The sequence below is a fragment of the Pleurodeles waltl genome, chromosome 8, assembly GCF_031143425.1.
Source record: "Pleurodeles waltl isolate 20211129_DDA chromosome 8, aPleWal1.hap1.20221129, whole genome shotgun sequence".
Taxonomy (NCBI): Eukaryota; Metazoa; Chordata; class Amphibia; order Caudata; family Salamandridae; genus Pleurodeles; species Pleurodeles waltl.
In genome coordinates this window covers 1,414,806,176-1,414,878,264 of record NC_090447.1, presented here as the reverse complement: position 1 = coordinate 1,414,878,264, position 72,089 = coordinate 1,414,806,176, and the positions used below count along the sequence as shown (strand labels likewise).

At 44.4% G+C, this 72,089-nt stretch overlaps 1 protein-coding gene across 9 annotated transcripts; it reads right to left on the bottom strand.

Annotated features, from left to right (window-relative positions):
• Positions 1–22,023: 22,023 nt before the first annotated feature.
• LOC138248698 (carbonyl reductase [NADPH] 1-like) lies at positions 22,024–48,323 on the bottom strand. 9 transcript variants are annotated; one of them, XM_069202519.1, is made up of 6 exons: positions 48,238–48,311; positions 32,727–32,784; positions 32,150–32,189; positions 30,420–30,728; positions 24,205–24,312; positions 22,024–22,847 (listed from the first exon to the last, which is right to left on the bottom strand). In XM_069202519.1, the coding sequence occupies exons 1-6, from the start codon at positions 48,306–48,308 to the stop codon at positions 22,411–22,413; spliced, it is 1,023 nt and encodes a 340-aa protein (XP_069058620.1). In that variant the 5' UTR covers positions 48,309–48,311; the 3' UTR covers positions 22,024–22,410. The 9 variants fall into 9 exon arrangements, with proteins under 9 accessions (XP_069058620.1, XP_069058621.1, XP_069058624.1 ...); XM_069202520.1 differs by having other exon boundaries at positions 30,420–30,725; XM_069202523.1 differs by lacking the exon at positions 32,727–32,784 and having other exon boundaries at positions 48,229–48,323.
• Positions 48,324–72,089: the final 23,766 nt, after the last annotated feature.

Below are 72,089 nucleotides of genomic sequence, written 5' to 3'. Positions count from 1 at the left end.
ATCTGAGAGGCACTGTTAAAGGGTGGTAGTGAGGCAGTGCACAGCAGAGGTGGCCATTGGGGGGCACCACCAGTGCTGAGGCTGGCCAAGCTTGCTTTCCTTGATTCCTCGCACGTTTGTTTACTCTGTTCAGATGCTGCTGTAATTTGTCAATCATGTTCCCTGAGCTGAACAGACTACAGCAGCATCTGCGCAGATTAAACAATTTAATATTCTCACCCATTATAACAAAAATTGCCTGACAAGAAGTTTGGTCAGTATGATTGGGAGGGTGTGAGCTTCAGATTTTCTGACAATTAAGCTGGCATATAATGTTAAAGTACGTTGACAAGCAGGATGCATGAGAGGGGCCTAAAGGACAGTGGAAGGGGAGAGTCAGGCAAATTGGTAGGAGTACTGAAAGAGAAAACACAATATTTTGTAAAATATCCAACAGTTTTGAGGACTTTCAATACAGAGAGGGAGAGAGTGTGTGTGTTTTTGTCTGTGTGCATGTAAATATTTCTGGTCAGGCATCCTACCATACCTGACTGAAAGCACCTGTACCCAACTATTTATCAGAAAACACATTTATAAGTGGGGTGTAACACCCCAAACACTCACCTTGAAGCTGGAATAGCTAGGAGAACAGAGCCTGGAAAGAAATCTTGAGTTTACCACACTTCACTATAATCCAGGCATTTGGAATGGCAGGACTTGGCTATTATGTATGCATTAAGGTACTTATACTCTATTATTTAAGGAGTATGACAAAGCTTCAGCACAGTGTTGGAATGAGCCATCGTGTTGTGCTGGGCAGTCTCCACTTGAAAGCAGATCTGAGCACTAAAAGCATCTGTACACAATACGTAGTAACTTTGTTTAGATTCGGTTATTAACACAGACATTACCTCTTAGCTGCTGGGCCTTCACTAGATACTGTGTACCGGGTGTACAGCAATTCATTTGGTGAAATATAAAGAGTGAAAAATAGGTATCAAGGAAACCTGTGTATTTCCAAAATGGTAACAAGACAAGGTGTTGAGAAGCAGTGGTTATTTGCACTTCTCTGACTTCTGGGGTGCGCATGCTAGCATGTGAATTACAGGGCATTTCTCAAATAGAAGTCTTTTTTACACAGTCTTACATTTGGAAGGTAAAAATGTAGAGAACGACAAGGGGCAAAAACACTTGTTCTGCTATTCTGTGTTCCCCCAAGTCTCCCGCTAAAAATGGTACCTCACTTGCATGGGTAGGCCTAATGCCCGCGACAGGAAACGCAACAAGGACACATCACATTTTTACAGTGAAATCTGATGTGTTTTTTGGAAAGTGCCTAGCTGTGGATTTTGGCCTCTAGCTTAGCCAGCACCTAGGGAAACCTAGCAAACCTATATATTGTTGGAAACTAGACACCTAGGGGAATTCAGAATGTGGTGACCTGTCGGGCTATCATCAGGTTCTGTTACCCAGAATCCTTTGCAAACCTCAAAATTTGGCCAAAAATCACTTTTTCCTTACATTTCGGTGATGGAAAGTTCTGGAATCTGAAAAGAGCCACACATTTCCACCCAGCATTCCCTCAGGTCTCCCAATAAAAATGATACCTCCCTTGTGTGGGTAGGCCTAGTGCCCGCTACAGGAAACGCCCCAAAACACAACATGGACACATCAAATTTTTGCATTGAAAACGGACGTGTTTTTGGGAAAGTGCCTAGCTGTGGATTTTGGTCTCTAGGTCAGCCGGTACCTATGAAAACCTACCAAACCTGTGCATTTCTGAAAACTAGACACCTAGGGGATCCCAGGATGGGGTAACTTGTGGTTCTCTCACCAGGTTCTGTTACCCAGAATCTTTTGCAAACCTCAATATTTGGCACAAAAAGAAAAAAAAACTTTTTCCTCACATTTCGATGATAGAAAGTTCAGGAATCTGAGAGGAGCCACAAATTTCCTTCCACCCAGCATTCCCCCAGGCCTCCCGATAAAAATGGTGCCTCACTTGTGTGGGTAGGCCTAGTGCATGCCCACGACAGGAATAGATCACACAACGGTCAATGTTGGTCCTTACATGGACTCCCCGGATGTCTAGTTTCTAGAAATGTCTGGGTTTGTTAGGTTTCCCTATATGGCCACCGAGCCCAGGACCAAAAACAAAGGTACCTGCCTTACAAAACCAGGTTGTTTTGGGATAGATCATTTTGATGTCTCCACAATTCGATGTGGGCGGTAGAAATTGGGGCTGAACTAAATCGGGGAGCTCCCAAAAGAGCACTCTCTCTGTGCTTGCCATCGCATGAACCTGCTCTCTCCGTTGGGCTAACCTGCTATTGTCCTGCTGCACAGACTGTGCTTGCGAAGGGACAGGAGGACTGTCCTCATCACCTCTCTCATAATCAATGTAAGAGGAGTTTTCGAATGGGACTCCGACTGAAAAATCACTCCCAGAGTCTGTGCCATTGTACTATCCCTCAGATGCTGTCTCAGTGTCTGAAACTACGTCAGAGCTGTCCTTTATAACCCAGGTGAGGGCTTGAGCAGCACTCATTCAACGAGATGCCATCTCTGCTACTGGCTAAACTGTCGCTCTAAAACACTTGCGTACGTAGACAGTCACATAATTGCTGGTGGGTGTGTGTGTGATACGTGCAACAGTAGAGGTCATCTTACCTTTGCTTCTTCCCACAATCAGCACGTTCTCTCAAGACACTCAAAAAAAGACACACTATTACTTCACCTTGTCACATACCAATCGTTACAGGCTTTAGTGCCTCTAGTGCCCAGTCCAACAATCATTATTGGTGCTCCCACTCCCATGACCTCCTCGGATTCCCTCACTACCACCCAGCAAAAATGCCCTTCATCTCTCCATAGCCCCTGCACATACATTTCATTTGTATTATAGAGCAGGTAATGGCTGACTTTACTAATCTACTCAGCTAAGTACAGATTTGATCTTTGCAGTAGGCATATAAACCTTCTGTGCTACTTTATAGCATAAAAACTGCCTCTAGACAAAAGTCAGATCATTTTGTAGCAGAAACATAATCACAAGACTTACTTGACTTTTTTATTGCTGCCTAAAGCTACAGTTGAAACGCATCAGTTGAAGTATGTGCATTGCTTTGAAGACGCAAGCTGCAACTGCAAGGGAACTGGTGACGAATATATATATCGAGAGATCACTTTAATATATGCGTGTGGTTTTTCCTGGGGGACGATGGCTGCCACCAGGGAAACCACACATGCGTTGACAAAAGTGATCACTAAATATCTATATATAGATAGATATATCGACATATATATATATATATATATATATATATGTAAAATGTCACTTACCCTGTGTACATCTGTTCGTGGCATGAGAAGCTGCAGATTCACATGCTGTGCATTATCCTGCCATCTAGTGTTGGGCTCGGAGTGTTACAAGTTGTTTTTCTTCGAAGAAGTCTTTTTGAGTCACGAGACCGAGTGACTTCTCCCTTTCGGCTCCATTGTGCATGGGCGTCGACTCCATCTTAAATTTGTTTTTCCCGCAGAGGGTGAAGTAGGAGTTGTGAGTATATTAGAGGTGCCCATAAAATATTTATTTACATATTTACAATTTTCATTCAACTAAGAATGGCTATAGGATACCGGGGAGGTGGGAGGGCGCATGTGAATCTGCAGCGTCTCATGCCACAAACAGATGTACACTGGGTAAGTGACATTTTCCGTTCTGTGGCATGTGTAGCTGCAGATACACATGCTGTGCATAGTCTAATAAGCAGTAATCTCCCCAAAAAGCGGTGGTTTAGCCTGTAGGAGTTGAAGTTGTCTGAAATAATGTTCTTGATACAGCCTGTCCTACTGTGGCTTGTTGCGTTGCTAACACATCTACACAGTAATGTTTAGTAAATGTATAAGGCGTAGACCAGGTGGCTGCCTTACAAATTTCTGTCATAGGTATATTTCCAAGAAAACCCATTGTGGCGCCTTTTTTCCTAGTGGAATGTGCTCTTGGTGTAATAGGTAATTCTCTTTTTGCTTTAATATAGCAAATTTGAATACATTTAACTATCCATCTGGCGATGCCTTGTTTGGTTATAGGATTACCTGCATGAGATTTTTGGAAGGCTACAAACAATTGTTTTGTTTTACGAAATTGTTTTGTTCTGTCAATGTAATACATTAGTGCTCTTTTTATGTCTAATGTATGTAAGGCTCTTTCGGCTACTGAGTCTGGTTGCGGAAAGAAGACTGGGAGTTCCACCGTTTGGTTTAGGTGGAATGGTGATATGACCTTTGGTAAGAATTTTGGATTTGTACGGAGAACCACTTTATGTTTATGTATTTGTATAAAGGGTTCCTGAACAGTAAATGCTTGTATCTCACTTACTCTTCTAAGTGATGTGATAGCTATTAGAAAGGCAACTTTCCAAGTCAGATATTGCATTTCAGACAAACGCATGGGTTTGAATGGTGGGCCAATGAGTCGTGTTAATACAATATTAAGGTTCCATGAAGGTACAGTGGTGTCCTTGGGGGTATGATTCTTTTTAGTCCCTCCATAAATGCTTTAATGACTGGGATTCTAAAAAGTGATGTTGTATGTGTAATCTGTAGATAGGCAGAGATTGCAGTGAGATGGATTTTAATGGAAGAGAATGCTAGATTAGACTTCTGTAAGTGTGATAAGTAGCTTACAATATCCTTTGTGGAGGCATGTAGTGGTTGAATCTGATTAGTGTGGCAGTAGCAAACAAATCTTTTCCATTTGTTTGCGTAACAATGTCTTGTTGTAAGTTTTCTTGCTTGTTTAATGACCTCCATACACGTGAGATTTAAATGTCCGAATTCTAAGACTTCAGGAGCCAGATTGCTAGATTGAGCGATGCTGGATTTGGGTGTCTGATCTGTTGTATGTGTTGTGTTAACAGATCTGGAATGTTTGGTAATTTGATGTGGGGTACTACTGATAAGTCCAACAGTGTTGTGTACCACGGTTGGCGAGCCCAGGTTGGTGCTATGAGTATTAGTTTGAGTTTATTTTGACTTAGTTTGTTGATCAGATAAGGAATGAGCGGGAGAGGGGGAAAAGCGTAAGCAAATATTCCTGACCAACTGATCCATAGTGCATTGCCCTTGGATTGAGGGTGTGGGTACCTGAACGCAAAGTTTTGGCATTTTGCGTTTTCTTTTGTTGCAAATAGATCTATGTTTGGTGTTCCCCAACGTAGGAAGTGATCCTGTAGGATCTGGGGATGAATTTCCCATTCGTGAATTTGCTGGTGATCTCGACTGAGATTGTCTGCTAACTGATTCTGAATGCCTGGTATGTATTGTGTTATCAGGCGGACGTGATTGTGACTTGCCCAATGCCAAATCTTTTGTGCCAAGAGACACAGTTGTGACGAGTGTGTCCCCCCTTGTTTGTTGAGATAATACATTGTTGTCATGTTGTCGGTTTTGACAAGGATGTGTTTGTGGGCTACCAGTGATTTAAATGCTTTTAATGCTAGAAGCACTGCTAGCAGTTCCAAATGATTTATGTGAAGTTGTTTTTGTTGATTGTCCCATTGACCCTGTATGCTGTGCTTGTTGAGGTGTGCTCCCCACCCTATCATGGAAGCATCTGTTGTGATAACAGCTTGAGACGCTGGGTCTTGGAATGGCCGCCCTTTGTTTAAATTTATAGGGTTCCACCATTGAAGCGAGAAGTGTGTTTGGCGGTATATCAACACTAGATCTTGAAGTTGACCCTGGGGTTGTGTCCATTGTTTTGCTAGGCACTGTTGTAAGGGCCGCATGTGTAGTCTTGCGTTTGGGACAATGGCTATGCATGAAGACATCATGCCTAGAAGTTTCATTACAAACCTTACGGGTAGTGTTGGTTTGACTGTATGCTTGATGTTACATTTTGGAACGCTTGGACCCTTTGTGGACTTGGAGTGGCAATTGCTCTTTGTGTGTTGAGTGTTGCTCCCAAGTATTGTTGTATTTGGAATAGTTGCAGATTTGATTTCTGGTAATTTATAGAGAACCCTAGTTTGTGTAGAGTTTCTATGACGTATTGCGTTTGAAGAAGACACTGTTGTTGAGTGTTGCTTTTTATTAGCCAGCCGTCTAAACATGGGAATACGTGTGTGTGCTGTCTCCTTATGTGAGTGGCTACTACTGCTAGGCATTTTGTGAATACCCTTGGGGATGTTGTTATCCCGAACGGTAGCACATTGAATTGATAGTGTACGCCGTGCATTACAAACCTTAAGTATTTTCTGTGGGAAGGATGGATAGGTATGTGGAAATACGTATCCTTGAGATCCAATGTTGAAATGTATTCCTCCTTTTTTAGTAAGGGAACCACGTCTTGTTACCATGTGGAAGTGGTCTGATTTGATGAAGAGATTCAGTGTTCTGAGATCTAAAATGGGTCTTAACGTTTTGTCCTTTTTTTGGAATTAGGAAATATAGTGAGTAGACGCCTGTTCCTTTCTGATGATTGGGTACTAGTTCTATTGCTTGTTTTTGCAATAGTGCTTGGACCTCTATTTGTAATAGGTCTAAGTGTTGTTTGGATAGATTGTGTGTTGGTGGCACATCTGGCGGGAATTTTGTGAATTCTATGCAATAACCATGTTGGATAATTGATAGGACCCATGCGTCTGTGGTAATGTGTGCCCAATTTTGATAATATGCGGTTAGCCTCCCCCCCACTGGTGATAAGTGTTGGGGCTTTGTGACATTGAAGTCACTGTTTGGTCTGGCTTGGTTTGGTTGCCTGGAACTTTCCCCTTCCTCTTGGGAATTGTCCTCTATAGGAACCACGAAACCCTCCCCTTTGATATTGTGCCTGATAGGTGGGTCTGGTTTGAGAGGTGGAAGACTCTGATGTTTGCTGTCGAAAACCTCCTCTGAATTGTGGTTTCCTAAAGGTGCCTCTGACTTGTGGGGAGTAGAGCGCGCCCATGGCTTTGGTCGTGTCCGTGTCTTTTTTTAACTTTTCAATTGCTGTGTCCACTTCCGGCTCAAACAATTGTTCTTGGTTAAATGGCATGTTCAACACCGCTTGTTGGATCTCTGGCTTGAATCCAGAGCTTCTTAACGTTGCATGCCTGCGAATGGTTACTGCTGTGTTGATCGTTCGTTCCGCTGTGTCTGCCGAGTCTAGTGCGGACCTTATCTGGTTGTTGGATATGGCCTGTCCTTCTTCCACAACCTGTTGGGCACGTTTCTGGTGTTCTTTGGGCAAGTGCTGTATTATGTGTTGCATCTCGTCCCAGTGTGCCCTGTCGTAGCGAGCAAGTAGGGTTTGCGAATTAGCAATCCGCCATTGATTGGCTGCTTGTGCTGCCACTCATTTGCCCGCTGCGTCAAACTTTCTGCTCTCTTTGTCAGGCGGTGGAGCGTCTCCTGACGATTGAGAGCTTGCTCTCTTTCTTGCTGCTCCTACAACCACTGAGTCCGGTATAAGTTGTTGTGTTATGAACACAGGATCCGTTGGGGGAGGCTTGTACTTCTTCTCAACCCTAGGCGTGATAGCCCTTCCTTTAACTGGCTCCTGGAATACTTGTTTTGCGTGTTTCAGCAGACTCTGATATGAAGCGTGGGTCGATGCCAAGGTGTTAAACAAGAAGTCATCCTCTATTGGCTCTGAATGCATTGCAACGTTGTGGAACGTAGCTGCCCTGGATAGTACCTGCATATATGCAGTACTGTCCTCTGGAGGTGACGACTTTGTTGGATAACAATCCAGACTGTTATCTGATACTGGTGCATCATATAAGTCCCATGCATCAGCATCATCCTGTTGTGTCATCCCTGTATGTGTGGGTGACGGCATTGGAGGTGTTCCCACTGGAGACAGTTGTGGAGAGTGCGGTGGGGACGGTTGTGGTGAAAACCTTGGTGGTGGGGATTTGTCTCTAACCACCTTTGCCTTAGGCTGCATTTCTGTCTCCTGAAATGGAAGTTTCCTTTTAGACTTGATTGGAGGTAGAGTTTTTATTTTTCCAGTCTCTTTCTGGATATGCAACCTTCTTTGTGTATGGTCCGGTTCTTCCATACTTAATTCCTGCTCAAATCTCTGTTTTTCCTTCATTTGGCTAGAAAGTCCCTGCTCTTCTGTGTAGGAGCTTCTTTTCGGCTCCGAAGCCACTTTTTTCGGTACCGAGGTTTCAGATATAGGAGCCAACGGGCGCGGGAGCACCGCCGACAGGCCGGCGGTGCCCCTAAGGGCATTCTGACCGCGGCGCTAACGCCGCGGTCAGACAGGGAAAACTGGCGGTCTCCCGCCAGTTTCCCGCTGCCCTGGGGAATCCTCCATGGCGGCGCAGCATGCTGCGCCGCCATGGGGATTCCGACCCCCTTCCCGCCGGCCTGGCTCTGGCGGTTCTTACCGCCAGAACCTGGCCGGCGGGAACGGGCGTCTTGGGGCCCCCTAACAGGGCCCAACTAGGCTTTTCAGTGTCTGCGATGCAGACACTGAAAAGCGCGACGGGTGCTGCTGCACCCGTCGCACGCCTTCCACTCCGCCGGCTCGATTCCGAGCCGGCTTCCTTGTGGAAGGCGCTTTCCCGCTGGGCCGGCGGGCGATCTGAATCAGATCGCCCGCCGGCCCAGCGGGAAAGTCAGAATACCCCTCGCGGTCTATTGACCGCGGGGCGGTATTCAGGCGGCTTCTGACGGGCGGGCGGCAACCGCCGCCCGCCTAGGTCGGAATGACCACCATAGTCTTTTTTGGTTCCGAAGATATTTTTCTCACTTTGGGTGATTCGAACTCTCGGTGTCGAGCTCGTTCGGTGCCGGAATCTTGACCGGAGTCGGAAGTCTTCGGCAAATCCCTGGCCTTTTTCGGTGCCGATGTTTGGTCATCTTCTTTTCGATGGGTTAAGCCATGGCCTGTTAGCGGTGGCGTCCCTTTGGCCTTAAATATCTTTGTGTGAGTTTTGTACGGGGCAGGTTTACTCACTGTTCGCTGCACCGTCGAGGTTCGGTCACTTTCGGATTCGTCCGAGTCCAATTCCTGGATGGAGATTCTTTCTTCCTCCTCGACGTCGAGCTGCTCTCTCAGTGTCGACGCCATTTGCAATCTTCTTGCTCGTCGATCTCTTAGGGTCTTTTTTGATCGAAACGCTCGACAAGCCTCGCAAGTATCCTCCCTGTGTTCGGGTGATAAACACAGATTACAGACCAGGTGCTGGTCTGTATAAGGATACTTCGAATGACACTTAGGACAGAAGCAGAAAGGGGTCCGGTCCATTAGTCTTCGACGACAGGTGTGGTCGGGCCAACCAGGCCTCGGTGGCCGCCGGAGCGATCTTGCTGTCGGTGCCGATACAATAACACTAACCCGGTACCGAACGATGATAATACCGTTGAATTTTTTATAATTTAGCTAACATTCCCGATTCGAAATACGGAGTGAAGAGGAACACGTCCGAACCTGATGGCGGAAAGAGAACAATCTAGGATGGAGTCGACGCCCATGCGCAATGGAGCCGAAAGGGAGGAGTCACTCGGTCTCGTGACTCGAAAAGACTTCTTAGAAGAAAAACAACTTGTAACACTCCGAGCCCAACACTAGATGGCAGGATAATGCACAGCATGTGTATCTGCAGCTACACACGCCACTGAACATATATATGCGCATGATGATCCATATGTGAATCTATTAAATTTGGGTATAGAAATTGAGTTACCCTGCCCGAGTCCCTTTAGACCAAAATCAACCTTTTTGCCAGCTATTCAAAGTGAAGCCATCTATGTGTTTGAAAAAGATATGATTAAAAAAAAAAAAAAAAATGAGATATGGCACTAGGAATGTCAAGTGTGATAATCTTACTAGGAAACAAAAAATGGCTCTGGAGAATTTGAATAAAGTCCCTGATATTGTAATTCGTGAATCTGATAAGGGGGGCAATGTAGTTGTCCTAAATAAGACACAATACTTAGGGGAAGGACTACGTCAGCTGAGTGACCGCAAATGCTATACCTCTGCTAATCAGGCTGAGTTAAAAAAGTCTAGTCTCCAATATCTTGGGATGTTGGTTGACTGGAGAGAGAGGGGTTTATTGGAATGTGACCACCCCAGAACCCCAGTGCTGTATCTCCTGCCCAAAGTACATAAGGACAGACTGAATCCCCCAGGTAGACCGATTGTGTCAGCAATGCATTCGTTACTTGAAAATACCTCGCGATATATAGACTTTTTTCTCAGACCCTTTGTGGAATGCCTACCTTCATATGTCAAGGATAGCACACAATTTGTAAGAATGATGGATGGTCTGGGCTGGGAAGATGATTTTCTATTTCTGACCCTAGATATCACCAGCCTTTATACCTGTATCCAACATGAACTGGGTCTTAAAGCAGTTAGACATTACTTAAGAGCAAGATCTCTATCATACTTGATGCATACCGAGATGATTTGCAACATGATTTGGTACTGCCTTACCAACAATTTTTTCCTATTTGATGGCCAAATATACAAGCAGACTCAGGGTACCGCGATGGGTACTTGCTTCGCCCCTAGCTACGCAAATTTATTTATGGGCTGGTGGGAGGAGCAATTATCATCTAATATAGTTAACTATGAGGATAGTGTGGTTCTTTGGTGCCGGTATATAGACAATATTTTTATCATCTGGAAGGGGGATGTTGATTTGGCACTTAATTTTGTGACAACTCTGAACGATAATCAATGTAACCTTAAGTTCAGTGAGCAGTACAGCAGAACATCCATTCAGTTTTTGGATGTCGAACTAAATGTTGAGAATAACATGGTACACACTAGGCTTTATAGGAAAATTACGGCAGGTAACAGCCTATTGAATGCTAAGAGTGCACATCCCCCGAATTTGATTAAAAGCATCCCATTCGGTGAACTCCTAAGAGCGAGACGTATATGTAGTACCAATGAGAAATATCAGCAAGAATGTATGACCATGTGCATGAGATTCAGTGAAAGGGGATACAGTACAGATGTTATACGTCAGGCGGTAGAGAAAGTTGAGGAAATGACAAGGCCAGAAATATTATATCGTACACAGCACCGCTCTACTAAGGATGAGAAGATTAGGTTTATTACAACCAATTCCAATCAAACATTCAATCTAGGAGCTGGCATATCCTTCAGACAGACCCAAACCTACATGAGGTTGTGGGCAATAATCCAGCATTAACCTTTCGTAGAGGCAGATCGCTTAGGGATAGCCTTAGTCCCAACATAGTGCGGAGCAGCACTGAATTTGAGAGGGTGAGATCTGATATCTTGGGGTTCTATTGCTGCCACAAATGCAAAGCATGTAGATATAGCAAAGACTGCAAAAATGTAACATGGGGTGGCGGTCGAAACCAATATGCTATAAAGGGATTCTTTACATGCAACACTGATTTTTGTGTGTACTGCCTACGATGTCCATGTGATAAGATATATGTGGTTAGTACAATCCACAAGGCGAAAAAGAGAATGTTGGAGCATGTAAGAGCTATTCGTAATTTTGACCGTAAGTACATCAAGGTGATGAAAAACAACTTACATATGTGGTCTGTGATCAAATTAAATCTAACTCAAGGGGCGGAGACAGACAAAAAATGCTACGTGTCCTTGAGTCAAAATATATTATTAAATTCATGACTCTGTCGCCTAATGGGTTAAATTTAAGTGAAGAAATTAATACCCACCTTGGCAACTAATATGATTCTGACTATAGTAATGTTCTAGTCTTCGAGCTTCTATGTTGATATATTCTTATATATATTTTTTTGAGGTTTTCTAGTTGTGATTGTCTAACCATGATAAATATAGTAAGACTAAGCGGAAACATGAAATTCATACTGTAGCATTATCTATTTAATTAGTAATACATTAAATATATAATTTAGATTTAATATGATGTGTGAGATTGATATTTATATGTTAAAGAAAAGCTTACACACGTATATGATATTTCCTGGTATGCACTTTGTTCTGCTTTATATACTCTTACAAGATGGCACTCACTTTTTCTAGAAGGACATGTATATGTATTTTGTGATTAGTCCTTTTCTTATGTTTATGAATGTGTATTTATACCTGTTGTTTGTTACATACCCCCACCCGTGAATAAGGCTACGGCTGAAACGCGTTGGGAGGAACACCATTTCTTTCTTTTTCTCAATATATTTTGGAATTGTTCGTTTGGTGTCTTGATCTCTTATTTGACTGGATGAGGGAACTTAGAAATATATATATATATATATATATATTTTTTTTTTTAATAGCTGTATGGTTTCCTTGGGCCCCAAGGAAACCATACAACTACGAAAAGAATTAATGCTCCCACAGGGGGTCGCCGTACTCACGGGCGACCCCCCGCCAATTTCTTTTTTTATATATATATATATATATATATATATATATATATATATATATATATATTTTTTTTTTTAACACTTTTTAAACCCCTGGGGGGCAAGATCGAGGGCCAGGAAACCGGTTCAGGAAGCCCTTATTTGAAAGGGAAGAATCTCCCCCTTCAAACGAGGCCTTCCCAAATGTCGGAAAGGCCCATTTTGCCCACCGGAGCAGGAAGCGGCTGCAAGGCGGCTTCCTGCTCTGGTGGGGAAGAGAGATAGTGACGTCAGGGCGCGTCGCGGCATGCTGACGTCACAAATAGGGCGGATGGGGGGGCGGTAAGAGACACAGAAGATCTTCTGTGTCTTCCGAGGTTTTTTGTGATGCACCCAAGGATTTTTTTTAACCCCTCCTTGGTGTCGGCTACTGTTCGACGCCCGCACTGAAGCAGTTAATCTGCTAGCTTTTCAGGAGTCATGCTTTAGGAACAGGTTTTATGAAGTTGAAACAAAAACAGCTGAGACTATTAAATGTTTTAATCTGTGCAGATGCTGCTGCACAGCTGGCAAGGTTCCAATCTGCTTCAGTGTGACATTTCCATGTTGCAGTGTTACAATAGGTGGCATTTCCTAGTCCATGTGTGACACTTAGAAAATGAATGTAATCATTGTCCCAATCAGCAAAATATCACACACCAGTAGCAAAAATGTCACCAGAGGTAAGGTCAATGCCCTACAGCAGAGAACTTGCAATAACATCATCAGGATTGACTTCACTGTTGCCTCACATAGCATCAGGAATTCACTGCCAGCAATCTAACTCTTAAAGCCACCGGCCAACATAACCTGTCTTGTGAAACTGAAGGCACAACTCCCTTCCCAAAGAACCATATGCCTTGAATTGCTCTCGTGTAATTAGCAGCACTCTCATACTAGACAGATTATATTGTGGAAACCTAAAAACTAAGCTAAACAGTGCTGAGGCATATTCCTGCTTTGGAGACCATCAATATGAAGAAGTAAACATACCCATTAAGTCCCTCAATTGCTCAAGAAATTCTTCATACCATCTTTGCAGAGACCTCATGTTGTTCACATGTGAACAGTTCATTCACATCACATTTCTCCATTGCATTTTGAAGCTCGTAGTCCCAAAAATAAAAACTGCAAAACCATAACAGTAAGGTCAAAAATGGGACTCCTGCCTTATATTAGACAACTTGAGTTTTCTGCTTACTTACAAAAAGAAGGCTTTATTGACACTGCGTATTCAAATTGCTGATACTTTTATGGTTGAATTAGGTATTTTTTGAAAATATTAAATCGAGTGCATGCACATAATAAAAAATGTAAAAAAGTGTGCATACATTTGCCAATTCTGCCCTTTCCAGTGTAAAGACCTAGCAAATTTTTAACCCTGTAGTGTTTTGCACTCCAAATGATTATGTGTAAAGCATTCCACAGTATCTAATCAGATTTCTGTTGCTCTTATTTTCTACGGTTTCTTGCATGAATAAATCAGAAATATACAATGTTTAGCTACTGAATGGCTCATTTATCACGTGTGATAGCCCCCGCTACGTCTGGCTTTGATGCCATTGAAATCTGAGATCAGGAACACACTAATGCATACTCTCATACACCCAGACACACACACAGATGCATACACTGACACACTAAGGAACGCACATAGAATAACACGCCAAGACACACACTGATACATGCGCTAACACATCCAGGCACACACTGATGCTACACTAACACACTCATTCTTACACTAATACACCCAGGCACACACTGATACATATAAGGCACACCTGATACATACACTGACATGCCCAGGCACACCCGATACATATACTGACATGTCCAGGCACACCTGATACATATACTGACACATCCAGACACACTCTCACATGCACTTACACACTCAGGAACACACTCATTATATATACTAACATACCCATGCTGACACTCATGCATACACTCGCATCCAGCTACACACTGATACATGCACTTACACAGCCAGACTGACACTCATGCAAACACGAACACATCCAGGATCACACGGATACATACACCGACACATCCAGGCACCCACTCTTGTATGCACTAACAGACACACACTGATCCATACACTAACACACCCAGCCACACATGGATACATACACTAAAACACATATGCACACACTGAAGCATTCACTAACACACCCACACACTCATACATAAACTGACATACCCAGGCACACACTGATACATACACTGAAACACATACACTCACTCAAACATACACTAACCCACCCAGTCACACACTGATACTGACACACCCAGACACACTCATAAGCATTCAATAACACACAGGCTCACACTAATACATACACTAACACACCCAGTCACACACTGATACATACACTTACACACCCAGGCACACACGGACCGGTTCACTAACAAACCCAGGCACACACTCATTTATACACTAATACTTCCAGGCCCACATTGATACATACACTAACACACCCAGGCACACACAGATACGTACAATGACACACCCAAGCACAAACTCCTACATACACTAACACAGCCAGACAATAGTAATACACAAACCCAAGCACACACAATTGCATTCACTAATACACTCATCCATACACTGATGCACCCAGACACACACTGATTTTAACACTAACACATGCATGTATTCACTAGTGCACACAGTGAAATACACAGCTCTTCATGGAAAATATGGCAGTTCTAACAAAAACCTTTTTTTAAATTCTTTTGAGGAGCAACATTTTCTTTATTAAAATACTAGATTACAAAAACTGCAAACGAGCAAATTGTATGCAAAAGAGTTGCATACTGAAAAATACTAGCGTTTTCAAACACTAACAAGAAAAGAAAAAAATTAACAGGGTTGATTCTTCACCCATTCTAGCATTGTTACGTCATCAGTTTTCCTTGCAAGAGGCTCTTGGCACTTACCACTTGCCACAATGCATAACCATGCGTTTCAGCTCACTGCAGGTTGCTGGAATTGTTATCTCAGAGGGAGATTGTCCAAGGCCAGATGTTGATGGACAAGGATCAGTTGCAGGGGAGGCTCTCTTCCTGACTGTTCTCAAGTAAGCCTGTTCGTGGTTGCTCTTCACGGTGCTACATTGATGATGTACCAGAACTATTTCTGCTTAGTGCCTCTGAAAAGTGGTTTTCCCACACAGTTCACATTGTACATATTTTCTTCTCTCCTGATGGCACTGTAAACCAGACCCCACCCATCACTCTCCTTTCCAGAAGAAGCACCCTCTTTGTGTACATCACCTTTTTGATCTGGTCCCAGAGACGCACTGGCATGTTACCCCCATTTTCACTGTATGTATGTATGTATGTATGTATTTATTAGCCCCCTGTGTCACTGGGATCCTGCTAGGCAGGACCCCAGTGCTCATAGTATGTGCCCTGTATGTGTTGCCTGTGTGGTGTCTAACTGTATCACTGAGGCTCTGCTAACCAGAACCTCAGTGTTTAGGCTCTCTCTGCTTTCTAAATTTGTCACTGCAGGCTAGTGACTAAATTTACCAATTCTCATTGGCACATTGGTACACCCATATAATTCCCTTGTATATGGTACTTAGGTACCCAGGGTATTGGGGTTCCAGGAGATCCCTATGGGCTGCAGCATTTATTTTGCCACCCATAGGGAGCTCAGACAATTCTTACACAGGCCTGCCACTGCAGCCTGAGTGAAATAACGTCCACGTTATTTCACAGCCATTTACCACTGCACTTAAGTAACTTATAAGTCACCTATATGTCTAACCTTCACCTGGGGAAGGTTGGGTGCCAAGTTACTTAGTGTGTGGGCACCCTGGCACTAGCCGAGGTGTCCCCACATCGTTCAGGGCAAATTCCCCGGACTTTGTGAGTGCGGGGACACCATTACATGGAAATGTAACATGTCTAAGATCATGGAAATGTCCCCCCAATACCATTCTGGTATTGGGGGGACAATTCCATGATCCCCCGGGTCTCTAGCACAGAACCCGGGTGCTGCCAAACTGCCTTTCCGGGGTTTCCACTGCAGCTGCTGCTGCTGCCGCCAACCCCTCAGACAGGTTTCTGCCCTCCTGGGGTCCAGGCAGCCCTGGCCCAGGAAGGCAGAACAAAGGATTTCCTCTGAGAGAGGGTGTTACACCCTCTCCCTTTGGAAATAGGTGTGAAGGGCTGGAGAGGAGGAGCCTCACCCAGCCTCTGCAAATGCTTTGATGGGCACAGATGCTGCCCATCTCTGCATAAGCCAGTCTACACCAGTTCAGGGATCCCCAGCCCTGCTCTGGCGCAAAACTGGACAAAGGGGAGTGACCAATCCCCTGACCAGTACATCCCAGGGGAGGTGCCCAGAGCTCCTCCAGTGTGTCCCAGACCTCTGCCACCTTGGAAACAGAGGTGTAGGGGGCACACTGGACTGCTCTGAGTGGCCAGTGCCAGCAGGTGACACCAGAGACCCCCTCTGATAGGCTCTTACTTGTTGGTAGCCAATCCTCCTTTCTTGGTAGCCAAACCTCCTTTTCTGGCTATTTAGGGTCTCTCCTCTGGGGAATTCTTCAGATAACGAATGCAAGAGCTCACCAGAGTTCCTCTGCATCTCCCTCTTCGACTTCTACCAAGGATCGACCGCTGACTGCTCCAGGACGCCTGCAAAACCGTAACAAAGTAGCAAGACGACTACCAGCAACATTGTAGCGAATCATCCTGCCGGCTTTCGACTGTTTCCTGGTGGTGCATGCTCTGGGGGGTCACCTGCCTTCACCCTGCACTGGAAGCCAGAAGAAATCTCCTGTGGGTCCACGGAATCTTCCCCCTGCTAACGCAGGCACCAAAAGACTGCATCACCGGTCCTCTGGGTCCCCTCTCATCCTGACGAGCGTGGTCCCTGGAACACAGGAACTCTATCCAAGTGACTCCCACAGTCCAGTGATCCTTCAGTCCAAGTTTGGTGGAGGTTAGTCCTTGCCTCCCCACGCTAGACTGCAAACCTGTGTACTACGTGATTTGCAGCTGCTCCGGCTCCTGTGCACTCTTCCAGGATTTCCTTCGTGCACAGCCTAGCCTGGGCCCCCAGCTCTCTGTCTTGCAGTGCTCAACCCTCTGAGTTGGCCTCCGGCACCGTGGGACCCTCCTTTGTGACTCGGAGCCAGCTCCGGTTCACAAATCTTCTAAGTGCCTGTTCGGATACTTCTGCAGGTGCTGCCTGTTTCTGTGGGGGCTCTCTGAGTTGTTGAGCGCCCGCTCTGTCTCCTCCTCCAAGGGGCGACATCCTGGTCCTTCCTGGTCCCCAGCAGCACCCAAAAACCTCTACTGCAACCCTTGCAGCTAGCAAGGCTTGTTTGCGGTATTTCTGCGTGGGAACACTTCTGCAACCTTCATCGCGACGTGGGACATCTTCCATCCAAAGGAGAAGTTCCTAGTCCTCTTCGTTGTTGCAGAACTCCAAGCTTCTTCCATCCGGAGGCAGCTTCCTTGCACCTTCATTGTGGTTTTTTTTTGGGCTCCTGCCCCCCCTGGACACTATTGCGACTCTTGGACTTGGTCCCCTTGCCTTGCAGGTCCTCAGGTCCAGGAATCCACATTTAAGTACCTTGCTGGTGTTTGTTGTTCTTGCAGAATCCCCCTATCACGACTATTGTGTCCTTTTGGGGTAGTAGGTGTACTTTACTCCTACTTTCCAGGGTCTTGGGGTGGGGTATCTTGGACACCCTGACTGTTTTCTTACAGTCCCAGCGACCCTTTACAAGCTCCCATAGGTCTGGGGTCTGTTCGTGATTTGCATTCCACTTTTGGAGTATATGGTTTGTGTTGCCCCTACACCTATGTTCACCTATTGCAACCTATTGTAATTCTCCACGGTTTGCATTACTTTTCTTACTCTTACTTACCTATTTTGGGTTTGTGTACATATAACTTGTGTATATTACTTACCTTCTTACTGAGGGCACTCACTGAGATACTTGTGGCATATTCTCATAAAAATAAAGTACCTTTATTTTTAGTAACTCTGAGTATTGTGTTTTCTTATGATATTGTGCATATGATACAAGTGGTATAGTAGGAGCTTTGCATGTCTCCTAGTTCAGCCTAAGCTGCTTTGCCATAGCTACCTTCTATCAGCCTAAGCTGCTAGAAACACCTCTATTCTACGAATAAGGGATAACTGGACCTGGCACAGGGTGCAAGTACCACAGGGTAACCCCCCCCCCCCCCCCCCACACACACCCCCTATAAGCCAGGCCAGCCTCCTACACTTCTGCCATAATTTCTGTTTAGGTAAAAGGTTTCACCTTTCTCCACCAACAGACAATATAAAAGTGACTGTATTTGGTGTGGTCTTTTCAAAAGGTTGGGTATGGTTGAACATTAACCAATTGAAAGGAAGCTTTTGTTTGACAACGAGCAAATCCGCAGCATGCGCCATGGATCTGTGCTTTCATCGCAATGTTAAAACACCTAATTTGCGCAGGAAAAAAAATAAACATTTATAAGGTTTCAAATATAATCAACATTATGGTATAGTTTAATTTAGAGTCTCCTATATGACTAAAATAATTTAACAATTCAGCGAATTCACGGATCAGAATCTGTGACTCGTTTACATCATGTGATCAGAACAAAAACCATAGAATGCGGCTCTAGGACAATCTATGGTTCTCCAAATCTGAAGAAATGTAAAACAAATAAATAATACAGTAATTATAGTTATGTGTAAATTATCAAAGCTGTATTATTGTTTTACCAAGTGAATATCTGTTCCTTCTTCCTATTTTGCCCTCCTTCTCACCGCTTTGTCTTTGGTGTTTTCCCTCTATTTAGTGCATTACCTCATTCCTTTTCTCTCATTGTCACTGCTTTCTCCTTGCTTTTTTTGCATTATTATGAATACTTTTCTCTAATTTTTACTACTTTCTACTTCCTTTTTTGCCATATTTTCTAACTACCTGTTCTTTCTTTTTTATTGTACTAGGAATAATGCAGGCCCATACAAACCTCTCATACACCCATTTACACACCCATATAACTACACGCAAAAACACTCACTCGTTGTAAAATGAACTCACACACCCGTTCACTTACTCATTTAGACAGTCACTTTGCAATGTAATTACTAATACACTAACTTATACACCCATTAACATACCTACCAAGCCCCCTAAGCAGGTATTACAACGTGGACTTGTGCACATATAGAACCACTGACATGAGTGATTTAATATGGGAGGTCATAAGCAGTTCACTGCGGGCGTAAGTTATAGTTATATTTACCAGCCCTAACTGCTGAATTTCTATGGTTTAGTGCGAGAAAATTCAGTACCTAACTAAAACGTCCCTGTAACCTTTGGATTTTTCACTGTATTTATCAGGACAGCCATATATGGGGAAAAAATACACCCCAGCATGGCCAAGGATTTCTTCAATTACGCTACAGAGATGTGTATACATATAAGTACACGCCTCTGTAGCCTGAAAATTAAAGACTCCTTCAGCCATGCTGGAGTGTGTTGCAAGGGCAACTTTGTGATTCTGGCCTCAGGCGATGGGCTCTGCAGGGGCTGATTCACCCCTCATTCAATCCTGCTGTGCTGCTTGAATGAGGTCAGGAAGCACAATCGGACACTCTTTGAAACAAAACTCTGTCTCTGGAGTAGAGAGAGTCCCAGTGTGAACCTGAGCCTTCACATCACAGTGATTAAATGAGTGTGCTCACCCAATCCTCTCACAAAACCAAGACATGAATTATTTTTTTGTAAAAAAGAAATGTCGGGACACCAGGACAGTTCTCAAAAATCAGGACTGGCCAGACTAATCTGAGGCATCTGATCATCCTACTAACCTTTTCTGTCTGAAACCTGGCAGACAAAAGCTCTTTATTAACACTAGGGAAGAAAGAACAAGCACTGCCAATCCAATAGGCATAGGCTACAAGAAGTATTGGCTTTTGTAAGGTTTTGTATCCATACTGTACAACAGGGCAGATGCTTTACAGCATGGCTAAAATTAATTATATATATATATATATATATATATATATATATATATATATATATATATATATAAATAAAATAGGGGCCAGGGTTAGTGCTTGATTTGTTTTTTAACAAAAAGAACATTAGCGCTGGCCGCATCATGCCCCCTCACATTTTAGAATTATTTTTAGCCATCCTGATACACAGCATGGCTACATAATATTTGACAAAAGTCTGCAATGCATATACTGAACAGTATGACAAAAGTCACCACTGGTACACCAGACGAGACCTATTACCATTTGAGACCTATTGGATTTGCCAATGCTTCGCTGGTGCAAGGTGTCAAGCTTAAGGCTATTGATGCAGCCCTTAATGTTGGTGGTAGCAATGGCAAAGTTCTGGTTAATCTCAAAGACTCTGCTGCAGAGAGATGACGACATGCAAGTACAATCTTAAGGTCAAATAGGACTCCTACAAACCCTTGATACTGAGCACCTCCACCTGGACTGTGAGAAAGAGCAAGGATGGTGCAATTAGTTGTTAATATCCCTTTGATGGAGAAGGCCAGGACACAGACGGAAAGGAAGATTCATGCTGCTTTTCTCTGAAGCAAGATATAGGCTCAGGAGGGGCTTTTTTTATTACCTCTCCAACCCAGTGGTGTAGCGTACAGTGAACAACCCCCATCCCCCTGCAGAATATGGGGAGGGGTGCCACAATCTACCATAACCCACAGATATTCATTGGCCTTGGGCTGAATGGGACCCCTGATGGGTTGGGAATCCCCCTGCATCACAGGGGCTACAAGGGCCAGTGTTCCATCCCTACTCCAACCTCTGCTCTGAGATGAAGGCACTCATTTTTAATGGAGTAAGCATCAGGAAGGCAGAAGACACAAACATCATGCTCATCGTTATAGAACTTCTTCCACCCACAAGAAAGCCACCTGGCAAAAAGAGCAGGGATAGTGAATGAGAAATAAGAGTATGTGCACACACACACACACACACACACAAGAAATAAGAGTATGTGCGCGCGCACACACACACACACACACACACACACACACACACACACACACAAAAACACCACTTCTAACAGACTGTAAGAAAAAGCTTGGAACACTCAAGAGCACCTGCAAAGACATTTGGAAAAACTACTGGAAAGCAAGAAGGCTCCTGTAGTTTGTGATCCTAGCTTTGTGAGCACATAAAAACTGACTGACTGCATGGCAGGATGCGACAGGGCAGTTCCTAAAACTTCAGAAGTAGTGGCAGTGTTTATCCTGGTAACTAACTTAAAATAATAAAAGCGCAATTTGACACTATGTATTAAAACTTTAAAGTGCCGTTTTCGGGTGGTGATTTCAGTCTAGAGTACTTTGCCATCACTGATCTGAACTACCCTCATTATATAAATGAAACAAAAAAAGAGAATAAACATATTGCCTAATATAGGCATGTTTTTCAATTTAAAAGATTGCCAAATTTGAAAATAAATATTAAAGGTTGTGCCCATAGATAGCACAAATGTGGTGGGCTTCCGTTTTGTATGGCTAAACATTTCTCCAGGTGCAATGTCATTGATTTGGTATGTAATTTTTTTATATTCACAGTTAAATCTGGAACGTTTCTCCTAAATTTCGTATGGATATCAAAAACATTTAGATTTTAATCCAGTCACAACCTAGCAAATTTCAGAAACACGGTCAATCAATGCACCCATTTATTTTGGAACATGTTATACAGACAATACTTAACATTTCTCACATCATACCAATAGTTAGAGGAAATAGATATTTTATTTGTGGCCTGATGAACCACAGGCACAATCTCTTGCATACTACCATAACATCTACAAAAATGTTAAATGCACTTGTCGTAAGGAACAGGAATTTGAGGGAAATTACAATAAGACACAATGGTACCATGTCGATTATCTATTTGTTCAGAATATAAAAACAAAGAAGGATTCAGGATTATGGGGTTACAGCATACATGACTAGTCACACATGCTGTTTGAAAGTCATATAGCACTTAGTGTTGTCTTTGTCATAATTAAAAATAATGGGTACTCGGGGAAAAGGCATTCAGTAGTTTTACCACTTTCCCACTTTTTTTTCACTAACAAATTGACCCTGGGGCGCCTCAGCATCACTAGGCAAGAGTGCTAGATAAACTGGTGTTTCAGCTCCCTCGTCTGGACTTTTTGTAGCCTTGTCACCTGCCATGTCGGTTCTGACCCATCCAGGACAACAAGCATTAAGAAGTATTCCATCTGCTCCCCTTTCTTTACTCAGCCTCCTTCCTTGAATCATGGACAGGACTGTTACTCCGATTTTTGACACCCCATACGCTGTGTTGGGCCAGCCCTCCTGGCTGTGAATTCCTTTCTTGGTGTCTTCAACAAACTTTTCCATGAGTGCTACCAGCTCGTCTTCAGTGATGGTGTCACTGCGAAATTTATTTTGGAGATCTTTGCTGCACTTGGCCAAAGCGTGTTGACTAGACATGCTGGACACATTTACAACTCTTCCTGTATGAAGAAAAGATTTTTTACAATTTTAACGAAGTCTAGTCATTTCAGGAAATGTATTTACTAAAATAAGGTGCTAAGTAAACTAGTACATTCAATTCTAGTTGTTTACAAAATGTATAGAGTTTAAGAATTTAAATGAATATGGAATTGGGCTTATGCTATGGTAAAAAAATGACTTGTGAATAAATGTATTTCCTTAACAGAAACTGGGTCCCCTTATGTCCTCTCTGGGCTTCTTCCAATTCCCCTTATGTGCTTACGAAAATTATCATTGTGCACCTCCCTCGCTCACCAAAATGCCTTATATGTCCTCTGCAACGTTGACTGTCTGATCTCCAATATCTGCTCTGTTCTAACCAATTTGCTCTGGGCTTGCCTCCCTGCCGCTCTGCACAACCTCACCACGTCTGTCTCCTGTTCTCTGCAATGTCTGATCAATGCTTACCATTTTGCCAGCTCTAAAAGCCTAGCAGGCTGTTCATCGTATACTCACAGATCACTGAAAAATGCTAATCTGACTCCCAGTTTGAGCCTCCACTATCATAACATCAAGGCCACTTTTGTCCTTTACCCTTCTCGCTTCCGCTGTGATCTTCTCTGCCCCGTGCTGTGGTACTTCACCGCACTTTGGTCTCTGACCTTGGGTGTGCTGTGACTTTCATACTTGTCTGTACAGTCTTGTCTAACACGCTTCTTTGCTCTCCTCTAAGTGCAGTGTCATATCCCTCTTTCCTACACTGATCAGATGGTCTTTAAATGTTATACATCGTTTCATTGGACATTACCACATGCAAGTTCATTTCTGAAAGGAACCCTGTGGCCACCTCGTTCTTAAGAACCAGCTAACACTGAATCCTCAATAGCGACTACTCATTAATTACTGTACCACGGCATTACCATTGCCTTAGTTTACATTACTGCAAAACTGTTGGAAAGAAACACATTAACACTGAACAAATTCCTGAAAATGGTTTCAGTAGCTGACAACAAAGGCCAGGGTAGTGGAGCTCCACAACAGTCACTGCTGGGAGAAAAGGCAGCAAGCACAGCAGACTCTTCACTGACAAAGGGAGAAGAAGGCAGAGAAGTACACTCGTTAATCACCCAAGCAAGCCACTTTGTGGCATCTAAATGTTTATTTGCCAAGTATTCAGGCAGGGTCTACAAGCTGTCAATAGCTGCTGCCCACTGCCCCGTATGACTGAGTGCATGAGCCAGAGCCATTAAAGAGTCACTAAAATAAACCCGGGGTAAGTCCGCGTTGATAGGGGTCGGCCGACAAGTCTGTTCAAAGCATCAGTGAAAGGAAGAACACATACATCCAGGTGCACATTATTAGCAGCTTAGAGCTTACCGTGAGGCTTTATGAGCGGTAAAAACTCCGTGCAGACATCCCTGGTGGCGAAAAAGTTGGTTTTTATAGTAACTTCAGCTTGAATATGAAATGGTGTAGTATCAGCGACTTTTTGAACGGTTCAGAAGAGGAAAGAAGAAATAATTAGTTTGATTTCAAAATAAAGAAGTCTGTATATAGAATTATTAATTTACATAACTTGCCATGGGGAACAGTTAGCAAGTTTTAATCTGTGCACTGTGTTGCTGCTGCAAAAGCAACACAATCAACAGTAAACAGGTAAGTTCCTGTGCAAGCACAAAAACTAAATGTTGCAATTCACGATCATGGACAGTTCTGCAAAAACATTCTCTGCTCCACTGCGGCTGCTTCACCCGCTTCTTCTTAATGAAAGAAATACCCTTTGCACAATGCAGTGTGTGCACTACGTTGTTCGCATAGTAGGTTATCAAATCAAAAGATCCCTTCTTAAAATTTGAGTTTTCCATTTCATCTCACCCCCATGGGACGGATAATGGCCAACACTCCCCTTACAATTGCATCACTGCAGTTTTGAGAACCCCCATCTTTAGAATAATGCAGAAGAAATTTCTGTTTGTCAACTTTGGGCTTGAAATACTGAGCTAGGATACCCTTTAACTTCTAATTGGATTTGAAAGTCATTAAATTAATCGCAAACTTGATTAATATTTCCTACTTCTTCTAATCTAAAGCTGTTACAGCTATACTGATTTAAACAATGTGTGATAACGTTTTAACTCTATAGAAATATTGAAGAATAAACGTGTATGCCAACTGACTCCCATAAACAAAGAAAATATGACTTTCTTGTAACTACAGCTCTCCAGCATGCACACCTTTCATGCATTCACATTAATTGTAAGGATTCTGTTTTCAGGCGTGCAATCTCTTGCAACTTTAACAAATCAGTATTAAAGGTATGTACTACATGTGAAGGGTGCAGCATATCTGAAATCCTGGGCCGGACACTGTACTGAGATAGGTGGACCCCTGAACTTAGGGTAAGGGAAAGCAATCAGCAACGCTGTTTTACACAACATTATTACAACGTGTAACCACTTTCTATCATAGCCACCAATCATCATGCCAGCAGGTAGGACAGAATTAATGAGAACATTACCACTGATAGGAGGTGACCTACTTGATCAATCTGGTATTTTCCAAACGCCTTTGGGAATGTAAGTTATAGAATAGGAGTGACATTGGGCCAGATTTATAGTGTTTGGCGGGCAGGGTACCAAGTCGCAAATGCAACAGAGTACCGCGTTTGCCGCACCCTACGTCCACCGGACTCAATGGCTAAACTTTAAGCTTGCCGATGACGAAGCCCCTGTTGGTTCAGTTGATTAAAAGCTTCCTCTGATGGAGAAGGGGACATCGGAGAAAGCTTTTACCCTATTTTGCATAGATGACATAAGATCCTTTTTTCCCTCTGTCACAGCCAGGTAACTTCTGGTGGCGAGGGCAGAAACAATACAAATAATGACAAACACAACCAGAGTGCTGCCTCCCAGGGTGTGGGGCCATTTGGGTTTTGTTTTTCAGAAACAAACTCCCACTTTGTAATTGGTTTCTAAAAAAACAAAAAAAGTTCAATGGTTTGTCAAAACAGATGGTGGTTGCCCATCAAACTTTTTGTACCTTGAAAGCAAAAGCCATGACGAAGGGACAAAAGTCTTCAGAAAGTACTCGTCCTGTAAAAAATAAAATCAGTTTCCCCACTGGGTGCCAAATTATGGTAGCGTGTTCACATCATATCTCCGATAGTAGCCTCTGTAATTCTGTCAGGGATCTGTAAGCCTCTCCGTGACCAAATTGTTATGGTTTAGTATATATCAGAGTTCACACTATGCCACCATTCCGATAATGCCAGACTCTGAACATGCCAGGGCTGTATTTCTGACAAATATTTAAATGCTCACAAGTTCTACATATGCAGACGTTTAGTTTATGAGTGGGTACTGTTTAAGCTTGTATTCTCATCACAGAAGAACTTTTGGAATTCACACAAGTTTATTAGGAGTATGCCTGGAAACCTAGACCACTTTACAGATGTACTTCTGTAAACTCTTGTGAATTCCTGAAAGTTTTAAATTCTACGCCCATGCAGGATCAGACATGTAGGTGCAGTTTTGTTACTTTAAGGACGGGTCATCAATTATATTTTAATTTTCTTTGCATATTACACTTAATGGATTTACACTGATTGTCCTTTATTTGTTTAATATTGGAATAATTCAGAAACACTATTAAATGCCTTAGTGAATTAGTATCTAATAAGGTGTTTAAAAATTGCAAAACAATTGGGCAAAACAGCCTGCTAATATTGCTTGCATTTATTTATAAGTTACAAATATCTCTGGGGTATCAAATTGCTTGATAGAGTAGCCATACTTTCTGCAATATCAGTCCCTTTCACACTGCAAATATTATTTGGGAACACACTACGCTTTTAAAATAAAATTCAATCTTGCTTCTATTTCTCTGCATGTTTTGCATAGATTAAAGAGCATTATAAATAGCCACAAAACCATTATATTTTGGAAACTTGTGCATGTTTTTAGAATGAAACATTCTCAGCAATGCAATTCAAAATGAGCTTTACTGCTCACTGTATTTCCTCAGAGCACTGTAAAGGCTCATATTAACGTCTCATATATACCATCTTGAACACATGCATAAGGCTACATATTTTACCTTAGTCATTGTGCTTTTTTCCCCCAAAAGCATTGTCAAAACCAATAGTTCTTGCCTACGCAAGATATAATTGCTTAGCCAATGTTTTTGCCATGTTGGATAGCAGCATGGTTGCTTACAGCATGACTGACTGTACAAAAAATAAAAAAGCACTATGACACAGGTCAACGCTGGCCATTTCATGTTTTTTTTTTTTTTTTTAAACCTTCGGACATTCTGCACATCAGCCAAGCTGCTGTACAAAATGGCTAAAAAAGGCTATCACGCACAGACGGGTTAAAATGACAGCCACTAGAGCAAGCAGGTGATCGCTTTAACCTGGCCCATATTTGTAATTTTACAGATTACCATCTGCCATTATGGCTCTGCTGCATGTTCAGTAGACTGAGGAAGAATTCACAGACTGCTCTGGTTTTTCTACCACAGATCAGAGTCTGATTAGGTTTGTATGGATATGCAGTTACTGAAGTGGTGTAGCATTGCCTGGCCCGCAGCATGCCATGTGTGTACTATGATAATATATTTATTTATATATAAACACACACGCACACACACACTATATATAAAAAAATAAAATAAAAAGTTACAGGGACTTTATAGCTAGGTTCTGAATTTACTTGCAAAAAACAATAGAAGTTCAGCAGTTATACTTAACTCAGGCAACTATAACACGCCTCCTAAGGTAACTATAACTCACCCCCCATCATGCACAGTTTTCTCATCAATAATGTTATTGCAAATGTTGCAGTGATAATATGAAGAGGTCACAGAATGATTTAATATGTGGAGTAATTAGATGTGCATGTCAAAGGCACAAGTTACGTGAGTTAGTTAATCAATAGCTTTCTGCGAGTAAATTCAGAACCTAACTATAAAACTTTCCTGTACCCTTTGTTTTTTTCAGTGAGTTTTTTTTATTTTTTAGCAGGCACATTTGTAAATATAATAAGCGTGGGCCAATGGCCAACCCCAGCGGCCAACCCTCCTGCATGCATTTCTCCACGTACTCCTGTGGCTATTATCTTCAATGAAGGGACAACTAGGGCATTTGCGCAAAGAGCAGGATTACTCAAAGGAATAAGCATCATGAAGGCAAGATGGTGGCCAAAGAAGTACGCAGATAAATATCAGTCCGTTTTCATTATTGTTATATCAACCAATGAATGTGCTTGGAAGAATATTTTAACCGATCATGTGATATTGTGCGTGACATCAGCATTAAGAAAGGCAACTTTTTGCCGAAATGCGTCTGCTGTCTGGAGAATAAAATGGATGTCATGCTGCTACCCCATTGAGTGCTCCTTTTCTTTTTTTTAACTTGCTTTGATGTTAAATCGTGAAGGCCACGTTCACGCACGGAGGCACAAGTACAAAGGTGTTCGACAGTAAAATTGTGGCATTTGGGATTTTAGATATATAAACACGTTTTAGGTTACTGGGAACCGATGCATCATTAAACTGAAACATAATCAAGCACTGACAAAGTTAAGAGATCAGACTTAGAACTGAAGGGGAGTCGGTGCTTTCATTCATACAGACACTCAACCATCTATCTATGCACTAATGTACTCAATCACTCATCCATATACAGTCACTAATCCTTGCACCCAGGCATGTATTTACTCTTGTATTTCACCACTACCCATCCAATCTACCACATGCACACACAATCCTAATAAAGAGCCTCTTTCAGTTATCAACCAGAACTATTGTCTTTGCCTCTAGTGAATGAGAGGTGTGAAAGTGCTTTAGGTAGTCTGTGAAAGCTACATTGTGAAAGGTTTTAGGGTGCTTACAGTAGTGCTGGCCTGCTACTCTGCGGTGTGAGTGCTGTCAGTGTGTGGCTACTAGTCTACGGGGGTGTTATTGCTTCTGTTATAATGTGGCTGCTACTACAATGGATGCTGCTGGGAGTGTGAGACTGCTGGTATGTGAGGGATGCAAGAATGCAGCCAATAGTGCGTGAGAGTCCTGTTGTATATAAGGTGTTTTGTTTTTCCACTGTAAGGGCTATAAGCAGCTCCCCTCATGCAATGATGGATGGGTCTCAGTCTTTGCACAGTGGTGCAACAATCATTCTTAGGCAGTCCTCTTCCCGTTTCTTTGCTGGTCAGTCTTGACGTCCACTTTCCATAAAGAGACTGCTTAAGACTGGGATGGGGACGTATTTTATGAATCAAGTTCAAATCTGTTGATTTACTTAGGAGACTCCTTTCACAGTGACTACTAGAGGGTCAACCATACCCACCAACCCTAGTGTCAAACACCTGTTAGTACAGTGAACAGAAGGTCTAAGCCCCAGTCTCCTGAACACCTTAGTGCTTGCAGTCACTCACAATCTGCTTCAGATCTCTGCCTCCAGCCTCATATGGACAGTTTCTAGCTGCTGCTCACCCTGGCTGATGCCTGTTCCAGTTCACTAAACAAAAAGTCTTTCTTGCTGCCTTTGCCACCCAATAATGTCATTGCGTTATGTGACTGGAACCCAATTGAGCAGCAAATACACTCCTTTAGTACTTGAACGTCAGGGCAGTAAAACAGGGCAGTCCAAGGCATACATAGGGAGGTGATGTGGAATATAAACTCAGAACATTGGCTTATTAAGTGTAATTGTTCACTTTGCAATGTTTTTAGCTTTAAAAAGAAAACATACTTTCATTCACACAACCAAATATTAAACATAAAATTACTACACAAGGAAAACCGTGTATTTTTAGCCTGTCCTAAGCTAGGGATCTGTGTAAAATGGCCTCCTCGTGTTAAACAATGTAAATACTCTTTTTGTGGTGTTTAGCAGGCGCTGACAATGTAAAACTCCTGCCTATTGTATTTGTGTCAGAGTTCACAATATAAAACCCCTTCCTACTATTTTGGTCACAGGGTAACACCATGCAAAACCCCTTCCTACCCTGACTGTCATGGGGTTTTTGTTAAGAATGTCTCTATTAATTTTAAGCAACAGAACATCTCCACAGCTGGGTTAACAACTAGTGGTCAACAAAGCGACTAAGCTAAAAGTAGTGGGGGGCCCTCATTACTGGACCCAAAATGAGCATCAGGTACACCTGGTGCATTACATTTGTTTTTTTCAAGAAGAAAAAGAAAAAGAAAAAAAAAAAAAAAAAAAAAAGCACCACACACACACACACAAATGCTGGCACTCAGTTTTTCTTAGGGCATGGTAAATGTACACATAGTAATGCTGCTTAGTTTTGATTCTACTCCTTACCTCTTTCTTCTACCTACACTGTCTTTATCTCAAACTTAAGGGTTCTTGGTCACTCTTGCTTGTTTTCAACTCCTGTCCTCATTTTCCTATTTCTTTCTGCCTCGATCCCTCTTGCTCTGTATCCTTAGTAGATCACCATTCTAATACAGAGTTCAAAGTTTTATTCCTATAACACAAACATACAGAAGGCTTCTACTGTCTTCTGCAATTTATGATTATCCCACCTGGCACATCCTAGATGCAATCCCAACAATCAACTGCAATTTACCTTTGAAAGCAATTCCGGCATTATTGATCAGAACATCTATCCCACCATACTCTTTCTTCATGAAGTCCCTCAGTGCTCTGATACTCTGCAAGTCTGTGATGTCCAGTTGGTGGAAATGAGACGTCAGACCCTCTTCCTCTTGCAGCTTTTTCACAGATGCTTCCCCCAGTTTAGGGTCTCGGGCAGTCAGGTACACATCTCCTTTGAACTGCTTGCAGAGAGCCCGCACAATTGCCAGTCCGATGCCTTTATTGCCTCCAGTTACTACTGCTACTCTGGTGCTAGCCATGGTTGGGCAACAATGCACTACTGGGAAAAAAGGAAAAAATGTTGTAAAAGAATATTGCATACCACCTAAAGCGAACATGAACAATGCACTCACTAACAGTTGGAGAAAATGTCTACTATAAGTGGAACTGAGACACCAGACAAGACCTGCTAAAGTGCACAATATGAACAGGAAAGGCCTGCAAAAAATAGTGTTCTGGTGGACAGGATCCCAGTGGGTTAGGTGATATCCTAGTTACCACATACAATGCCTGTATGGAAGCCACTGAGCCACAGTGAAACTATGCATGATCCCCAAATTAGCAGCATTACCCAGGACAATTGCCTGGATAGGTCTAGATGTGTGTTTTACACCCTTTGATAAATAGTGCTCAACTAAGCCTCCCCAGTAAGACTGAGAACACACAATAGCTTTCCCACTCCTGCCTCAGGACATTGGTGTGGGGCTCCTGTGACTGGCGTGGAAAAGCCTATAATGCGTACTAGGAAACACAGCAATCCAGGTAAGTTGAACACCAAACACGAACCTGTGTGTATATTGAAGTTGATTTAATTCATCGCAGCCCAGTTCATCACCTGATATATACACATTAGCTCATGTCTGGTGTTCTACTTACCTGAAATGCTGTTGATCAGTCACAGAATGCCTTCCAGCAACAACAACAACAACAACAACAAAACAAAAAAAAAAAAAAGGAGTTGACAAATGTAATTTTGTTAGTACTCTTTGGGAAGATTTGTAAGACTTAACTTCTATGCTGGCAAAGTTCTAGATGGAGGCCCTCATGTTGTGGAATGTAGGCAGCAACTGGACACTGCGTTCTTCAATGCACATATCCACTCTCAGGCCCATTAACCTGCTCCTGTTATTATGCTACAGGTGAAGCAACTCTTTGTCCTACCCTACATGGACACTGAACTAAGCGTTGCTGTGTGGTCCTCAATCCTTTGTTCGACTTAGTTGGAACAGGATTACTAAGAGACACACAAGACTAGATGAAGTAAAGCAGGGACACGGATGCAGGACGAGACAGGAGAGACAAAGGTCAGTTAGCAAAAGGTCAGAATATATACTGAAGTCGGGAGAGAAAAGTCAGTGATAATGAAACTTTGGGAAGGAAGAAAGTGGTTGGTTAGGTAGATACATGAGAGCTAGCAACAAACCTTTGGATGTTTGGTTTGAATGGATTTCTACTTCTACTTTTGAACAAAATTATATTACCTTTCCCTCTTGTATTGGAAATATTCCACATGTATAAGGATGAAACCAGTGACATAATATTATGGTTATCAGAAGTTGCAATATTACCAACACCTAAACCTCATCCTCCATAAATCAGAATTATGATTTCATAAGTGTGTAATAAGATGTTGAAATAATGTTGCCACAAACTAGTTATCATTAGTGCAAACAACGTACCACCAGATTTTAATAATATTACCTTTCACAGATATTTGGTGGTCTGGTGTGCTGACAGGGTCCTACAAAAAAAAAACAACCACACATTTGCAACTTCAATGTAGCCAGCTAAATGATAGATTATAGTCTGCACATGTTTGCTCGTTACAAGTTTTATAATATACCTGCCAGAAGGTTAATTAAGAGTATGCAAGTGTTGGGCACGAAAAATGAAAACTGCATAAATCACAATTTCTCTTTTTCATGATTATCCATTCATCCAAAAGACAGTTCATTAAGGCAAAATAGAAACTTGAACAACCTTTACAAAATGAAGGGGGTCTTGCTGAGCTCTCAAAGTTGTTAAGGAACGCACATTAGGTTTATTTTTCACTCACAAGAATCTCGGCTGCTAATGCCCAGAAATAACTTTTGCAAATTCAAGATCCGACACGGTTGGCCACAGCATTTTTATCATCAGACTCAAAGAAAGTGGGATAACTAGAACAACTTTATCTTGATTTAACTCTTTGTCTGAGCGCACGCATCAAGTAACCATGCTGCCCTTCAGCTCATATATTCACCTTCCTATGTGGGACCTTCAAAGCCTAGTTTCTTACCTTTTTTACATGTATTTGATGCCCAAGGCCATCCTCATCCAATCCTTGGACTCCAGTTCTAAGGAGAATCAGGGGGCAAATTTACCCCGGAAAAGGGGTAAATTAGCTCAAAATAAATTTAAAAAAAACAATAAAAAAAAAACCACATACACACACACATAGATGCTTGCAAGTGGAGAACGTACAGTCCCTATGAGCTCAAATTTCCATTCTACAGATTAGGGCATCTCAACCCCTCTCAGTACGGTGACAAAGACCCCGGATGTAAAGATCGACATGGAACTAGTCATCTTAATTTGTCCCTTTCATATTAAGAGACTTTTCCCCATTTATCTGACTGACCAAGGAGGGCTATCGCACAGTGATTGCAGCTCTGTTATTTATACTATGTTTGCTGTAATGCCCTCTGTTTGCGTTTAACTAAGGGCCTCCTTGAACGTATGGTGGTTATTGTGGTTTTAACGCTCCCGTGGATGTAGTGGTAGAGAAGTATGGCAGCAAGTGGGCAACATGGTGCTAAGCGATCCCGAACTGGGGCACTGTTAGAGGCATTGATGCTTAGATTGGATGATATGGATCAGGCCATTGCATTATTGAAGTCACAGCCACCTAAGGTCTCCAGGGAGCAGGCGGAGGGGCCTAGGAGGGAAGGAGGGCCTACCAGGGAGGCATTTCCCCAGGCCTGAAGAGAGCTAGGGCCAGATGTAGGTACATTCTGAATTGCGACCCGCAAATTGCGAGTCAGACCGACTCGCAATTTGCTAGTCGCAATTCAGAATGTTGGATGGTGTCCCTGACACCATCTGCGATTCGCAGGGGGGTCGCAAAGGCCCACCTCATGAATATTCATGAGGTGCGTCACAATTTGCGACCCCCTTGAGAACCGCGGCACTCTCAGGATGGTGGCCTGCTGGAGACAGCAGACCACCATGTCTGACTGCTTCTAAATAAAGCAGTTTTTTTTTTTTGTAATGCAGCCCGTTTTCCTTAAAGGAAAACGAGATGCATTACAAAACTAAAAAAATGAAACGTTTTCGTTTAATTTTTTCAGAGCAGGCAGTGGTCCACAGGACCACTGCCTACTCTGGAAAAAGGTTTTTAATGCCATTCAAAAAGCATGGGACCCCTTCCCTTTTACGAATGGGTTAGCACCCATTTGAAATGGGTGTTAACGCCATTGTTTTGCGACCGCGTTCGTGGTCACAAAACAATACAACATCGCGCTGCGACTCGCAATTAGGAAGTGAACACCCCTTCCTAATTGCAACTCGCAGTCCTGTTTTGCGATTCGGTAACCAGGTTACCGAATCGCAAAACGGGGTTTGGGAATCGCAATGTGCTTTTTGCACGTCGCAAACAGCAAAATTCGCTGTTTGCGACGTGCAAAAGGTTTACTACATCTGGCCCCTGGTGGAAAGGGGATGCATAAGATTAATCTGCTGGGGCAGGCTGAAAGTGACCAGGGGATTCATGGGAACCAGAACACTAGCCATTTGTCGATAGCGCCGGTGGGTTTGTCCCCGGCCTGGGATGCTCCTATACGGGTGACTGCAGCCTGTTACTGCAAACACACTGGTCCCAGCCTTGGGGTGGGGGTTATGCCTGGAGCCTCAGCCCCCCAGGAGGGTGGTTCTAGCCAGTTGGTTGTACAGGTACTGCTGCTACTGTCACTGGGACGGCGGTGGTCGGAGGTGTTGTTCAGAATTTGAATTCTGGTATGGCATGTACAGCAGGACTTGGTGGCTAATTTAGCACCTGTGTTGCCATGGTTCTTGGGAGTGGGGAATGCTGTCTGCCCCTGGGGGGGGGGGGGGGGGGGGGGGGGGGGGGGGGAGGCACCTTGGCAGGGACTGGTGAGGGTGATGTTATGGAGAAAGCACAACACCAAGTGTCTCACTTGGGTAGTGCAAAGGACGGTCAGGGAGCACAGGGGAGCACGATTGGTTAAAGGTTTGAGGGGACTATTTGGGTCAAGGTGGCTAACCCTCTAACTCTTAAGCGCTGGTAGGGAGACAGGCTCCACAAGCATTTGGGGTTCCTGCTCAGCCACTGATTTATACGTCGGCTGTGTTGAGTACAGCAGGGAGTATCAGCATTCCAGGGGGAGCAGCAGATAAGATGGCATCTGCCCCTGCCCAGGGGGAGGCGAGTATAGGTACTGGGGCCTCTTTATTCCCTATAGGTTTGGGTGATATTCAATCTGAGTCTGAGTGATTGGGTGTGCATGTGCCAACAGAGGTAAAAGAAAAAAATTGGAAAGGGGCATACATGGACATTTTGATCTACTGGTGGATAAGTCTGAGAAGAAGGAGGTTAATCGATAAAAAGAACGTGCGCACTCTAGGGAATGCAGCCATTGGGCTCACAAGAAAAAGGTTCATGGGACATTGGCTAATTGGGTCAAGCGCTTCTCGACTAAGGTCATTTTGCTGGAACGTTTCAAAATATCAGAATTGTGGTGTGCATGATAAATATGATATTACAGCCTGGAAGGACCATGAAAAAGAGTTTAGGAGGATCAAAGCCAAAAGACCCACGCCTTGAAATATGATTTAAATGTTACTAGACCTGCAGGTTGAGTAACTTGAATAGTCTACTCGGCTATAACTTTAATATACTTGACTCGCAAATGGGTCTCAAATTGTGTGATCCTAGGCAAATATTTTAGTTTACAGAGTCACATTATTCTTCATTCTCACATAAATGTGTTTACCTTCAAAACTATGAGCTCAGCATTTCTGCTGCACAAAAAAAAAAAAAGAAGAAAAAAAAAACTTCTTTGTTTGATTAAATAGACTAAATGTTTGCTCCATGTATAAAAGTAATCTAGGCCACAGAGAGGGGACTCGTGATCCATTACTTGCCTCCTAGCTACTAATAGCATTGCTACCAGGGAAGGAGTATTTCTAGGCTTATGTTTAAACACTCGCTTTTAATATATTACTAAAGCATGATGTGGCCACACTGTCATTTACAGACAGAAAATTTCCAGGAAATGTCCAAAAACCTTCCCACTAACTTGCAGCTTTACTGATAAAATTATATAATGCATTAAACCTGTGAAAATCATGTTTCAGAAAACCTATTTACCCTTTACACATCACCAAGAAAGTGTTTTGATTTGTTTTCATCCTATTAAAATATTTTTCTCAACACACAGAAGTACAAACGATGGGCTTTCACAACTCCCAAAATATATTTTGAAATGTTTGTACAGTTGACTTAGGTATTTAAATGTTGTGTTAAGAAAAAACTGAACCAATCCTGGAACTCTGCAGTCAGAAGAATAATTAATTGTAAGACAAAGTGACTTTTGACCTTTGTCTCCAAACACAGAGCAAAAGTGACCAGAAAAAGATTGAAAGGCCTCCTTCACTTTCTGACTGAACAGGACACCCTTTCTTTGTCAACTGCCAGAAGGGGCAAGTAAATGCTAAAAATAGCTTGACCTGATAAAATATGACTTGCCAAAGTGAGTGGGCAAGTAGATGTTTTGAGAGCCTAGGCCCACCCTGGGATGGGACCAGACTGAAATAATCACCAGGATCCGATTTATGAATCGGACACAAGGTGCTATAGGTCAGCCCTTTTGGGGAGGGTCAGGGTCGGCCAGCGGGTGCCCAAAGTAAGGGGCCTACTGGGATTTTAACTGGCATACCTGTACCCGACCTCCTGATAACTTTGGATTCAAACATTGCTGTTCGTTCTGTCGCCAGGTCTCCCATCCTGAATCGAAGTGTTTTAAAAAACAAAACCAGAGACAAGGGCAACAAGAAACTGGAGTGACAATGTGGAATTTGGCAAACTGCCCTTCCCAATTAACTTAAGGGCAATGGTCCCTTGGCTCAATACTTGCACTAACCAAACGGCTGCTGTGATACTGAATGAGGGTTTTAAAGAGGACTTTAGGATCCCGGTAAGAACTATGTGGGCTCTCCTCACTGTAAAAAACAGTAGTCTCAGAAATCCAACCCGAGCGTGGAGAGGGCAAAGATCTTCAAAGAGTTGGGTCTGGGATGTGTGGCGGGCCCTTTTGAGAGAGACCCTACGGATGGATTTGTTTACTCCCCCTGGGGGTGGTTCCTAAGTAAGAAGGGTTCAGGCTGATTCATAACCTGTCAGCTCCCATGGGCGGTTCTGTAAGTGAGGCTATTGAAAGGGCTTTACGCTCAGTCAAATACGAGTCCTTGGAGCAAGCAATTTAGATGCTACGGGACCTGGGAATGTGAACTAAATCTGATATGGAGTCTACTTTCCGGTTGCTGCCTGTTCACCCAGAACACTTCCATCAAGTGTATGCTGATGGGATTCACCATGTCCTGTTCCTAGTTTGAGAAGTTTAGTACGTTTCTCGAATGGGTTTTTAGGGAGAGGTCTGGACACCAGTGGGTTCTACACCATCTTGATGATTTTTTGTTCCTTGGGCCCCTGCACTCCCAGAGTGGATGCTCTAACGCTTTAGGGATCTTTCAGAAATTGATGGTAGGCCCAGCCACTCAATTGAGTTTTTTGGAACTGAATTGGATTCTGTGGCAGGGGTATCCAGGCTTCCGATGGAGAAGGTTGGTGCTTTCTCCCAAGCTTTGTGGGCATGTTTGAGGGCTAAGAAGGGCACGCTCCATCAGCTGCAAGGGCTAGTGGGGCAACTTAATTTTGCTCTACAGATCATTCCCATGGGGCACCCCTTCTCATGTTCCATTGCTGGACTGAATGGGAAGCATCACCACACCAGGCTCTCTAGCGAGGTCAAGCAGGATATGAGGGTTTGAGAGTAATTCCTGCATGACTTTAATGGAATAGTCGTGTGGCCAGGGCAGCCTAAGTCCAATGGAGAGCCGGGTCTCCTTACGAGTGCAGCGAGCAGTGAGGGGTTTGGAGCCATCTTTGTGGCTGGATGGTGTATGCAGCGCTGGCCTAAGGAATGGGTGCTGCCTGGGTTGTTGGCCAATATTGTATTTCTGGAGTTGCTCCAAATCCTTGTTGCCCTGGCAGTTTGGCCTGAGCAATTACGCAGTCAGTGATTTTCTGGTCAGACAACATGACAGGGGTAGAATGTATCAAACAGCAAGCTGCAAAATGCAGATGATTCTAAGGGTTCTGAAAGAAATTGTGTTCCTGTGTCTGCGTTTTAATGTCCTTTCCAGAGCTAAACATGTACCTGGTGTGTTAAACAATGCTGCTGATGCTCTGTCCTGTTTTAAGATGCAGGTAATCAGGTTCCACCATCCAGGAGTGGAAGTATTTCCCATGCCCTTCCGAGAGCATCTGTGGCTGCTTGCTGCCCAAGATTACCAGACCTTTTGGCAGCCAGTTTAGTCCCAAGGGCCAGCAGGGCCTATGAGGGGTTTCTTCTTTATTGCTTATTCAGAATTCCTTGGGCCGGATGGGATACCCGACTAGTTTGCTACACCGTCAGTCATAGCATTCTTGAAGGTGCTTAAGGGAGAGGGCCAGTCGGTCTTGCGCCATGCAGACGGCACACCACTGACTAGGTACCAATTCTCTCGAATACTGAAGCGTGCTCTGCCCACAGCAACTTTTGACTCATCTGAGTTCGGCACTCATTCCTTTAGAAGCGAAGCGGCTGTGGGTTGCCAAGTTGAGCCTGGTGGGACTCAAAGTCTCAGGCTCCCTTTCCTGCTGCCCCTCACCTGGGGCTACTTGAACTCTAACGCGGGTGCTATAAAGCGCACCGCGCATCACCGCTGCGCGGGACGCGCCCGGGCCCAGCCCGGGCCAAGGGCGGGCCCATCTGCGCCCGAAGGAGGCCAGGCTGGGCCCCCCCTCTGGGCCCTGAGGTACGGCGTCAGGCTACATAGTGCTGGACATTTTTTTAAAAATATTATTTTTACATTGTTTGGTAGTCTCATTATTTGATGGGGAAGCGCAAGGCGAAAGGCAGCCCTGCACTAGGCTCCGTTAAATCTAAAATACCCAAAACAAATAAGGCCACGCTACCTCACACTAATTGTGTTGCTAAGGAAATTGACGACCTGATTGAAGAGGAGAGAGCTTGACGAAAGGAGCCGAAAACGGTACTCTTATTCCATTTCTAACTCCAAGATCGCATACTGCTCCCAATTTGCAAACCGCTACTTCTCCCCACCAGATGTTAGCCTCCCAAGGCTCTACTAAAATCGCCAGTTCTCCTACTCTCCTTGCATCCCATCTCGAACCTGAAGCATCAAAAGCCAATGCAACAAATTTCACAATTCCCTGTTCTAACCGTTTTTCCCCTTTGGTCCCCCAAGATCTGGAAATCCTGGAAAATCCTCGATCAACCCCTATGACTTTGTCACATGCGGAGAGCGCTCCCCCGCAAGATGACTTGCTAGCACTGGTGTCTAGCCACAAGAGCGAAGTAGGCGAGCTGAAATCTCTATTGTTCGAAATCACCTCCCTTCTAAAAAGCAAACATCCTCACCTACTTGTGAGTCCAAGCCAAATCCTGCGACAATTAAACATCCGCTTGAAAAAGGCGTTTTGCCAACTGGGCCCCTGCCATCGCCAGCAAGCGCAGCAGGCCCTATGGGAAGGCAGCGTCTCAACAGCCAGCATGTGTCCCCCTCCGAAAGTAACATTTCTCCTTTTTCTAACGTCCTTTTTAAATGGGACACTACAAAAGCTTTTGGTCAGAATTCATATTTAACCAATACTAACTATATATACATGTGCAGTGTTCCATCTTTGCCTCCAAATACACGGGAAGACAAAGCCTCTCTTGTTAACAAGGTCTCGCATTGGTTGAGACATGTTAGAGGCTGCGGCTCAGTCATCCATGATGATATTCTATCTGCGGAACGAGTAAATGGCCTACCTGGTAGCTGGGACTTCATAAAACTCAATTTTAAAAATCCCCACTTGGTAACAGGTCTCCTAGATATGGAAGCACGTAACACAAATAGGAAGTCTTCTGCTATCTTTCTTAGCAATAGCCGCCCTTCTGCCGGTCTCATGCAGCTGAATCCTTCCTCCAGAACAGCCAATTTGGCTCCGAGCTGTTCTGTAGACTATCAAGATTATAGGCCATTAGGTTTTCAAAGGCACACCATCTGATCCAGCTCCCACGACTAACACCCGTCCTGTTCCCAGCGGCCAAACAGCATGCGAACTTGATCTCCAGGGTGCTACCTCTGACATTGATTGACTATGTCTTCCTAACTCCTGTATTTCCATTTTTAGCCCAGATCCACAGGTTATAGGTCCTTTACCTAATCTACCCAGTCCAGGTGTTGCACCATCTCTGGAATCACAATCTTATATTACTAACAATTTTACAAATTTACCTCTGGTGGAGCTCATTGATAGCCATCCCCCAGATGACACTTTTAATAAATTAAGTTGTTCCACTGTTCAGGCGACAGCAAAACTTCTGTCCTGGAACGTGGCTGGCATCAATGGCAAACTTGCTGACATTGAGTGGGGGGCATGTGTTGAAAACTTTAATGTCTGTATGTTTCAGGAAACTTGGGCAACACACTGCACGTATAGACAGGGGTTTAGCTCTTTCTTTAAACCAGCTAAGCCATCGCAAGCAGGTAGGGCAACAGGGGGCTTATGTACCTGGGTAAAATCAACAGAGGTGGGAGGAATTAAGGAGGTATATGTAGATTCCCCTGATATCTTGGCCATTGCTATCCAACCGATCTCAGGCTCCCCTGTTCTTTGTATAAATATCTATAGTAGGCCGGGTCCTTCCAACCAACGTTCAACTACTATTGAGTTATTGAATATTTTAATCCCGGACCTCCGTTTGAAATACCACATTATAATAGCGGGGATTTTAATGTCCAACTCGATCTTAACCCAGACCTCATAGAGGTTATGCAGCCTGAAGACACCATATGGAATATCCCCCCCCCCCCCCATCCCATACAACAAAATTCACATAAACCTTGTGTTAGGGCTACACAGATAATAGACCTTATGATACTCCATGGTCTCCGTTTTGGCAATGGCCGCTTTCCAGCTGATACTCCTGCCAGACCAACTTTTTCCAGGGGATTATATAGTAACAAACTGGATTACATTTTCTTTGATTTAAGAGTTTGGCACCACATATTAGATGTGGAAGTGGGTAATCAACATACCAGCGACCACACCCCTCTCCAGATCACGTATAAGAGATCTTTTTTTAGCAGGAGCTGTATTTTCTTCTGCTCCTTCTGGTGGTATGGAGTTGTCTAGCAATAGGCGTACGGTAAGATGGGACTCCTTTCAGAGATTGAACAAGCTTCGAGATAAACTGTGTGTTTTAATTTCTACCCACCAGTTATTCGACGATAGCCTTATATTTGCCCCATCCGAAGTTACGTCTTTACATTTGGACCTCTTTGCAATCCTGAAAGAGCTGTTTTCCAAATGCGTTAGGCCATTGACTAACTTCTGTGCCCAACCCTGCAGCAAATGGTTCAACAAGAGGTGCAGAGAGGCTAAAAATACTTTGGTTAATGTGTTAAGGACAAAAGATAGACTAGGAATTATCAATGCTAGGCGCCATTATGCTTCTACATGTAATAAGAGCAAACAGGTGCATGAAGAGGGGCTTTGGAGTGAATTATCTGAGGCAGCTAGGGTCCACGACTCCAAACGGTTCTGGTGTCTTGTAGCGACCAGAACCGAGCACCCTATCTGGAGTCCCACATCACTCCCGATGCCTGGCTTTCCCATTTCAAGGAACTGTATGGCTCCCCACTGGCCTGCGATGTACCAAGCTTGGGAGAGTCGACAGCATCTTACTCACCTATGTCCTCCTTGCCTCCCTTCACATTGAACGAAACTGCGTTGGCCATCACTGCTCAAAAAGCAGCGAAGGCCCCAGGGTCGGATGGGATCCCCTCAGATATGTTCAAAGCGAACCAGAACATCTGAAGTCCGTATATCAATAGGCTTTCTAACGCCATTCTGACCACTAGATCCTACCCTGACTCATGGAAAGAGGCAATTATCGTCCCCATCTACAAGAAAGGTGAGAGGAATTCCCCGGGAAACTATAGACCTATCAGCCTCCTCGATAATCTCCCAAAAATATTTTGCCACCAATTGTTGAGCAGGCTGAAGAAATGGATAGTGGAAAACCAAATCCTAAGTCACCTCCAAGCGGGTTTCAGGGAAAAAGTCAGTACAGTAGACCAGATTTTCCGTTTTATCTCCATTAAATGGAAAGGTGTTGATGTGGACTTAGGCCATTTATTTGTAGCATTTGTTGATTTAAAATCAGCTTTCGATTTAGTACCCCGTTACAAACTGTGGGAGGTCCTGACCAAACTGGGAGTCCCCTGCTCTATTTTAAATATCATTAGAGATCTCTACACTGGCAATTATGCCAGAATCAGATGGGGTCGGCAAGGTGAACTAACTGAATATTTTCCTACTGTTCGTGGCGTGAGACAAGGCTGTGTACTCGCCCCTACCCTATTCCTTCTATTTATAAATGCATGCATTCCCTAACTCATTGAGTGTTCCAATTATGCCCCCAAAATAGAAGGGCAGAAGATTCTTTGCCTCCTATTTGCTGATGACACCTTGCTGATATCCCAAACAGCTACAGGCCTTTCAACCCTGCTTTCGAGGTTCATGGATTTCTGTAATGACCATGGCCTGGAAATCAACCGACTAAAAACTAAATGTATGGTGTTTGGGGACAGAAAAGATAGGATGCGGCGACCTATTTACTTAGAGGGTGCCGCGCTGGAAAGAGTTGGTGATTTTGAATATCTTGGCCTGAAATTAAGATTCACTTAAGTGGCATTCCCATCTTCAGAAAGCAAACCTCCGCTTGAAACAACGGGCGAGTGGTATCGTAAGATTTGCAGCTAGATCTCCTAGCTTCGCCATGACGCCCGCTATTGAAATTTATAAATCACAAGCAAGGGGGGGGGGGGCCTTTATGGAGCTGAACTGTGGGGCCATTGCAATCTGGATGATTCGACAAGGGTGGAAAACTCTTTTTTAAGGTCATTGTTAAGAGTTCCCTCCAGTACCCCAATGCTTCCTATCCGAATGGATCTAAATTTGCCTCCCATTAGCCAGATCGCTGCTCTTAGGCCTCTGTTGTTTTGGATTCGCCTATGGTCATTGGATTCTCTTACTCCCTATAGATGCGGGCTAGCTAACCTGATGGCCAGCAACACTAGTCTAAAAATCAAGTGGTGTGCGTACGTAGAACGGACCTTCGTACTACTTGGTCTGGGGTCATACTGGAAGGATCCGTTATCTATCCCAATAAACGCAACTCAGATTCTGAAGTATGCATTTTGGCTCAATGTCCAACTTACACAATTGTCTGCAGTCTCATCATCATCATCTATGACTGGCAGCTTTCTAAAAATCAAATGCCACTATGAATCTGAGCAATATATCTGGACACAGTACTTTCTCCACATTCACGTGCATTGTATATTAGATTTAGGATAGGTTCTCTTCCTTTGCGCATCCTAACACATAAATGGTCTAATACTAATTGTACCTCTAAGATGTGCCCGATGGGCTGTGCTAGGGAAGAATCCATAACCCATGTCCTCTTTCAATGTTCTGCATACCATAAACAGAGGGCTCATTGGATTATTCCATTATGTAGGAAAATGGGTTTTAGGAACTGTCTATTGGCTCTGAGAGTTCTTAAATCCGATCCATCTGTTTTAGTGGCTTGTTGTTTGGCAAAATATTTAGATTCCATTTGGCATTGTAGATTGAATACGCTTAAAAAAATAGGGGAAAATTCAACAACAGACGTTGGGAGCGGCCACTGACGAACTCACTTGTGAATTTTAAATGTATGCATTAATCAATTTTTTATTGTTCAATGATTATTTTTATGTCCATACATTCCTATACTTTTTAAATAGATATGTTTTATTCTTATTTCATTTATTGTATCTAGTTAGGCATGTATTTGACTCCCGACACCTAGTATGGAAAATTCTGTATTTTCACATGATCACATAATATGGTATGAATTTTTAGAGGGAAAAAGATTATGTTCAAAGTTTTTTATGTAGTTTAACATTTTACTTCTGAGGATTTTTATACATAGCCTGTTGTCTTGTAAAATTATGAATTTGTGATTTGTGGTGTGCTTTTATGGTATTTATTTTTACCGAAATAAAGCTAACGAACTAACGAAGCGGCTGTGGCAATGAGTCTTTCGGGCGCAGCTGTGCGGAGGATTGGCAGGCGGTCATTAAACTTTTATAAACCTTACGTGAGATTGCATATGTTATAAGTGCTCTGCCTCGTTCCGTTTTGTCTTCTCCCACTCTTTCTCTTAGGTGTCGGGTGCAGGGAGTGGAGTGAACGGTCAGCGGTCCTGAAGGTTCAGGTGCATGCAGGACTACAGGAGAATCACAGATGTTTGGGTCATCAGCCACTCTTATGTGCAGCGAGCTCCATACAAGAAGTGTCTTTGCAGGTCTCAAAAAATCTACTCGCTTTGGCAAGTCAAATTTTTTTTTTTTTTTCAATCAGGTTGAGCTATTTTTAGGATTTACTCTCCCTTTCTGGCAAGTTGACAAAGAACAGGTGCTCTGTTCAGTCAAAGTGAAACGTCTTTAAATCTTGTTCTTGTTACATTTGATCTGTGTTCAGAAACAAAGGTCAAACGTCAGTTGGTCTTTTTTTCATTCTGACAGCAGAGTTCCAGGATTTTCTAAGGTGACCTGTTTAACCTGCTATAAGCAGTGTGAATTGAAAGGCTGTGTGGGTTTTTCCTAACTCACAATGTTTAAATAATTAAGTCAACTGTACAAGCATTTCAAAAAACATGTCAGAAGCTGTGAAAGGCCATTTTTTGTTCTTCAGTGTGATGATAAAAATATTTTAATATGATGAAAACAAATAAGAACACTTATTTTGATGATGTGCAAATGATAAATATGTTTCCTAAAACCCAGTTTTCACAGATTATTAATAAACTACATAGTTTTATCAGTAAAGCTGCAGGTTAGTGGCCCTTTCTTGGAAATTTACTATCTGTAAATGGCAGTGTGCTACCACATTATGCTTTAGTAATATATTTATTAAAAGGGAGGTTTTAAACTGGGAAATAGGTCTGCTCTGGTGGCAATGCTATTAGTAAACTAAAAAGTCACAGATCTTGTATGCCCAATACCTGGGCTAGATTCTTATTATACATGGAGCAAACGTTTAGTCTATTTAATCAAACAAAAAAAAGGTTTGTTTTTTTACAGCAGAAATGCTGAACTCGCATATTTGAAGGTGCACTCATGCGAGAATAAATGAAAAGACAACTCTAGCATAAAATAATTGCCTAAGATCACACAATTTCTATCTGACTTGAGCGGGACACCAATGTGACGGGACCCTCCAAGGGGTGCTGGCAGAGAAACGAAGGCAGGAACATCCAGGGGCACCGGGTTGCGAGCAATCGCTGGCATCTGGTCCCTAGACCAACCACCCAAGCACGTGCAATGGGTATGAAGCTAGCACTGGGCCTTGGGACTCACCATCGGGGCCAGTCATGATCTCATCCAGTGTCACTGAATTGGATATGCAGCAACAGAATTTAGAAAGTGTTAGGAATCGGATGCATTAGCATCTCTGTTAAGGCTAGTCATCTACTCTTAAATTAATCTGTAAATATTATGGGTTAGTGCGTATAAATGTTTGAAGTGATGACTGATTTTAAATTACTGTTTGTAAATAAAATACAGTCGAGGGATTAGGACCCCAACCCAAGAAGTGTGTCTTATTGTCTAAATGTGTGACTAGCCATGTGGGAGGCTAACACTGTGGTGGGAGGGAGGCCTCAGCGGTACCAGGCCATACATACTCTGATAACCATAAACATTTAATCAAAGCTCCATCAAGTCAGTGTAGCAATGCCTGTGAGCCAAGTCACACACCACCTCATAGACAACCACAAAACAAGTTATAGCAGTGATTAATACATGTATACTATGGCTATGAACATCAAAACCAACCGATTTCAGTGAATACAGAATTCACACCCACCACATACACACAAACTACAGAAGGTACCATGTTCTAAAAAGTACATGCCCTGATGATCAAATACTAACACATCATTAGCAATGGAGTGAACAAAGCCCTAGCAAACGGGAGTTGCACAAATACTGCATGCACCACACAGTCCATCAGGTTTCGAGACACAACTGCTTCATTGAGTGGAAAAATCTATTCAAAGAGAGCCAGGCGAGGGTGAAGCCTACAAACTGTCTGGCACACATCAACCACATACACACAAGTTCTGTTAGTTTCTGAAACACACGTTTTCTGATAATCGTCAACGTCAAAGCAACGCCTATTACACATGCCCTTGCAAACTCAATTGTCATTTATGCGCGCGAACCCCCCCCCCAACCCATTATATTAGGTACAAAAATCAGACCTATATCAAAGTTTGTAAACACCATTCATGTGTGAAAGAAACCTATATCATGGCGTGTTTAACCGTTACACTGACCACACACATACTGGCCACAAATTATTTTGAATGCTTACCACAACATACTTCAATGTTTGTGAACATCTAAAAAAAGGACATTAAACACAGTGTTGGTGAAGCCATCACAGTGGAGAACCCAAATGTTACACCAACTGCATTCACCTACAGGCCACCAGCTATATTTGGTTTCAAAATCAAACTTTTTAACAGTAAACGTGAACATCAACAAACCAAACTTCAACAGAGTTTTTCAAACTCTGATTAAAATACATGACAGCAGTGTAAGCCAGCTTCATAATAGATACACCTGTCCACAACTACAAATGGTTCATAGAAGCTGTTAACGTATAAAAACAATGAAATTCCGTGATTACCTGTCAGTCGGGGTAAACGTCGACAAGGGCGTTAATAATGATTAAAGCACACAACTTAGACATTCAAAGTGCATATTAAGTTGCTACCCTGATACTACACCAAAACCGTACACGCTTTAGCTTAATTTACACACCTTTATGCAAGAACGCTATAAATGTTGATATGAACGTGCTAACGGAGATGGTTGCACTGAATAAATGTTATTTGTGAAAAGTGAAGAAAAAAAAAAAAAAAAAGATAGCGAGTCTTTTCCATTAAACCACCGGTGCGCTTTTCTCACCATTTTTACACCTGTCTTTAAAGAGCTTGATTTAAAAGGTTCCCCGACCTAACTACAATTTTGATGGATCAATGAATAATAATAATACGATGAATACATCGCTGGTCTAGCTATATAAAAAAAAATATATATATATATAGAGAAAATTACAACTTTAATTGTTACCAGACTTATAAAAGGAGAACCGAGAGTATTAAGTTTATCATTGAGAGCTCCATTTTATTTCTGATAGTGATACTTGCTGTGATGTATTTCTAATGGAAGCAAGGAAAGTAAACATCCTACTGAGGGCCAATACACAAGCTGGTATTTTTTTATTTTTTCATTGCATACGATTATCTTTAGTTCTGATGGTTTTTGTTAAAAAACAAACTTGCACGTCCCTGAATTCAAACAAAGCAAAAAAAAAAACACGGAGACAGATCTCAGAAATGAATCATTTTCTGCTTGTTATAAGGCATCAAAAGTGTGACAAATGACGCATGCAAACGTCACAAGTAGCCACAGCGCATAAACAGGAATGTTAACAATATGCACCCGAAAACGCGACAACAATGCCAACCGTGCCAGTAACTTGCATGCGGGTTATGCACTGGGAGCTGGACATAATGCAGCAGGCAGAGCTGGTTTTTGCTCAGAGTCCTGTGTGGAAGCAAATCTGGTGCCCGTCCCATTAGCCCTATTTAGTAGTCTGTTTATTGAACAATTGAAAAGAGGAGGAATAAATTGAGGGTGTAGATAAGAATAAGGAGCTACGTGAAAATAAAAATAAAAACAGACAATGGCTCCAGTAACCTTCAAACATAGCACGTGAACACACTTTTCTTTGGGTCTAAGCTGTAGGAAAAGCGCTGCAGTGAGCTCCCGGAGGTCAGCGCCCTTTGCACAAGCCATGCTTCCACGTGGTAACGGCCTGGCAGTAGGATATTAAAAATGCTGGGGAAAGGGATAACGAGGCAATGCAATGAAACTAAGAACAAGACAGTGCCCTGAAGTAAACAACGGGCCCAATGTGCTAAAAAGAGGGCGGAACGCAGTTCAGTGGAAATTGCAAACGGGAAAGATGCACTGAACGGGAGGGGGAGCAAGATAGGGCCCACTGAAGATGTCAAGACACGGAGCTGAGAGGGGCACGAAGCAATGCCCTACAGACAAGTGGATAACTTGATGCATTAACAGGAGGGGCTCGTAATGCACCGAAAAGATTGGGAACACGGCCCACATAAAGGGAGATAAAACAATAAAGGTAACCCGGCTTTTGGAAGAAATGGGTTTCAATGTATTCGACTAGGTAGAAGGGCATGATGCACAAAGTGCCCAAAATATAGCGCGAAAGGCGGTACGTTGTACGAGATCAAACCTTAACGCACCTGTCTGCAGATCCCGTGACTGAGTATGCAAAAGTAAAACAGAATTATTACCGGGCTTACAAGGAGGGGTTCGAGTTTTTTGCCCTGGAGGCAGGGCGGGCTCGGATTGGCAGAAACCCTAACATCACCATGACTCGGCGCTTTTGTCAGGTAAAGACTGGAAAAAGATGCACCAGCAGTTGTGGAAATAATACCAAAACATGCAAACGCCTCTAACAATGCAGAACGGCTAAAAAAACTTCTGACTAACAACCACCAATGGCAGTGCAATGCAAGAATAAATATCAGTATTTTACGGATGCTCGGCATAGGAGACGACTTGATACGTTTCCTTTGCGGGCATGGGTGATGGTGACTAATTTAAACGGAAATTTAAATATGATTTTATGTTCGGAAGGTCGCCACCTTTCCAAGAGAAAAATACCGACTGTATTGGCATAAGGTTTACGATTCTACAAAGGCGAGGATATACTCAAACATAACTTCATAGAACATCCTCTGTTTTCAATATGGCCTTTCTGTCTTTGTTTACTTAATTATAAGCCAGGGGCCATCTTAAAAGCTGTAGAACACAATTCAACGTGCTTTATTCTTATATTTAATGTTTAAAGTGTGTTTTGCTGAGGGGAAAAATACTGAGTTTTGGACTTTGCCCTTTTTGCAGGGTGATCCCCAGACGTTTTACCTTTACTCCTCCATTTTTGCTGATTTTGATTTTGTGAGCATTAGGACTCTGTGCACTTTACCACTGCTAACCAGTGATAAACTGCTTGTACTCTGCTTAAAACATGGTAACTTTGGCTTATACCCAATTGGCATATTTCATTTGCTGATAGGTCCCTAGCAAAGTGGCACAACCTGTTCCAAGTAAATTAAATGCTACTAGTGGACCTGCAAAACTGGCTCAAGGGTGCTGAAATTAAGCTTTTGGGCTCTTCACAATTGGGAATGGGCCTTTCACACTGAAACCTCGCCGTTAGCACCACACATCAGTGCAAAGCTCTGTCAGCCAGACATTTCACACTGCAGCATTGACCGCTAGTGGGGACCACCAACAGAAAGTTCCAGCAAAGCCCGCCCGTGACACTGGCAGGCTCTTCATGCCTCACCGATAGCTTCCCGTGAAGCTCTACGTGCTCCTCGCTGCTCTTTTCAATGCAGACAGAACTCCTGACACAAACTTGAGAAGGTAAACTTCAGAAAAGTCAGCCTAGTGACTGTATCTGACCTGCAGTCCATCATGGTCGGTCTGAATATGTGACTTTGACCCGATCCAGAGTGACCATATTTCCCAAGTTGGAGCTTTGTGCTTTTTGGTGCTATATCCACTAAATTCTTTAAAAATTCTTAACTCTGATTCTACAAATTGGACATTTGCTGTTTTGGTCTTGTTTTATATATTACATTTTGCTCTATTTTTCTAACCTGGTGTGGGATGATTTTTGAGTGGTGGTTTCATTGTATTACTGTTTGAAGTCTTGCACAAATACTTTACACGTTACCTCTAAGTTAAACCTGACTGCTCTGTGCCAAGCTACCAGTAAGGAGAGCACAGGTTAATTTGGGGTATGCTTGTGCCTTACCCTGACAAGGATTGTGGTTGTTGCTTGACCAGGGCTCACATCCCAGACAACCAACAGCCCAATTTCTCACACTGGGTTTAAGTGATTTTCCAATTTTTTGTAATACACCTTAAAATACTGTTCCTATCGATACTCCAGCCTGCTTGGGATGAACAACTACGACAGGGAGCAGGTCAAAGGGGCCTGTTTGGATTTGTAGGGCAGTTACCTAGTCACTAGGGTTGCCACCTGACCAGTTTCCTACTGGTCGCAGTAGTATTTTAATGTCCTGACCGGTTCAAAGGTAAGCAAAATTACCAAAAGCTGGTACTTTTAGCCTTTATCTGTACATACTTCAAACAGCTAATATGAATAGAAATCACTTTTAAGTGTGTTCTAGAGCTGCATTAATCCTCCATGACTATTAGTAAACGTGAGCGGTTTCCTACCAGCACCACCAGTATTTTAATGTCTCGACCGGAACAAAAGTAAGCAAAATCACCAAAAGCCGGTACTTTTAGCCTTTATCTGTACATACTTCAAACAGCAAATATGAATAGAAATCACTTTTAAATGTGTTGTAGAGCTGTGTTAGTCATCCATGACTAATAATAAAAGAAAAAAAAGACAGAAAAGCCTTGCTACAAATTAATACAATCAGTACGTGTGTAAAGTTGTGCTTATCATTGCATCCTGGCCTTTGCATACTCTGAAACAAGAACAAATGGGCAGTATTTTTTTCTTGGAAAGGTGGCACACCTACTTGTCACCAAAGCAGTCTCAAGTCGACTTCCAGGCTCTATGGGCGAACTGCGATAGACATCAATGGAGGAGGGGTCCTGATGCAAGGGCTGCAGGAGGGTGTTGTTGATGTACAACGCTAAGGTTGCTGTGTGGTTGACAGGGGACTTCCTGACCCTACTCCTTGGTCCATGGTCTTGGTGGGGCAAATTTGGCCTCAGCGGTCGATGTCCCTCAAAGTCCTCGTGGGTCCAACAGAAGTCCAGTTGCCATTGCACTACTGTACTCCGGTCACAACAAAACAAACGGTTCTCTTTGGTGAAGTCTAGTGTCCTCCTTGGGCAACGAAACTGCAGTCCACCAACTCTCCCTGGTCTGGCCGACTAGGTTGCAAACTTTTCAGCATCAGTACTCGGTCTCCTCCCCTGTGCGTCTGCAGTCACTGGAGATCAAACGATTGTGGCTCTTGACTAGCCTAGGCAGCCTTCTTCAGCTTTTGTGGCCCTGGAGCTATAACAGGAAGTTAACCAACTGACTTTTGGAGTTCACCTCTTCTGTTTGGGGCTTGGGGGAGACTTTTCCTCGAGTCAGGCACCACAGGCATTGTCCTATCTTTGCTAGCCCAAGGTGCAGTCCAGTCAATGGCGCAGCCTTTCTTGATAGGTCCAGGGAACAGCATAGCAATCCTTCTTCAGTCCTCTCTCCAGTCCAGATGTGATCTGAGGTCAGGCATTTATGCCCAGAAAGTGCTCTTGGGGGATGCATCAAATGCTAACTAAAGGCTAACAGGTCCGCTCCCACCTGATGACAACATCCTGCAATGTGTGACATCTAGCTATCCCAAAGTGTACTATTCTGCCCTCTCCCAAAATGTCTGAACCCCTTTCTTGGTGTGTGGAGCTTGGTAGTCCCCCCTAGAGGTGTGGCTGAGGACTACACGCACACATGAAAAACGGTTTTACATCTCTTTTCTCTTCTCTGTACACGTCTCCCCTCTTGTTTGTGTCCTCCTTTTGCCCTTTAAAGGTACCATCCTCTTTGAAACTCGCCTTTTGGGCTCACAACCTGTGCGGCCTTCTGCCAGGGAGGGCTGATACCGTTTCCAAAGGAAGGCCTCTATATTGTTTATTTTCCTGGGAGTCATTCACACTTCTCCTCAGGAGTGCAGAAGGTTGTCTTGTGGTCAGCTTCTGCAAATGCCACTGAAAAACATGAGCAACAGAATGGCAAATTTCTAAAAGGTGCATTTACTAAAAAATTATATTAAGTTTGACTTGGACATTGAGTTGGATTTACAGAACATGCATTTTGATAACTTGTGGTACCACCTTTAGTAGCCACATTCAGAAGTTAGCTCAGTTGGGTTGTCAGTGTGTAACCATGTACTCGACAATGGGGCTACTAGGCTTCCCACAGTAAAAATATAATTTTGGTGTTTTTACTATTTGGACATGTCCTGCATTTCAATATACAGCACCCTGCCTTAGGACTCAATAAGCCTGCTTTAAGGGTGAGATACATATATTAACAAGCATTCGCATTGCAATAGGTCTTGCATTTGCAAGATTTAGAGCTATTGGTGATGTAAATGACAATGGTGGTCATTCCAACCCTGGCGGTCCATGACCGCCGGGTTGGAGGACCGCGGGAGCACCGCCGACAGGCCGGCGGTGCTCCAATGGGCATTCCGACCGCGGCGGTAAAGCCGCGGTCGGACCGGCAACACTGGCGGGCTCCCGCCAGTGTACCGCCGCCCATTGGAATCCTCCAAGGCGGCGCAGCTAGCTGCGCCGCCGAGGGGATTCCGACCCCCCCTACCGCCATCCAGTTCCCGGCGGTCCGCCCGCCGGGAACCGGATGGCGGTAGGGGGGGGGTCGCGGGGCCCCTGGGGGCCCCTGCAGTGCCCATGCCACTGGCATGGGCACTGCAGGGGCCCCTGTAAGAGGGCCCCTAAATGTATTTCACTGTCTGCTGTGCAGACAGTGAAATACGCGACGGGTGCAACTGCACCCGTCGCACAGCTTCCACTCCGCCGGCTCGATTCCGAGCCGGCTTCATCGTGGAAGCCTCTTTCCCGCTGGGCTGGCGGGCGGCCTGACGGCGGCCGCCCGCCAGCCCAGCGGGAAAGTCAGAATTACCGCCGCGGTCTTTCGACCGCGGAACGGTAACCTGACGGCGGGACTTTGGCGGGCGGCCTCCGCCGCCCGCCAAGGTCAGAATGAGGGCCAATGTCTTTTACCCTTGAGTTTTGGTTTGGAGTTAAAGCCACTGACTAACCAGACCATTAGTGCTTCTCTGTTCCAGCAGCACAATCCAGTTTACGCACTAGTGGGAGCCCTCATGCAGCGAGGAAGCCGCTGGAGAGCACAGCTAGATAAGGATGTCACATTTTCTACGTTTCAAAATAATTGCCATTTTTGTCATCCCTGATTAAGCATGACGAGTTCAAAATATAAATGATAACTTTTTTCAGAGTGCACAGATTCTTAAGCAGTCTCGGTATTCCTTAATTTTTATTTGTCAGCCCATTATTACATAGTATGCGGATTATTATATTTGTAAATGTAGGTTTGCCTACTGCCAAAAATGTTAACTGGTTTACTTTCAGAGACAACAAATAGATGTACATACATTGTAGTGATAATTATATAGTCTTTTCCTACTGCTCACAGTTTAAAAGTTATTAAGCTCACAACGAAATACTGCTGCACATACTATCCTGCAGTTCTGACAGTAAATATAAACAAATCAATAGAAGATTTTGTGCTATCCCTGGTTGCAGAACCAGTGTTAAAGCAAAACTGCTTTAAGTGCGGTGAGCATCTAGCGTTTAAGAGTACAAATTCACACTTTTGAATGACATATCGTGAACTTGCAAGTGCAAATAGAATACTCAGTGTAAATAAATCTAATCACGGTGACAGGTTATAGCCTTTCACAATACGTTTGCAGGTTGTTCTCCACACTGAAAACAGTGGGATATCTTTTGAAGCTGAGGACGGAAGTACTTGTGTTTTCAGGGTCAGAAAATGGTAATTGTGAAGGGTGTGAAGGGGGCACAGCAAGCCTAACAAGTCACAAACACAAGTGGGAAGTGCTGTTTCAGAATTCCAAGAGGGTATGGCGTAAGATACAGTGCTGTCTAAGGTACAGTGCTGCCCACTTAGGGTCTGGACGTCAGCTCTCCCAGTTCCTGTGCCAATCGGGAAAAATTAAATTAAACCATGTAGTATCAGACCAAATTCATTTAATGCCGATCTATACTGACTGATCTGTTTTGAAGGCCACATCAAAGAAAACAAGTGAGCAGCAGAAAGGTAAGTGGGTGATCGCATTTGAGGCAAAAAAACAAGCCAAGCATTTCAGCTCTCCCGCCTCCATGGAGCGCGAAGGAAAGAGAATGAAAACAATGTGACATAACTGGTGCTCATGCAAAGCACTCCAATACCACCGATCGAGTTTGCTCTGTATGAAACTTCAAAGCGGCATGGAGTGTGAAGAGGAGAGACAAAAGAAACAAATAGGCCCATATTTATGAAATGTTTGCGCCGCCTAAGCATCATTTGTTTTACACTAAAGCATCGCTAACCTAACTCCATATTTATATTTTGACGCTAGATTTAGCTCAATTTTTAGGGTGTGCCAATCCACCTTGCATCTAATTGCGGCAATGAGATGCAGGGTAGGCGTTCCCTTCCTAAACATGATGCTAGCCCTCTAGCGCCATATTTACCAACCGACACAAACCAAGGAAGCGGATCTAAAAAATGGCGCTAAGTCCGATTAGTGTTCAATTTTAACGCCTGGCCAGACCAGGCATTAAAAAGAGGCCCACACACACCACTCAAAGAAAACACACAGAAGGAGCATTTGAAACCTCCAGGAGAACATGGAAGTGCTACTGCTCCAGCTTGGCATGCACCATAGGCATCAGCAAAGACAGCAGGTCCCTCGACCACCTCCACAGCAACCCCAAACACCACCACAGCAGCCACAATGGCAGCGCAGAAGCCTGGAGAAGATCTTCAGACAGCGCACAACCATCCTTGGCCTCAGGGAACAAGATGTGATCAGGATATACCGTCTGAACCGGGAGTCCATTGTACGCCTGCTGCACCACATTGTGCCACACACTACCATTCCACCCATGACCAAACTCCTCGTTGTCCTCCATATGCTTACGTCTGGGTATTTTCAGATAACTGGTGCACAAGTGGCTGGTATGTCCCAGCCATTCTTCTCGGTCCTCCTACCTAAGGTCCTGGACGCTATCATACACCTCACACCATACCACATCTGCTTCCCAAACACCCAGCATCTGCAGCAGGAGACCAAGCAAGGTTTCTATCAAATTGCTGGGTTCCCACATGTGCTGGGTACAATGGACTGAACCCATGTGCAACTGGTGCCACCTGCAGCAACGGAACACCTATATAAGAACCACAAGCACACACATTCAATCAATGTGCAGGACATTGTGGACCACCATGGGCTCTTCAACATTGTAGCAAAATATCCCGGCAGCTTCCATGATGAATACATATTGCACCATTGATCTATCAACGAGCGGTTCCAGGACGGCCAATATGGCAATGGTCTACTCATAGGTAAGCCACCATACCAATCATAACACACACAACACACCAACCGTCTAGGACAATCAAGACAAACACCACACTAAATACACATGGACAGGGGTATATAGATGTACAGGCAACCACACATATGCAACATGTCACACTACACTGCATTAATTGCACTTCACAAACACATATACCCGCATGTACATAACACAGCCACACCTTGACTGGCACACAATGTGTGGACAGGTGGAGCCAAGTCCCCTTTGTATACAGAAGCTGCTCACAAACCACTACAAGTGTCCACAGGTTGACAACTAAATACAGATCACACACACACATTATTCCAAATAAAGAATGGCCCAGCCATGTCAATGGCATAGGCCATGGTCATTTTAAGAAAGTCACACATAGGCAGGGCCCCACGTAAATCATGTTGTGCAAGACGCTGGCAGATTCTAAATCAAATGCCACCCAAGTGGTGCCATAACCAACTACATATCATCTACACATACCTGACATACTTGTAGGGTGCACATACACCTATCTGCTGCATTGTGTCGCACACATACAAATACAAAATTACCTGCCATGAAAGGTCATGGGGCAGAATCATGAGAAATGGGGCAGCACCTACTCCAGTGCCACCTCACATGCGCCCCTAGTGCCCCATAATACCACCATGTCTGTTCCGTATACCAGAAACGGTACACCATGGTGCAGAGTTTGTGAAAAAACTGTAAAAATCATGGATGCCATAGTAGGACTCGGTAGGAGTATAGAGGACATACCTGGTATAGAGGACATACCTGACCTTACATGCACCGTACAAAGGGACCCATGTGAAAAACACCTGTGCCCCCTCCCAAAGCCTACACTATGCATGTGTACAAACTGTCTGTGAGAAATCATGTATTGGAAGCTAGGAGATACCACTGCACCAAATTACATCATCCTACTAATGTGTGATGCACATCCTCGTAAACGTTGTGGGTGGCACAAACATCATCTGCCACAAAGGGTCACAAAGTGTTGCACTGCATGAATAGTGCCACATGGTAATATGGACGGCACAGTCTGGCATTGTAGGGCAACTATGGTTTCTCAACATCTGATGCCATTGTGGTGCAAGGAGGTGGTAGGTTCCATCTAACAATAGAACACTGCTTCAAATATGCACTACACAACACATTTTTCTAAATTATAACCATCATTTCGGGATCAATATGAAAATTCCCAGGTCCTTGAGCCACTATCCAAGGTTGTCATGTCCATCAACACAGTCCACTGAAATCATTTCACAAGAACAGGAACATACACTATACCACAAGCAAGTCTGAGTCACCACTCCAACTAAAACTAACAACTGCCATGGTATGTTGCAAACCACTATCAAGCTTCACCAACACATCTTCTCTCTTTCCTTTGCTGCTGATCAAGGGTACGGCATACAGCCATGGGTTATGACTCCATTTGCCAATCCCACAACGATGGAAGAGCGCACCTACAATGAAGGGCACAGAAAAACATGCAATGTGGTGGAGAAGACATTTGGGCTCCTGAAATCAAGGTTCAGGTGCCTGGCCCTAACATGAGGAAGCCTCTTGTATGCTCCACCACTCATATGCAAAATCATACTGGCATGTGCAATCCTCCAGAACATCTGTGTCAGAATAAATGTCCCCTTGGATGACCAGGTTGATGCTCCCAACGAGGAGGAAGAGGATGACAGAGCAGATAATTTGGAGGGGGAACAACAGAACATTGCTGCAGGAGTTGACAGGAGACTTCACATTGTAGAGAACTTCTATATATAGTCACTGAACTAACAACATAACATTGTAAATAGCACAAATAAAATACTTTGCACCTGATTCTCCTTGGTCTACTCATTCTCTACTACATATACTATTGGAATCTGACTCAAATCTCTGGGAGCAGGTAAGAAACACATAAGTTACAAGTATGGTAGCAACATTGTTTATGATGTAAGAGGGTCTACAGCCTCCATCTCACATATCAGTGACACGCAATTCACGGGCATGTGACTCTTAAGGGGCCTAGATTCCTGGACTACATATACTGAGCTATCTTGTGCTATCAAGTGGCCAGGGTGCTCATTCCTAGCCCATTCCCCACAGCACATATAAGGTAGGGGCTATGAAAAAATAGATTTTAAGTAATGTTGGAACTGAACACTGTCACAACTCAGGGTGATTACTGCTTTGCCTGCACGGTAAATGTGTGACAAGGATGGACATCATAGGTAACTAGGGATCTTCAGTAATTGTCCAGGGATTGTAACCAATGTCAGATGCTGAGCCTGCACAGTGTTTCCATGGGATTTTGTCCTGGCACTGCCATTGGGCACAACCGTGACACATGGTGGACTGTATGGCACACACACGTTGGCTGTGGAGTGCACAATGGGTTGCCAGACAAATTAAGCAGCTATGGGTGCAGAATCACTATCCAAATACATGACCCATTGTCAGGATCTAAGAATTAAATGGGCCAATGCACCACCAAATATTAGTCTGGGTGGAATGTGGGCAGAGTGTCTTACACTCCCGCTGTACATAAGATGCACACTTGTCACACACATCTGCTGCCTTGACACGTGCCTAGAGCAAATCCAGATAAACGTGAAGGTTGATGTACAGGTGTATGTCCTAGGTAGCAACGGGTTTGCCAATATCAACAATGCTTGACATGTGTCAGCATGTTTATCTAGTATGCTCTGTATACAATATCACACAGCACATATCAATACACACTACTCATTGTCACTCACATGACAGAACAAGTGCATGGTAGCAACTGTAACAAATTATCCAATACATGTTTTGGGATCCAACATTGCAGTCAGATGTGGGATGTGCTACTATGTCCAGTATGGTTCAATAATGTCAGAAACACAACATCAAACTGAGTGGAGTAGACCTAGCCATATATGTTGCATCTGGCTAATGAAAAATACAGCACTGAGATGATTTCGCACCTCAATATAATTCAGTCATGGTAAGAGTTACCTAGATTGTGGCATGCTGGAAGAAATGCATACCCATGATCAACGGAGGATGTGGATGGACAGCTTAGAGATACCTACAGATACTTGCAAATACAACACAGGAGGTCAGTTGGAGACAACACAAGTGCAGTGGCAGGTGTAATGTCACGTGTGCGTGGCAGTCATTACATCACACAAATACCATCAATGGAACAGTAACTATCAAGTAGCCAGTAGTAGGAGATGTGTACATCTACTTATTACACAAGTCACATGTTGCATCCTGTCCATGTATGACCACGCAATGTTGCTGTAGAAGATGTGTACAAGGTGCAAGCAGCCTAATGAATGGGCGCAATGTAGGAGACAATACAAACCTTACCATTAATGCAGGAAAACATGGAGAAGTAACACACATAGACCAATACTGACTTACAACACATGAATTTCTACATGTCATCATTTAACATATGTACAGAGAGGGTGGCCGGGTCAGTACATAACGTAGTAATGTTGGCCACAAGCATACACTTGTATTTGCCCATCGCATGCCACCATGACAGGAGTCAGTGGCAGACAACACCATCTGTACCCTGGCATGTTCCCAGAATTGAAGTCACAACCGATATACAACCCCTAAACAAGCTGCCCATGGAAACAACTAAGGACATCAAATAATGAGACATGTCCTACATGTGCAAGCACCTAGACCACCGTATATGAGAGGGGAAGGCTGACATCAAGTACCACAGAGGAACATGTGATATCCTGGTCTGTTTGATCACAATTGTGCATGTGTCTGTCTGCTGGAGAGTGTGCATATTTCTGCTGAGTAGCAATTATGAAGAGTCTGGATCCCCACTCAATAACCCCATACACCATTGCCCTGGTTGCATAAACGTATGACATTGTCAGGGCCTTGATACATGTGCATGGTTGGCTTGGTAAACTGGAGCACCATTAACCTGCCCCATCACATGCAACCATGGGTTTGTGTTGCCATACAAACTCACACATTTGTGATGATGAGTAGGCTGGCATCTATGTCAGACTGCAACACTGCTGCACAGTGGTATGCCATTGTATGTCACTGTCATAACAAACATGATGTGGACAAATGTGAGTGCCTAGTTGAGGAATGCACACAAATCTCAGCACACATGTACCACTATAATGACTCAGGCATGGTAATGTGTATGGATTTTAAACAAAAGGCAACCTAACACAAAAGAAAGGGCATAGGTATCACAAGATCAGTGACTGAAAGGAATGACCTTCACACGTGTTCTGACATACGGAAACATAGGTGGCACTGATGTGACTACACATGCATTTGTCAAATGCCAACATGTGTCACTGGCTGTGATTGTGAAATGATAGTCATCTTGCTACATTGATGTCCATATCTACAAATAAATGGAACCTTCTACAACCAAACTCATCTGGATGACTTGTTGATTATGAACTATTCTGGAGTGCTGCGGTATCTTTAAAAATATAAGCATGATGTTCCTTAGGAACACTTTATTATGCTTTTTTGTAGTGGAGCATACTCCACCACTTAGCACCGTGCTCTACCCTGCTTTGGACTACCTTCAACATGAACTATCATTGATTGTACTTCTATAACGCATAGGAAGTGCACCCATTTTACCACCACTACCCATATTCTTCTCTGTATAATGGCTGAGTGCTGTAATGGGTGTGGATCTGGACATGTCGTATGCTCCTTGTATGAAGAGCCCCAGCGCCACCTTAGGCCTGCAATTCAAATGTACAATAATGAAGCTGATGCAGGGCAGATGTACCATTTTCCCTGCACAACCATTACAAAGTGTTGTAATGTATGCATAGGGCAACTCAGTATTGAGCAATACAAAGGAGACCTGCTCCATGCATCATGCAAAACCTTGTCGGGAGGGAAAAATGAGAAATACCTAAATTCCATATTTCATGCACTGTGAACAGCTGTTGAGAGCAGTTGTGATATGGGGGCATATAAATGTATGTGATGGGTCCCCATGTACTCAACTGAAGTTGTGATGATCTGTTGTGTTGCAACTCCTGCTGAGTACATCATTTACCTACACATAAATAGATCATTCTCATTAGATGCACACATGGCAGGGTTAAGGGGTGCACTGAGGGCCACAAGGACTGTACTGATGCAATTGGTGATGCACCACTGTTGTTTCATTGGTCCCTTTATGTCATTGGCCAAGGCCTTGTAAGGGAGCTTGACCTTGCACTGGGTCCAAACTACTAGCACTTTCCTCTTCCTGTACATTGTGTATCACACACACCTTATACTAAGTCTATTACTACACACACATGTGCTGTGTCAGTTCCACGGGCCTGCTGCTTCGCACTGACAGCATGGGGCTGCCCTACATCTGCTCCATCACTGGCACATTACTCAGTAACCTGCACCAAGAAATGCATCCTTGGACCACAGAGCAAGTGTGCCTGTGTTGAGGCATATGTCTATGCCCATGTTCATATCCCTCCCTGGAAAAATAATTGTATACCATGCCAACAATTTCTGGCCACATACTATTGGCAATACATCTATGATTCAAATCAGTGAATGTGTAGGTAGGTACAACTATTTTCACGAGTAAACTCTCATAGCATTATTGATCATGTGTGTGTCTTGCAATGACACACATATCACTTACTTCACACAAGGATGTATCATGGCATTCCTCAAGACTTTGGAATGCACACACAACCCCTGGGCAGTAGTTTGTCAGTTTGCTGTGACAATGAGGTAGATGTTTGGGGCAGGCTCAAATGCTAGGAGTGTCACAATGGGACAGCCACGGCAACAACCATCACATGCCCCTCAGATGCAGTATACAGTGTCAAGCAGTCCCATTTGTCATGGAGGTGTAGAACTAAAAGATACCTGCATGACAATGCCATGTATAAATGGTGCAGTGAGAAGCACCACAGGAGTGTCAGGGACAGTGATGGTTTGTAGGTATGTGGGCCTATATTATCTGACACTATGTGTGACTTACTGATCATAGAAGTGTGTCAGTTGCTCTGATCTGCCACTAGGATGACTTGCTCACTCAGCCTAACAAGTTGACAGTGAACAATGTCATCCATTAACTGATATTTACAAATTACACTAAGCAATGTTTTCCATTCATGTCTTGCAGGTGGACCTCCGCCGTACCCGTAGGTGAGGTGGCCTGATTTGAAGACCCCAATGAAGCCAGTAAGTGTCATCTTGTGTGTCATGGGTGCTAATCCAGGATTTGGTGTGAGTCAGTCTGAAGTGTGTAATGCTATGAAATATGGTTTTGCCTTATGATATGATATAATTGGATAATGGATGATGACATCATGTCTGTTGGAATGTTGTGCAATGAGAATGGCTTGCTTGTAGCTCAAGGGGTAACGTGCCCTGGCATGGAATTGTGTGTAATAGGAATTGTAATGGCTGGCACTTATTCATTGACGTCTACCATGTTAGGTGCCAGGGCAGCTGTTTATGTACATAGCATGCCTGTTGACTAACACTTTGTCACAGCACTGTTGTCAGCACTGTGTGCCACACGTAGCTTACACTTACTGATAAGATGGTACAGATGTGGGTTACATCTGCAGAGGTCTTTAGGGTCTTATGTAGTAGACACATGCACCACAGGTCCCTTAGTGCCCTTTAGATATGAGACTGTAGTACTGCAGGGAGCCATATTGTGCTGCACAAACATTCAGGTGGTTGTGGGAAAAACCTTTGATTCTTCCCAGGCCAGATCTCAGCAGTTTTCACAATATGGTCCTGCCACCATGTTATTTATGAGTGATGTAGATCACATCACATATACATATGATGTGAATGCTATGTGTGTATCTGGTACTTTGATGATGTCTGCCGTGTATGTGCAAATGATATACAATGTATCAGGATACTGTTGCAGAACCCAGAGCAGTGCCAAACTCACTGTGGGCCTAGGGGCACCCATACAGCCACCATGTGTGTGCCGTTTAACACATGTAGCACAACATAGCACAGGGTAGAGGGCTTCAGTTCTGTTATGTGTAGACAACTTTGATGTGCAGGTCAGGCTTTGGCCAAACCTTCTGGGGACATTGCATCAGTTGTACGTGTGGGCACATCTTGGGCAATGGCATGCCCCCTTGTAATGTATGCCCAGGCCAGGTCTTATACCAGGACACATGAATAATGATTTACCAAACCTTAGAATAGCCGGTGGGAAGTTACCAGACCCCCTCACATATAAACCCCTACCTTGCATCCCTGATGACTGGGCAGGCCTTGATGTTTCACCAGGGGTGTTGAGGTGATGGATTGCATGCACAGCCCCCCTTATGCACAAGGACACAGGAAATTCAGACTTTTTGGGGGCACGTGATCCTCACACGTTTGATGACACAAATGTTTATCATTGACAATGTTGTCCAATCAGCTCTGGGCCCTGTTGGTTAACAATGGATAGCCGTCATCCCACTGACATGTACATGATACCATTGATGGCTGGTAGGAAATATTCATAGATGTGGAGTAAGTCACTGTTGAGAAATGTGTGGTGGACTGTATGTTTTATATGCAGTTTCAGTGTACATAATATGTCTGTACAAACTCCACCCAATGCTGAAACTGATGCTTGCTTATCCTTATTTTTCAGCTGTCAATGTGACACAAGAACAGAAACACACTTTTTTTTTCAAGATAGCCGAATGCTACCAGCACATAATGGAGGCTGAAGCAGGATACCGCCAGATGGGAAGGAGGTTCTGCAGTGAGAAGGAATTTGGGGAATGGCGTGGGTTTGCACATGGCGGACCTCCACAGCAGCCATAGTCACACAAGGACACTGGAGCACAAACATCAGGGGTGCAGGAGGCCACAGCTGGTCTAAGGCCCACCAAGTCAGCTCCACCTGTCATGACCCAGGAACCAGTTCAGCCATCTGCTGCAGTTTAAACTCGACATGAGACATGATAGGCCAAGATTTTAGCCAGGCTGAAAAAATTGGAGGAGGAGAGTGTTGAGAACCGGAGGATGTTGCGATACATCAAGAAAAAACAGAAAAAAAACAAAGAAATTAACTTATAGTGTTGTACAACCTTCCAGTTCCTTCCCCTCTCTTTTACTGTTTTACATAGTTTTAGATGGGTACTATTAGGTTAGTGTAGAGTAGGCATAGGTTAGGTTAAGTGTAGTGAGGGGGTGGGTTTTTCTACATTATTTTTATTGTTGGGGGTTGGGTGGGGGGTCATGTTGGGGTATTTGTCTATAAAAATAAAAAAATAAAAAATAAAAAGATACAAAAATAATATATATTTGTTTAGGCCATAGGTTAGGTTGTACATGTGTAGTCATAGTTTATGTTGTTCTACTTGTATCTTGTCTCTTAGGGCCAGATGTAGGTAGGTTTCATTTTGCGAGTTGCAAATTGCGAGTACTAGAGACTCGCAATTTGCAACTCGCAAAATGAAATGCAGAAAGGTGTCTCAGACACCTTCTGTGACTCGCTATAGGGTCGCAAAGACCCACCTCATGACTTTTAATGAGGTGGGTCGCAGTTTGCGACCCCATAGCAAGTCTAGGCACTCACAGGGATGGTGGCCTGCTGGAGACAGCAGATCACCATGTCTGTGACTGCTTTTAAACAAAGTAGTTTTTTTTTTCTTTTTGCAGCCCGTTTTCCTTAAAGGAAAACGAGCTGCAAAAATTAAAAATACCGAAACCATTTAGTTTCGTTTTTTTCAGAGTAGTACTCTGAAAAGTACATTTTTGTGGCATTCACAAAAGGGAAGGGATTCCATAGTGACCCCTTCCATTTTGCGAATGAGTTACCATCCACTTCAAGTGGATGGTAACTGTGAGTTGGTTTGCGACCGCTTTCGCGGTCACAAAGCAACTCAACATCGCGATGCGGTCGCAAATAAGAAGGGAACACCCCTTCCTATTTTCGAGTCGGAATCACATTTTGCGAGTCAGTACGACTCACAAAATGTGACTCTGCATCGCGTAAGGCCTTTTGCGCCTCGCAAACGGCGTTTTTCGCCGTTTGCGAGGGGCAAAAGGCTTCCTACATCTGGCCCTTAATGGGGTGAAGGGCAATGTTTAGGGTGTGGTGTTACAGTTGTAAGATACACTTAGAATAGGTTAGAAAGGTGTAGTTGTCAGTTAAGTTTAGTTAGTATAGGTTAGTTTAGCATAGGGTAGGTTTTAGGTCTTTTTTTGGGTATACGGTTTTACAATAAATCATGTTTTGCTTAGCCTAATATTTTTATAAGTTGGTTGAGTGTCTGGGGGTTCTCATGAGTGCACTGCCCAAGTTGGAGGAATGGCCTAGGGTATGCTTTCTGTCTTGATTTCCCAGGTTGATCAGTATAGGGGAAGGTGCGGAAGACATTGTGACGCGAAGGGTTAATTAGCTTGAGCAGTGTAGATGAGTGTGATGCCTGTTGAAACCCCCCCCAAACAACATGGAAAAGTTCATGATATTATTTTCAAGCTTGTTTGTGTAGAAGCCTCCATCTCAACCTTGAGAACGAGAGTACAGGGAGAAGATGGAATGAAAACAAAGGCTGGAGAAGGGCCGAGCAGCCAAGTGCTGATAACATAGCTAGAAACTGCCAGAAAGAGATAGAATCTAAGCTTCAAGTTATTTAAGCACTGAAGTGTGGGTGAGGGATTTGAAGCTCGCAGATGGAGTTGTGAAAGCTGCCATGGCCCAGCGCTGCCTCCCTGTTTTGCTGACCCTGATGCTTGAGGGGGAGAGAGGTCCAAGCAGGCACTAGAGGGCTTCCCAGCATTTCGTGGACTAAGTTAATTTCCACACAGGGATGAAAGGCCTTTGTTTCTCTGCTCTATTATTATGACTGATTATTTATGCTTGCACTGTGTTTATAACCTGAAGTATTCAGCTTGTTTATATTTTGCTTTCTAAACCTCGTAGTGTGAACCTGCTACAGTAACTGAAACATGCATTTTGGTGTGCAGTAAATCAAAGCTTATCTGAAGTATTCAGTTTGTTTATATTTTGCCTCCTGAACATCGTAGTGAGAGCCTGCTGCAGTAATTGAAACATGCATTTTGGTGTGCAGTAAATCAAAGCTTATCTGAAGTATTCAACTCATTTATATTCTGCTTCCTGAACATCGTAGTGTGATGCATTTTGGTATACAGTTAATGGACACTTATATCTGTCAATTAACTCTTTGCTTATATATATATGCATAGATGCTCTTTGTAGTGTACTCATATATAAATAGATGCTTTTCATTGCAATTCTTATTCTACTATTGTTAATGTGCTAAATGCCGACATTTACCTGCAATTCTAGTAAAGCTAAATTGTATTTATAATTGGCGTGTGGTCCTTCATTGAGCGTCCTTATTGACTTATACCGAACATGTGACAACCAGTCACCTGGATAAGACATGGGTTTACCATGTGAATCCCCTATGACCAAGGAGCCATCAGAATGGCTGCTACTTACCGTCTACTAGTGCATACATGTGCCATCTAGTGCTCTAGCCATGCACAATGTGTATGTATACTTTATCTTGGACAGGTAAATACAGTACTTCACCTGTCATTAGTGGGATCCTGCAATTTCATTGTTGGAAAGCGTGACACATCTGACAACAGGCAAATTTGGAACTGTATCCTGCAACACTGACAGATGGTCATCACTGATAACGATCTCTTCTCCTGTACCGCACAAATAAGTTGTACTGGTACTCCCATCTGGGTAAATTACCATTGAATTGATTCAGAGCCATACATGCCGTATGTCTACTTCAAAGGATATCTGTTCAACATTTATATAATACACTCATTAAGTTGGTTGTAGCAGACAACACCATCATTCACCTTTCTCATGTTAGGATCCTAGTGTGTGGCTTTGTGTCTGACAGTCATGCACTCATGTACTGATTTTCTGTACACAGTTAAATGGATTGACAAATTGCTATCTTTTAGCTGAGTAGATGAATCACAGTAAATGTAGAAATGCTACATGTGTACAAAGTGCTTCATTTAACGGTGCTATTATACTTAGGAATTATATTTAATGTCCATTTCTCAGACCCCCTTGAGTGAATGTTAGCTATATGTAGCACAATGGGAGTCCAGGGTTAAGGGACATGTCATGAGACATAGTTAGGAGTAGTGTGCATTAGTGAGGATTTAAAAACAGCCAATTGGTATGAAAGAAACAATGACAGTATATAGCAGAATCAGACAAATCAACAGTGGTTAGGTGAAGAGGGCACATTTCCTACTGTCATAACACTGGCATAATCTTAATCCCAGAACTAAGAAGAAACTGTCCATGTGGCACAGACTGGTGCTACCAGGTGCTTTTCCTTGTGAATGTTATTCCTTTCACATCTTCACCCTCTGATGAATGTGGTGTCTCCTGTGCCGTGGCTGATGCTGTTGTAGAGGTAGAGGGGGGCCACACTCACTTCAGGAGATAGATATGGGGAGTCAAAGGTCCCAGCAGCTGCCATTTTGTGACAACACATAAGGCATCACTGCAGCAAGGAGGAACTGCTGATTTTTCAACACCTCAACAACATCACGGTGGTAGGCAGCCATGTTTTCCCTGAGGGAGGCCACTTTACTCTGTATGGACTCCAGGGTATTCTACATAGACCCCAGCAAGTCTATTATGCTGCTGCTAGTTTGGGAGGGCATTTGTTGTAGCCACTGCTTCATGACAGCTATGTTGGCTAGAGACTGCTGAAGTCCATGTAGCGGGGAGTGAGTGCCTCTGATGACAGATGAGTTGTCCCTATTTGGACTGAGGCACATTCGCACTTCCTCTCGGCTGTCTGCAAGGGTCTCCATACCTACCCGCAACTGCTTGGCCAGCTTCTGCTGGACTCCTACCACTGTCCTCTGAAAGCTGATCTCTGGATCCTCGGAGTCCAGGGCTTTGTGAGTGGCATGGCGTGTGTTGGTGGCTGGGTTGGTTAGGTAGAGACCCCGCAACACTATGGCCCTCATTACAACCCTGGCGGTCGGTGTTAAAGCGGCGGTAATACCGCAAATAGGGCGGCGGAAAAAAAATGGGATTACGACCGTGGCAGAAACTGCCAACATAGACAGCCACTTTAACACTCCGACCGCCACGGTGGTACAAACAAACAGCGAAGCAGTAACCGCCAACAGACAGGCGGAAGACAAAATACCGCCCACCCTATCACTAGATGCCTATCTGTCACCTTTTCCGGGGCGGGACCGACCAGAACAAAAACACAGTGGAAACAGTACACAGAAAGGAAAACACTCACCTCTCCACACCCCACGCGGAACCAGGACGCCATGGAGCCCAAATTGCAGATACTGCCGATGCTGGTCTTCCTTCTCTTCTATCAGGAGCACCAACGATGGCGGCGAAGACCACGGTGAGTACTGCACCTACAACACAGGGGAGGGGGAGGGAAGAGAGAGTGACACACACACACGCAACACGCAACCCCCCCAACCCCACCCACACCCACAACACCATACACACAAATACATGCAACAACAGTACACACACACCCCCCACCCCGTGGAAGAACGCAAGGACAAAAGGAATTGATTTGAACAAATGTAATCATGTGAAATCTCATTATCAAAGTTAAAAATCCAGTAAACGCAATTATGTACACCAACTACACAAGTCGGATAGTGCACCAATCATTGTCCGTGGACCACTGGGCCCAAAATGCATGGGCGAAGCCCACACATGATACCTGACTGGAAACGGAGAGAACACTGGAGGGGCATCAGATCGAAATGAAACAGGCACCTCAGGGGGAGGGGGGGCACCTCAGCCAGATGAACGCACGACGCCACTGCTGCACGCGGGGGCTCCATGCCCATTGATGTATCCAAGGGAGTGCAAAGCCACAGTCTCTCAAGTCTCTCCAGTGGGTGGTTTGCCCACTTCTTTATCCTTGGGAGTGCAAAGCCACAGTCTCTCAAGTCTCTCCAGTGGGTGGGTTGCCCACTGCTCTATCCTGGGGAGTGCAAAGCCACAGTCTCTCAAGTCTCTCCAGTGGATGGGTTGCCCACTGCTTTATCCTGCCAAGGACTGAGGTAGTGGATGTGATTCTCCACTGGTTCTGGAGGGTGCTTTGTGCCCAGAGTGCTTCATCCTGCCAAGGACTGAGGTGGTGGATGCCATACTCCACTGGTTCTGGAGGGGGCCTGGTGCCCAGAGTGCTCCACATGCAGTGTAGCCGGTACAATTCCCTCACCTGGGTGTATGTGCCACGAGATTGCCGAGGTGCAGATAGCATGATACGCCATGGAGGCAGCGACATACCCCACACTGCTGCGGCTTCGCATTCCACCTGCAGGTGACAACAGTGATGACAGTAATGCTTCATGGAAGCTGCCCAGGGTCCTGGAACTCACCACCAGCCTCGGACGACTGACCACTGGGGATTGTAGGCATGTCTGCGGTGGTGCCACTGTACGAGGACGTCGCGGGGCCGCTGGCGGTGCTTGCGGCGGTGTCTGTTGTGGCGTGCTGGCTGCAGTGTCTGTTGTGGCGGTGCTGGCTGCGGGGTCTGTCGTGGCGGTGCTGGCTGTGGGGTCTGTCGTGGCGATGCTGGCTGCGGGGTCTGTGGCGGCGGTGCTGGCTGTGGGGTCTGTGGCGGCGGTGCTGGCGGTGGGGTCTGTGGCGGCGGGGCTGGCGGCGGGGTCCATGGCGGCGGGGCATGTGTTAGCACCTGCTGAGGGAGAAAGCAGGATGTCTCCTGCAGCCTCGGACGGCTGCCCACCGGGGAAGAGGCTGGGGACTGTCGCAGCGGCTGTAGACGTGCCGGAGGCGGTGCAGGTGGCAGTGCAGGTGGTGGTTGCAGGTGGCGGTGTTCGCCGCCGTACAGGTTGGCGTGGACAGAAGGTGTGACACTGGTCCCTGAGTCTGTGCCACCATGCCCTCTCCTGACCTGCCCTTCAGTTTTTGGCCCTTCCCCACCTTTGATGGTGGCGCAGTTGTCTTGCCACTATCCCCTTTCGTTTTCGCTGACCCCTTGGTGGCAGGTGTTTTTGGCTTCTCCCTCCGGGATGTGGTCACCTTTTTGACCTTGGCAGGTGTGGGAATGTCCTTGCCCTCGCTACGTGGCACACTGGCAGCCCTGATGGTTGGCGCACTCCATGACCCCACAGTTGCTGGCACCACTATGCCTGGGGATGTGGTAGCTGAGGTGCTGGGCTGGGATGGCCCTGGAAGCACCGCTAGCCTGTTGGCGCTGCTTCCGTGTCCCTCCACCCTGGCGGTCCATGACCGCCAGGGTTGGAATGAGGGCCATTATCCTTACCTATAGACCTGATCGTGCAACAATCCAGGAACTGTGTGCTCAGTTGGAGCCAGACCTGATGTCAGCTACCCGCCATCCCACAGGGATACCCCCTCTAGTGCAGGTCCTGTCAGTACTCCATTTCCTGGCCAGTGGTTCCTTTCAAACAACAGTGGCCATTGCATCAGGGATGTCACAGCCAATGTTCTCTAACGTGTTGTCCAGAGTGTTGTCTGCCCTGCTGAAACACATGCGCAGCTACATTGTGTTCCCTCAGGTGGAGGATTTGCCCACAGTGAAAGGTGAGTTCTATGCCCTGGGACATATCCCCAACATCATTGGCGCCATTGATGGGACACAGGTGGCATTAGTACCCCCCGGCAGGAGTGAACAGGTATACAGAAACAGGAAGAGCTACCATTCTATGAATGTGCAGATGGTGTGTTTGGCAGACCAGTATATCTCCCATGTGAATGCCAAGTTTCGTGGCTCAGTGCATGACGCTTACATTTTGAGGAATAGCAGCATCCCTTATGTGATGGGGCAACTCCAGAGGCACCGTGTGTGGCTAATAGGTGAGGCCAAGGACCCAATACAGTGTGAAAAGGTGTCTGGGTATGGGGTTGTCCCTAAGGGTTAGTGTGTGTCTAACAGTTGTCCCTCGATATTTGCAGGTGACTCTGGTTACCCCAACCTGTCATGGCTACTGACCCCAGTGAGGAATCCCAGGACAAGGGCAGAGGAACGCTACAATGAGGCACATGGGCGAACTAGGAGGGTGATCGAACGAACCTTCGGCCTCCTGAAGGCCAGATTCCGGTGCCTCCATCTGACAGGTGGTTCCCTCTACTACTCACCAAAGAAGGTGTGCCAGATAATCGTGGCCTGCTGTATGTTGCACAACCTGGCTTTGCGACGGCAGGTGCCTTTTCTGCAGGAGGATGGGCCAGATGGTGGTCTTGTGGCAGCTGTGGAGCCTGTGAACAGTGAAGAAGAGGAGGCAGATGAAGAGGATATCGATAACCGAAAGAACATAATCATGCAATACTTCCAGTGAGACACAGGTAAGAAGATGTCACTGCCTCCCACACCTCATACAGTTTCTGGAGCTAGCATAAGTCTGTCTCTTTCACTCTGTATGGACCCTGACTTGTCACTTTGCCTTTCCATTTCACAGATGTGGGTCCCACTTTGTGCCCTCTGCTATATTTCCTCCAGGCCTACAGCTGTGTTACATCGGTATGTGCACAAGTAAATTGACATTGCTATATTCCATGGTTATTGCAATTACACATTTGTGAAAGCACAGACTGACTCCAGATTGTTTTGTGATTGAAGTGTGTTTATTTCTATGCAAATAAGTGGAGGGGGTTGTAAAATGGGCTGGGGTGATGGTGGAGGAATGTCCATGGCAGAGTCCAGTCTATTTGTTTCACAGGTGCATTGTCCAAAGGGGCATAGGAAGTGGAGCAATGGCAGTTGATGGATGGACAGGGTGACAAAGTGGGACTGAAGGGTGACATTCAGAGGGGTTTCTTTTCCTGGCAGTGGTCTTGGCAATGTTCTCTGTCTTCTGGATCTCAGGGACCTTTTGCGGGATGGTTCTCCATCTGCAGGGGGTGGGGTGCTGGTGTCATGTTCCTGTGGCGGTGCCTCCTGTCCACTAGCGCCGGAGGAGGTGGAGGGCTGTTCATCGTCCAGGCTAGTGTCAGGGGCCCCTTGTTTTGCCACTGTGTCCCTCCTGGTGTTGACAAGGTCTTGCAGCACCCCTGCAATGGTGACCAGGGTGTTGTTAATGGACTTTAAGTCCTCCCTGATCCCATGGTAGTGTTCCTCCTGCAGCTGCTGGGTCTCCTGAAACTTGGCCAGTACCGTTGCCATCGTCTCCTGGGAATGATGGTAAGCTCCCATGATGTTGGAGAGTGCCTCGTGGAGAGTGGGTTCCCTGGGCCTGTCCTCCCCCTGTCGCACAGCAGTCCTCCCAGTGTCCCTGTTTTCCTGTGCCTCTGTCCCCTGAACCGTGTGCCCACTGCCACTGCCCCCAGGTCCCTGATCGTCCTGTGTTAGTGGGGTTGCCTGGGTTCCCTGTAGTGGTGGACAAACTGCTGATTGACGTGTCCTGGGGACAGAGGGATGGGCCCACTGGGTGGGTGCTGTGCTGGTGTTTCCTGAGGGGGGGGGGCTCGGTGGTGGCTTGTGCCAGTGTCAGGGGAACCGACTGTCCCGAGGTCCCTGATGGGCCGGGCTGGTTTTCTTGATCCAGTTATGCAGAGCTGCTGTCATCACTGTGGGTCTCTTCTGTGGGGGGACTGGATATGCCTGGCACCTCCTGTCCGGTGATGTTGGGTAGGGGTCCTGTAGGGGTGTAAAGGCATGATTATTGCATCTGTGTGTGCCATCGTGTGCAATGGGTGAGTGACTCTGTACTCCAGTGCTTGCATTGTTGGCTTGGTCCTTGTGTGATAGTTGGTTTGGGGTCTCTGTGGGTATCTGTAGTGGACATGCTTTGGTGATGGGTGTCCATGCTTTGGTGTTGCATGCAGGGTTTGGTATTGGGATGGCTGGGTTGTGATAGTGGGGCATATGTGAGGTGTTGGAGTGATAGGGGTGAGGGGGAGGGTGTGGGTATGTGATGGCATGCAGGTGGGGTAGGGGGATATGGTAATAAAGATTTGACTTACCAGAGTCCAGTCCTCCTGTTACTCCTGCAAGGCCCTAAGGATGCA

What these genes read in the sequence shown, in the direction of transcription:
- LOC138248698 (XM_069202519.1), bottom strand. Translation starts at nt 48,308, where the DNA reads ATGGTGATGTTAGGGTTTCTGCCAATCCGAGCCCGCCCTGCCTCCAGG. An exon ending in AAAAACTCGAACCCCTCCTT is followed by an intron (nt 32,785 to 48,237) that starts GTAAGCCCGGTA and finishes GATTCTCCTTAG; the next exon opens with AACTGGAGTCCAAGGATTGG. An exon ending in CCACCAAATATCTGTGAAAG is followed by an intron (nt 30,729 to 32,149) that starts GTAATATTATTA and finishes CTTTTTTCCCAG; the next exon opens with TAGTGCATTGTTGCCCAACC.